At 38.8% G+C, this 72,089-nt stretch overlaps 2 protein-coding genes, 1 long non-coding RNA gene and 1 other non-coding gene across 5 annotated transcripts; 3 read left to right on the top strand and 1 right to left on the bottom strand.

Annotated features, from left to right (window-relative positions):
• The first annotated feature begins 19,730 nt into the window (after window positions 1-19,730).
• On the top strand, window positions 19,731-19,837 carry LOC116666739. The gene has a single exon (XR_004323637.1). It is a non-coding gene; the product is annotated as a U6 spliceosomal RNA (small nuclear RNA).
• A 14,310-nt stretch (window positions 19,838-34,147) lies between these two features.
• CASP1 (caspase 1) lies at window positions 34,148-46,374 on the top strand. The gene is made up of 10 exons (XM_014560469.2): window positions 34,148-34,196; window positions 34,854-35,120; window positions 37,235-37,297; window positions 40,150-40,265; window positions 40,936-41,109; window positions 41,507-41,741; window positions 42,703-42,846; window positions 45,192-45,301; window positions 45,775-45,878; window positions 46,277-46,374. Exons 1-9 carry the CDS (start codon window positions 34,190-34,192, stop codon window positions 45,871-45,873), a joined length of 1,215 nt encoding a protein of 404 aa, XP_014415955.1. The 5' UTR covers window positions 34,148-34,189; the 3' UTR covers window positions 45,874-45,878; window positions 46,277-46,374.
• Window positions 41,735-54,331, bottom strand: LOC116666283. 2 transcript variants are annotated; one of them, XR_004323045.1, is made up of 5 exons: window positions 54,237-54,331; window positions 49,173-49,314; window positions 47,766-47,842; window positions 42,908-42,996; window positions 41,735-42,052 (listed from the first exon to the last, which is right to left on the bottom strand). It is a non-coding gene; the product is annotated as an uncharacterized LOC116666283 (long non-coding RNA). The 2 variants fall into 2 exon arrangements; XR_004323044.1 differs by having other exon boundaries at window positions 49,233-49,314.
• On the top strand, window positions 47,444-63,499 carry LOC116656626 (caspase-13-like). The gene is made up of 9 exons (XM_014560470.2): window positions 47,444-47,774; window positions 51,543-51,779; window positions 55,075-55,178; window positions 55,982-56,155; window positions 57,376-57,610; window positions 58,509-58,655; window positions 59,831-59,940; window positions 61,471-61,575; window positions 63,325-63,499. Exons 1-8 carry the CDS (start codon window positions 47,768-47,770, stop codon window positions 61,522-61,524), a joined length of 1,068 nt encoding a protein of 355 aa, XP_014415956.2. The 5' UTR covers window positions 47,444-47,767; the 3' UTR covers window positions 61,525-61,575; window positions 63,325-63,499.
• The last annotated feature ends 8,590 nt before the right edge of the window (window positions 63,500-72,089 follow it).

The raw sequence follows: 72,089 nt of genomic DNA, 5'->3' as shown, positions 1-72,089 counted from the left end.
TTATAAAAAAATTAGTCATGGATATTAATAGCAAATGAGGGTTTTTCTTTCCCCTCAAAGAGCTAAAAGACCTGGGTCCAAGAGGCAGAAGCAGAGAGTCAGGCTGAACATCCTGACACAGTTAACATCATCCATGAATATACCTTTAATTATGACTCAGTGATTAAGAGGTAAAAATGTGACCATTTGTTTTCCTTATATTTTTTGTCAGCTTTCAGTTACAATCAAAGTAATGTGCTTGTATATATTTTTATTGAAAGAAATATCAAGAGCTTCATTTTAGTGTAAGTGTGATATTTGGTTACTTGGAAAAACATCAAGTAAAATCTAGGACTAATGAGGTCTATTTCCCAAACTGAAACTGTTTCTGTAATTCGTAAGTCGTCATGACAAGATCTCTCTTGTGGCCAATTCACAATTTAACTCTCCTGCAATCAGTGAGAGATAAAGACGATTTCCCAGGGTTTTAACTCTTCCTTCATATTCCTCATCGCTTCCAGCTGTAGCCAAACTGATTCTGGTCAAATCTGGACACAGAATTCAAAGGGAAAATAAGAACTCCAGTTTTGTTCATTTAAAAAAAATATTCTCTCGATACCACAATATATTTTGTCAGGCTCAAAACGAACTTCGCAGTAACGCTCTCAACTGTCGTGAAAGTAGCTGATGAACTAAAGAGAATATCGGAAGGTATTCTCAGTGCCACCTTTATGAATTCGAGTATTACTTATCATTATCTCATCTTGTATAGCATTAATGGTCGTATTTCTTTTCAGGCAGAAATGTATAAAGTGACTTAGTTTAGTGTATGAAGAACCCATGCATCGTTCATAAATGATCTTTCAGATTTAACAGAGAACAAATTGTCTTCAAGAAGTTGCCACTTTAAATTGGTTCATATCAAATGGTTGCAAAGATTATGCAGTGGTGTCTGCATTCTAGATTACAGACACCTCCTCAGTCTCAGTTATCTTCCGTCCTTGTGGACTTTGTTTCTGGGTGTGTGTGTGTGTGTGAGAGAGTGTGTGTGTGTGAGCGTGTGTGTGAGTGTGTGTGTGTGCACGTGTGCGTGTGCATGTGTGGGTGTGTGTCGGGGAGTGAAACCTCCCCACACAGGGAATCTTTCATTTTCACAGGGGCTTTTTCCCTTCTTCTGTCTCTTACAAGGACATGCACCATTACATTTAAGGCCCATCAGGGTAATTCAGGATGATTTTAGCTCAAAATCATTAACTCAGTTATATCTGCAAAGACCACCCCCCTCCCCCGCCCCAATAAGGTCACAGTCACTGTTTTCAGGGATTAGAATGCGGGGTTTTTTTGAGGGGGGCCTTCATCAATCCACTACTAATTAGGCCAAATACCCAAGTATATAACTGGAGGGAAATATTACCTGTTTCTCTGTATCTGGCTACCAAGCTCCCTATGAACGTCCTTACATGGGAAATTTCATAATTGCTCAGGAAAATCTCAATTTAAAAATAAAATTGACTGCTGCTTCTCTTCCATGTCTCTGATGCTTTCACTGTCTTGGTCCCTCTACTTCTGCCTTTCTAAACACACTTCTCTTTCCTGACTTTCTCTTTGTTTTATGCCTATTCATTTGTCTTTCTCTATTTCCGTTTCATTTTCTCTCTTTGGTATTTCCTCATAGACTTAGGACCATAGCTATATTGGCTAGTGTAGCTAGAGATAAAGGAAAGAAACCACTACTGTACTGATGTTAACTCCTGATTCAAATCCAAATCGTACTGCAGTCAACTTTTCAAAGAGAGAAAGGGGTCAAGAGTGTGTTGTTGTGTACGTACACCGTGAGGCCAGGTGAGGAAAAGGGGGATTCTTAGAGAAGTGAACTGGTAGTGACTAAAAGGTATAACATGAGTTTATAAATTTTTGTCTAGAAATACACGAGCAATGAAGACAGATTCAAGAAATTTCTTCAGAGAGAAATTTTGTGAATGCTACAACTGTAAAGAGAAATGATGTATAAACGAAGTGCCATGAGGAAGAATCATTCCACTGTACTCTTTCAAATGATTTGAAGAATTCCAAAAGGAATGGCAAAATCATAAATTAATGCATTTCAAAGTCAAGTTTATATATAGATTTTCCCATATCTACAAACATTAATTGAATTCCTACTGTATACTAGCTATTCTGTAGTATATTCAATCTGGTTTAAACACAGAAAAGTCGTCGTGTTGCATCCAAGACATGGGTGTAATAACCCATGTCTGCAAACTCAGTTCCCTGAGAACAGCAGGTAAAATACGGCACATGCTAGAAAAATAAATATAAAAATGGAAATAAATAATGCAAACAAAAAATTCTAAACAGATTTGTAAATGTCAAACTGTACTAAATGGAAAATATACTTGGTTCTGGATGTTTGAAAATTACTTAAATGTCAGAGCTCTGCCTGTTCTCTCCTGGGAACAATTTTTGTTCACAGTGTGCTTTTCTTAAAGATTGGAGAACAGTAATAATGCTGCTGAGAAGCAGTAAATAAAACTTAATAATGTAATATTGTTGTGTTCTCAGATTGCACTATGGAAAAAGAAAAAATACTGTGATTAATGTATGTATTTTTTTTTGCCATGACTATTAGGTAAAGATAATTATTTTCAAAATTATCAAAGCTTAAAACAATAAAAGTATTTCTAAACAGTTCACTTTTCAAATTTTCATTAGAAGGATAGGGGCTTTAAGCATAACCCTTTAATTTTCATATTTCAGCTCAAGTGATATTCACGTTAAAGTTGGCACTTTCCAGAGAAGAAGAAAATTCGAGAACAAGGGTTGATGTATACATTATTTTCATTGAAATCTTATCCTGATTTAAAGTCATGGCAACCTTACACCTTGCTGACATGTCAACAAAAGAAGATAGTGATTTTCTTTTGAAGGCTTTAGTTATATCTTTTTAATTCTCCTTTCAACACTGGCCACTTCCTTTCTGTGCATTTAATCCAGTTTGCAAGGCAATCAGCTCTTCTAATCTCTACAACCATAACTATAGGCATTCTGACTCTTAAATAATAGTCCTTGTTAAACACAAAATGCCTGCATTTTGCACACTAGTATCAGATTAGGTCTTCATCATAAGCAGGTTTGGTTTCAAAATAATTTCAAAGTCAACCAGCATTGTAGCAACATAATTTGGTTTGCCTTATTCCCTTTCTGCTCAGAGAAGTCAGAAAACCACAACTGATAATGTTATTTGTGTGCAGACTCAAACGATATCCAGGAGGCACACGGAATAATTCCCAGAATGCCAGGATCCTGACAAGGGTTACTTGCTGACTGGCTTCAATTTCTCTTACTCAAGAGTTGCAGAAATATATGTTTCTATAATGCGTACTTTCCCAATGACTCTCTTCATGTCATTCCTGTACTATGTAAGACACATGACTTTTTTTGCTAGAAAAAAAAAATCCCTTTCTTTTTAACATGAAACATAAATCAGAATATAGCATCTCTAGGAAGAGATTTAGAAAGATCACTGAATAATGATAAATTAAGCAGAAACATAATTTGTATTTTGAGAATCATTTATAATTTAAAACAAGCTAAAATATTGCATGATTCTCTATTTCCGTACGGTTCACTGGAATCTCAGTGTTGTCCATTGTCTGCTGGAGACTGTATGCCTTTGGTTCATTGTAAGTTTCAAAGCTATTTCTGGATCTCAGTTATAAGGCACAGGCTGACTCATTTACATTCTTTGTGAGACTTGGGTTGGCTCAAGGCCAAGGTTTTCAGAGGAATTTCCATGAATCTTATTTTAGTCCTATCTTTGTAAAAGACCATGAGATATCTTAACAAAATATTTAGGTAGTAGTTAGGTAAGATGGTAACTTTTACCTCAATAACACACTTGAAAACAAATACAAGAGTAAAGAAGTTTTTTTTTTTTTTTTAATTGAAGTATAGTCAGTTACAATGTGTCAATTTCTGGGGTACAGCATAATGTTTCAGTCATATATATATATTCCTTTTCATGTTTTTTTTCATTAGAGATTACCACAAGTTATTTAATATAGTTCCCTGTGCTGTACAGAATTTTTAAAATCTATTTTATATAAAGTAGTTAATATTTGCAAATCTCAAGCCCCCAATTTATCCCTTCCCACCCCCTTTCCCCTTGGTAACCACAAGTTTGTTTACTATGTCTGTGTGTCTGTTTCTGTTTTGTAGATAGTTTCATTAGTGTCTTCTTTTTCTTTTTCTTTTTTTAGCTTCCACATATGAGAAGACACAAACCGTCCAGGCCAAAATATTTCCCCAGAAATTAGAAAACTTATAAATCCACGGATCTGGGATCAGGGAATTCCAGGAAAGGCAAAGTTTGTCACTCCTGTAAAAATTGCCATAAAAGAAGCTAATAACATCCCTTGCAGGTGCCATTATCCCATAAAACCAGACACTTGATGACTCCTCCAACCCCTAATCTCAAAGTTCATCAAATACGGGCTTTTGGTGCCATGCCAGCTTCCTTGTTACAGTCCAATCCCACCTGTCCTCAGACCAAACAAGGAATACAGAATGGCCCAAGATCTTCGAATTATAATTGAAGGTGTAATTCCTCTTCATCCAGTTGTTCCCAACCCATATACAATCCTTACTCAGATCCCTGAGGACACAGCCCGGTTTACAGTCCTTGATCTTACACCTGTTCACCCTGAGTCCCAATACCTATTTACTTTGTAATAGTTTGACTCAGACACCAATGAAACCCAACAATATGCCTGGACTGTCCTTTCTCAGGGATTCTGGGACAGCCCACACCTGTTTGGTAATTCCCTAGGAAAGGAACTAAAATTAGAGACGGGGTCATTACTACAATATGTAGATGACCTCCTTATCTGCAGCCCCTCAAAAGAAGCTTCAGACAAAGACACTGCACAGGTCCTCAGCTCCCCGAGTTATGGGGGATACAGAGCATCTCCACAGAAAGCCCAAATTTCCTCGCAGAGAGTTACCTACCTCCCTGGGACATATTCTAAGCCCAGGAAAATGTGCCCTTACAAGCAAAAGGAGGCAAGCCTCCACTTACAGCCACCACATACTAAGAAACAGCTTAGGACTTTCTTAGAAATGGCTGGGTTTTGTAGGATTTCGATCCCCGGGTTTGATCTCATGGCAAAACCATTATTTGAAGCCTTAAAGGGAGCAGACACAGAACCTCTAGACTGGACAGGGAGTTTACAAAAAGCCTTTGATCAGCTTAAGACTAGTTCCCCAGCCCTGGGGATCCCAGATCTTAACAAGCCCCTTACTCTGCTTGCCTCAGAAAAACAGGGAATAGCCCTGGGCATCCTCGCGCAGAAGGTGGGGCCGAGTCCATGACTGGTGGCCTGCTTCTGCAAGCAACCGGACCCAGCGGCTCAGGCTGGCAAGGCTGCCTGGGAGCCGTAGCCCTGCTGGTTGAAGAGGCTGCAAAAGTCACCATGGGCCAGTCCCTGGAAGTGCTAACCCCACATGAGGTACAGGGAGTATTAGAAATTAAAGGGCATAAATACAAAACAAAAACAGACTCATAGACATAGGACACAAACTTGTGGTTGCCAAGGGGGCAGGGGGTGGGGGTGGGAAGGGATAGACGGGATTTCAGAATTGTAGAATAGATAAGATTATACTGTATAGCACAGGGGAATATACACAAGATCTTATGGTAGCTCCCAGAGAAAACAATGTGACAATGAATATATATACGTTTATGTATAACTGAAAAATTGTGCTCTACACTGGAATTTGACACAACATTGTAAAATGATTATAAATCAATAAAAAAAAGTTAAAAAAAAAAAAGAAATTAAAGGGCAAATTAAATGGCTGACGGCGGGATGCCTCACAAAATACCAGGCCCTCCTTCTTGACTTTCCTGAAGTAACTCTTAAAATATGTCAGACTTTAAATCTAGCCACCCACACTTATGCCAATAGAAAGTCCTTAAGATTTGGCTCATTTTTGCACTGAGACCATCAAACATGCATACTCTAGCAGACCAGACCTTAGGGACCAGCCCCTCAAAGACCCCGATGCTGTCTGGTTTACTGATGGAAGTAACTACACACAGATGGTGTTCAGAAAGCTGGGTATGCTGTAGCTAGACTTACATAAGATCAAAGATGCCCTGCCACCCCAGATCTTGGCACAAAAAGCTGAGCTTATAGCCCTAGCTCAAGCTCTAAGACTAGGAAAAGACAAGAGGCTCAACATCCATACAGATTCCAAGCATGCACCTTTGGTGCCACATGTGCACGCTGCCACCTGGAAACACAGGGGACACCTGACTGCACGGGGCTCCCCAGTCCAGCACTGCCAGGGGGTCTTAGAGCTCCTAGACCCAATACAGGACCCCGAGGTGGTGGCAGTGACCCACCGCCAGGGACATCAGAAGGGAAACTCGGACTTAATAATAGGAAATAATCTGGCCAAGAAGCAAAGAGCTCAGCTCTTAAAACCCCTTCAACCCAAGCCGCCTGCTCCCCCATATGCCACCCCCTAGCCTGCTTTCACCAGCTCAGTGTACAGACAAGGAGGTAAAATGGGGTAGGAATAGGGGACGCCAAAGGGCCCTGACGGCTGCTGGACTAAGGAACAAACAGTAACGCCGTCCAGGGCACTACATCGGAAAATTTTGAAGTCACTCCATGACTCTTCTCATCTGGGGAGGGGTGCTTTGACTAGGCGAGTGGAGGAAGTTCTCCCTGCCATAGGCCTCCCTCAGACGGTCTTAGAAGTTACAAGTGCCTGTAATGCGTGCTACCGTGACAACCCAGGGGGACACTTAGGCCCCCACCCCTCCTCCAGCCCACCCAGAGGAGAGGAACTTACCCAGGGAGGCTCACTTTACCCAGACGCCATCCTCCAGGGATGTAAATACCTTCCGGTTTTTCCTGACACTTTCACCAGGTGGGTGGAAGCCTTTCCAGCAAGGACAGAGCAATCTCAGGAGGTTATCAAGGCATTATTAAAAGAAATAATTCCTCGGTTCGGACTCCCTCGGTCTTTACAAAATGATAATGGCCCGTCTTTTGTGGCTAGGATTATGCAACAAATCTCAGCTGCCCTAGGCATTTGCTGCCACCTCTTTGCTGCCTAGAGACCTCAAGCATCTGGGAGAGTGGAAAGGGCAAACCAGGCTTTGAAAAGAATCCTTTGTCAAGAGACAATGGACAAAACTTTTACCCATAGCCCTCCTGAGAATCAGGGTGGCACCTCAAAAGGACTACGGCCCCTTTGAAATGACTTTGGTAGACCCTTTTTATCTTCTGCTTTATTGGTGGACTCTGAAACCAGCGGGCTCATTAAGTACCCAGTTATTCTGGGACACAGCCAAAAGGCGACTTCAGAATATGGAGATCAGTTTTGGCCAGCCCCCAGCCAAGAAACAGTCCGTATTCAGGTTCAGCTGGGAGACTTTGTCCTCCTAAAAACATGGGGAGAAGGGTCCCCCTCTGATCAATGACTGCCCAGGCAGAGGGGGGCCTTACCAGGTCCTCCTCATCACTCCAGCTGCAGTGGAATTTCAGGGCATCACTAATCGAGTGCACCTTCCTAGAATTAAAACTACCCCTCCCCCGGAGTCTTCCCAGGACACAGAAGACCTTGGACAACCAGAAGAGTCCAGGTGGATGAGTGAGCCTCTTCAAGACCTGATGCTCTTATTCCAGGAAGGACAAAGAAACTTTATCCAAGGCTTAGTACGGACAGCCACCATTTCCCCTTTGCCTTCTGGTACCCGAGCCCCCCTCAAACTAAGTGAAATGCTCTGGTGGACTTGGGTTTGTATTGTCCTCCTCACCCTCCTTCTTGCTCTCAAAATCTTTTACAAGTGTCATCCTAGCTCCGTACCTTTACCTGAGGGGAATCTCTGTACTGGTTTTGATAGCACCCCTGTGAACCAATTAGAAGGCTTAAGTTTACCTCCCCAGATAAGCAGGCATCCTCACCTTTGCACATACCTCTCCCTCCACTTTTAATCCCTTTATGGGTGTCATAATGAGATTACCTTTGATTTACCTTATCCTTTCTACACTTACAGACCCTGTTTTACACTTCAGTGCTGGGAGGGGAACACCTTAATATCTCCCGAACTCCCGGAACTGAACAAACCATGCTTCTCTTGAGACTTATCTGTTCTAAGAAAAAGACAAATCAAGGCACCTGAGTGGGTCCAACCACGGCTAAACCAAAACCCATATCCCCAAAGCAATTGCACTCTCCATGTTCTTTGATACAGAAGGAGATTTCTGGTGCCCCATCACCTTAAACAGTCAGGGAAAATGTGCCTATTGGGCTGGTCAAATTCCAGCCACCAGCTCTCTGCTGGGAGCCAGCATCTCTTCCCCTTTTCCTCCTTCTCAGTCAATGTCTTCTAGGTCAAGTTGGTTTCCTCTTATCAGTGGCAGACTAAATGGCCTTATGTCAAAAGCCGAAGGAGTCCTCACTTCGCTGGGCTCAACAACTCCTACCTTTTAACACCTCAATGCCCAAAAGACTGTGCCCCACTAGGGTGTGTTCTTAAACGTGGACACCCCTCCGGCCCCACGTCTTGACTGACACGAGCCTGCCCCTGTTTAGAAAACCCCTGGCATCAAGGGGAATGCTCCTTTGGTTACCTGTGATCCCCACTGTGATCATTCTCTATAAACTATCAGAACCTACTCATTAACAAAAATGAGCAATTGGACTTACTTTGGTTGGAACTGGGGCTACTATAGCGGACCCTGCCCCTCGGGGAGGATTCATCTATCATGAGTCCGCTATAAAAAAATCTCTCTGCTGCAGTAAGCCAACTGGCTTTCCCAACTGGGGATGCAATTGATAAGCTAAAGACCTTAGCCTCGTTGGCTAATGTGGTTATGGATGACAGACCAGTTCTAAACGACCTCTTAGCCGAACAAGGTGGGCTATGTGGTGTTATTAATAGAACATACTGCACATGGGTAAATCTAACCAGAGAAACTGGAGTGGATATAGCCAAAATATACGACCAGGCCAAATGGCTACATGACTTTGGACAGGGAGCCACTCCCCATTCAATCTGGAATGCAGTCGAGGGGCTCCTCCCATCTTTAACTTGGCTTCTATCACTCCTTTGCCCTTTAGTGGCGATAATCCTATTATTTATTTTTGGCCTATGCTTATCTAGCCTGCTTGTTAAGTTTGTCTCTTCCACACTCCAAAAATTACATCTCCAGGTGATACTATGGCAAGGATTTCAACCCATCCCACCTGAAGATGGAGACTTTCAGCATCCACTGGACATGGCTGCTTCCTCCTTTTAATCCCTTCACTCCGACCCCACCACTGTGAACCACCCTGAGACCCCTATCTCTGACGGAAAGCAAGAGATCTGGACTCACAGGTAGGGACAATGCCTATGCTCAGCTTGAAGTAGTTACCAAAGACTGACCATCAATCCTTTTCCTATTAAAAGGTTCTAAATGTCCAGACTCCTTGAGGGGGAAATGTTAGAGAAGGCAGGTAGCTAGATATGAGCCAAGAAAGGGTTACACGGGCCAAAAGGCCAAAAACCATACATCTTGTGAACAACAGCGGTCGTTGGACAGACCAAGAAAAACAGGAGCCTCTGGACTGATAAACAAAAAACGAAAAACAAAACCCCAAAACATACCTTCTGGGTTAGCAAGTGTCCTGGAGGCAGAAGAGTGGGACAAGACAGGAATCCCCATCATCTGAGTGTAACCTTTTAGTCATTATGACCTCTGTCCAAATGTAACCTCTTGTTCATTATGACCTCATCCAAATTCCCAATCAAGACTAAATAAGGACGAAAAATCCCTCCTCCCTACCTGGGAAGGTGGAGCTGGGATGAGGATCAGGAAAGTCGACCCCAGACCCCTCCCCACCAGTGAATATTCTGCGCATTCATTTTTACACCCATATAACGAGCTTGCCAAAGATACTCTGGGCAGCTACCCACCTGGGTCTGCCTGCTTTTTCCTTGAGAGCATATATCTATCCCTTAATAAGTCCTTGCTTTGTTTTCTTGACTTCTGTGTCTTGTTTCTGAATTCTTTCTGTGACAAGGCAAGAACCTATCACCCACAACAAGATTTACCTGTGTTTTTGCTATTGAGTTGCATGAGTTCCTCATATATTTTGGATATTAACCCCTTTAATTCATATGTATCCACAAAAGACTCCAAGTAGCAAAAACAACCTTGAGAAAAACAAAGCTGTAAAGATGGCACTTTCTGATTTCAAACTATATTATAAAGCTATAGTAATCCAAACTTATGGTACTAGCCAGAGTCAGGAGCCCAGAAATAAACATGCGCATATACAGTCAAGTAATATTTGACAAGGGAGTCAAGGATGCTAAATGGGATTAGTATATGCTCTTCCATAAATGCTGTTGGAAAAGCTGAACATTCATATACAAAAGAATGAAATGAGGTTTCTATCTTAAACCACTCACAAGAACTAACTTACAATGGGTAGACTTCAATGTAAGACATAAAGCTCCTACAAGAAAACAAAGAGAAAGTTCCTTGATTTGGGCACTGGCGATGACTTTTTGAACACAACACCAAAAGCAAAAGACAAGCAGAGACAAAAATGATTAAGTGGGACTACATCAAACAGAAAATCTTCTGCACGACAAAAGGAAGAATCACAAAAGTGAAAAGCAACCTACGAAATGCGACTTCATTCTTTCATAAGAAGAAATCTCGAGACATAAAAACAATCTCATTTTTTGAAAAAGGCATGCCTATAGATAGCCATACACGTGTACAATGCAGTAGTTATGTTCCAAGACATGAGCGCGCCTTGTCTTAACAGGAAGATCCTGATTGCTCTGAGAAATTTTTCTTTGCTATTTTTCTGACTTATAAGAAGAGAGCTACAGCAGTTGGGGAAGTTTGGTTTTGTTTTGTTTTATCAGGTTGTCTTTAGGAGAGATATTTGGGGGATGATACTGACTCATTTAATTTTTTACTGGACCCTGTTGTCCGTGTGAGCAAGATTTAGCTAGAGGAGAAAAAAGGGAGCATTCTTCCCTGACCTATATTCTTTCAGGCTATGAGGTATGAGAAACCATAACCTGGGTGCTCAGCTGGATTTTCCTGGCACTTCAGAGGGAAAATGCCAGAAAGGTTTGTGACCTCATTGTCTAAGGAGGTTTTTTTGTGGGTCTTCCCGAATGCTCAAATGTCCATGCATGACTGAAGTTCGGAACCTGCATTGGCAGGATTGCCAAGGGCTGCTGACCCTAAATAAGATAAATAAAAATGACATGGATGTAACCATTATTGATCCTGATTTTGTGGACATATGCATCAAAGCACAAGTGAAGCTCCCTGGACCCTGCCTGGTGACTCATCAAAGCGGAAGAATGGATTGGTTAAGTACAGCCTTGTTTTGACTTAGTTGGGTTAGAATTATGGGAATGGGCACCCATGGACTTAGAAAAAGTGAAAAGAATCTTGGATTCAGTAAATAAGTCATTCCTTGCGCCTCCTAGTGATTAAAGAAGTAATATAGAAGAAAGAGAACCCAGTTATTGAGGTGACGGAGTGCTATTCTTAAGATGGTTGTAAGTCTCAACATTTCTGTGTTTCCAACAGGTAAGAGGCTAATGGAGAAAATAAAAATATTTGTTAACTCGGTATATAAGGACAAATTTAATAACGTAGTAAAATCATGTACAGAGTGAAAAGGTGCTGAGCCAAGAGGAGACTGAATTAGTGAAAAAGGGAAATGTTACAACTATAACCAAGGCCCCTGACTTTGATGGGCTTTGTGATTCACAAAGGGTCCTATGCCGGTCAAATATTTGTTGACTTTATCTGCGAAAGAAACCTCCACCTTTGCTTACAGCATTATTCAATTCTTCAGGTAAGATTATTCAATTCTGTTTAAAGGACGTCCCATCCCGCCCTTGTAACTTTGTACCCAAAATCTGCTTTCTTGTTTACTTGCCAGCTAATAGATGACTCATCAGCCTTAACCTCTGTCTCCTTTCATTCACCACAGATCATGCTGGCCTGTCCTCTCTGTTCTCCTTTGCTTTGTCCTTGCAAAATTCTTCCAGGTTTCTGCTTCCTGTTTCGACCATATCTCACGGTTTGATCGAAGAGGATATTAGAGTATAATAACTCAGTCCCACAGAAATAATTTGAAAGGCTTTTTTCTAATCTCCCTGAACTTGCTTTTAATCAGAATGCTGGCTATCCGGGGAGATGGTGGACTCAGTGTCCTCCGAAGACTATCTCTGAAGATTCAGCTCAGCTGTGAAAGCTTTAAAGGAGAAAGGAGAAGTAATCTCACTTGATGATTGAGATAGGACGTCAGAGTCCTTGCCATCCTCCACTGTACGCAGGCTGGTCAATCTCTCATGACTTTTTTTTTAATAGACAATTTTTTAGAGCAGTTTCAGGTTTACAACAGAATTGAGCAAAAAATACAGAGTTCCCACATAGCCCTCCCCACCCACACATGTGTACTCCCTCACCCTCAGCATCCCTCATCAGTGTGGCATATTTAGTAAAATTGATGAACCAACATGGGCACATTATTATCAGCCAAAGTCTGTAGTTTACATTAGAGTTGATTCTTGATGTTGTACATTCTGTGAGCGTTGACAAATGCATAATGACATGTAGCCACCACTATAGTATCATACAGAATAATCTCATTGCCCTAAAACTCCTTTGTGCTCCATCTGTTCATTCCTCCCTCCCTGCCTCTCCCCAAACCCTTGGAAAATACGATCTTTTGATTGTTTCTGTAGCTGTGCCTTTTCCAGAACGTCATTTGGTTGTAATCGTACAGTTTGTAGCCTTTTTAGACTGGCTTCTTTCATTCAGTAATATGTCTTTTAAGTTTCTTCTGTGTCTTTCATAGCTTGATAGATCTTTTTCCACTGCACATGTATTTTAAAATTTACATATGTGTACTGTTCATTGTTTCTAAGAACGTTTAGAGCTTTAGCTTTTTTACTTACATAGTTATCGAAGGAATAAAGACAATCACAAAACAAAAATTAATTCAAAAAAATACATACACCCTGCTATTAACAGCAACATTATTTATAATTGCCAAGATATGGAAGCATCCTAAGTGCACATCAGTAGTTGAATAGATTGTACACTGTTCGTTCTTGAGATTACTGAGGGAGAAGGTAGGGAAGAAGTCTGGTCATCTGTTAATTACTTATTCTTCTTTCCTACTTCTTTGATCTACAAAAAAAAACAACAAACAAACAAACAAAAACCTACCAATTAGGCAAAGCACCATGTGATCAAAAGAGTTGAAAGTGGGGTGGGCTGATTTAAAAGTTAGTTACAATGTTGTTAAAGTGACAGGCAAAAATGATTTCCTGCTGAAGGTGGTTTCTTGCGAAGAGCTGTTTACAACAGTAGCCCTTCGTGGGTCATGAAGGCTCTTGAAAAGAAATTAGAAGTGCTTTCTCCCTCCCCTTCTCTCTACTTGCTTGATTTAGATATGTTTTAAACCATTTCTCCGGCAACATGCCCACCTCCCCCCAAATATACAACTCAAATTTTTCAGTAATGAGAGAACCAACTTGCCATCCGTTTGTTGGGAAAGAATAGGTTCTTGCCTCGCGCAGGAAAGAATTCAAAAGTAAGCCATGGTAAAGTGAAAGTAAGTTTATTCAGAGAGATAACACACTCTCAGAAGGTGAGAGCTACAGAGGAGGACCACGAGGTGTGGGCATGGTTAGGTTTTATGGGCCCGGTAATTTCACATGCTAATGGGTAGGAGGATTGTTCCAACTACTTCAGGGAAAGGGTGAGAATTTCCAAGAAATGCTCCCTGTCCACTTTTTGATCTTTTATGGTCAGCCTGGGAACTGTCATGGCGCCTGTGGGAGCACAATGAGACTCAAGGTCTACAGGAAGTCAGAACTTCTGCCATCTTGGTTCTAACCAGTGTCTCCTTCCTCAGTGGCTGTGTCATTCCTTCAGTGGTTGTGCCCTGCCCCCTTTCCTCCCACTTCACCTTCTGCATAAGCAAATTGTCATTCTTTTTCCTGCCTTTTAAAATTAAAAATCTTGGAAATGTTTCTCATGGTCTTCACTGTGCCAAACCCAAAGACGTTTTGCTTCATGAAAGATACTAAATACTACCGGCAGTAGTCAGGGTGACAGGTGTAAAACAGGGTGCTCGGTACAATAGCTTTCCACAACTTAAAACACTGTTCCTTTCTATTTTCCACATCCCACGGCTCCTAACCTGGTCCACATTCTACCTCTCCAGTCTCAACTTCCATCCCACTTTGCACAACTCCAGATGCTTCAGTTGCTCTGGGATTCTTCTGGGAGAACACATTTACTCTCATCTCAAGGGCCTTGTACTAAATCGATACTAAGACCCAGATGGCTTGCAACATACCTTGCCAGTGGGAGACTCGGTTTTGTAAAACAATTTAGGTCAAAATTTAACCTGAATTTCTTGAGCTTATCAGTTAATTCATTTGTTCATGTCGCTCGACAGAAGCTTTGAGTAACTACTGCCAAACACTATTTTTCACCTTGAGCAAATGTAACTTTAAAATAAGACTCAGATGGATTTTAGACTCTAGGGGAGATGGGATGGCAATTAGAAGTTAAAAAAATATATTTTCAGAGAAGGGTAAAAGTTATAAAAAACAGATGATAATGGGATAGGTTAGGATAGAAAATGACTGGAAGGCTTCCTGGATTAGTAGTCACTTAAAGTCTTGCAAATAATGTGAGTAATAAAATTCAATCTTACATAGATCTATGAAAAAAGAAACATAAACACAGAGGACAGTAAGTACAAAGTCTCAAGGTAGCAACAGGCATGAGGTGTTTGAGAAATGCACAGAAAAATCATATATGTCAAGCAAGAATGAAATAAAGTCAAAGTTTAGGTAGGGACTTGATCATACAGTTCCTCAAATGACATGTTAAAGCATGTGGATATAATTTTAAGTGGAGTGAGAAGCGATTGGACTGTTTCATTCAGTGCCAATATAATTGACCAGATGGTAAATTTAATTGTGAGGACAGAGAAATCCCTGATATCGTAAGCTTCTCCTTAGAGAAGGAATCATAAAATCATCTGATAGACACCTATGATTATGATCTAAGATGCATTCTTGAGTATATTTATACTGGTATTTTTGTAGGATCTTTGTTCTCAAAGATATTGAACCAAGGGCAGAAGTACACTGAATGGGCATCAGAACTGAGGGAAGAGAGTATACATAGCTTTTAAAAAGCCATTCTCGAGGAGGGAAATAGCTCAGTGATAAAGCGCATGCACAAGGTCCTGGGTTCAATTTCCAGTACCACTATTAAAAGAAAAATTAAATAAATTTTTTGAAAAAAGCCATTCTCATTACTACTAGGGCAGTGGAATACAGTAGGATGAGAGCAGGTGCAGAGAGATCGGTTTTCAGGCTATTTCAGTGATCTGTATGGGAGACTATAGGTGCTGGGAGTGGGAGGGTAGCACTGGGAAGGTGAGAACTGATCTATAGTGTATATTTTGGTGGTACAGTTAACAGGATATGCTGTTAGAATGGATCTGGGTGGAGGTGGGTGAAATGGGTAGAGGTTGAGGAAAATAGTGGAATCAAAGAAGACCCCTAGGTTTTCAACTTGGGCAAATGAAGGGATAGTGGTGTCATTTATTAAGAAGCAAACATGAGAGAAAATCAGCTAGGATGGTTGAAGATATCAAGGGTTTTGATGCATTAAATTTTAAGATGTCTATTATGTATACAAGAGTAGTTATTAAGAAGATGGTGGATTACAGAAGTCTGGACATCAGAATTGGAAACAGAATGTTGGAAGCTATCAGTTAACATCATGGGAATTGACAAGATCACAATGAGATATAAAGTAAAAAGGGAACCAATGGCAAGGCACCAGGATGATCTCAGTAAGCTCCGGGAGCAAGGTACTTATCCAAAACAAAACTCAATTCCCCCATTATTCTCAGCAACTAGCCAGACAATCCTTATAAATCAGAGACTAGATTTAAAGGGGATTCTTAGTGAATTCCAAGAATTGATGTAGATCAATAGATTATTATTGGACCCTTTCCTTCTAGTCTTCACCAAAGAGTCACATGCATGCATTTTGGAATCGTGTGTAGATCTCATAATCAGATAACTTCCCTGACAAAGGAGCTGTCTCTTGCCTGACAATTCATCTCTGTTAACAAGGTGTTGAACAAAACTGCAACTCTTAAAAGCTAAGTTATCTTCTTACAAAGTTTTCTTCTATCTTTCAAAAGAATAATGACTCTTCTCTGTGATGGTTTCTAGGGTGATATAGGATATTGGGACCAGCAAGACAGCCAGTATACTAGGCATTACAACTCTATGCCATGATTTTTACAGCTTTTGCAGAAATTCTTTCCAGAATAACAAAGGCAACACCCACAGAACCCATAGGCAAACTTCACCTTGCCCTCCAAACATCAGTGTTCTGTGGTCTCACTGTGCATCCCTGTTTTGGACCATTGAGCAGTGGGCACAGAAGCTCGATGTTACTGTTTCAATCCCCATGGATTGAGGTGGCTTCCAGATTTAAAGGGGTTGCACTTATTATTTTTTGGACATTAAAAAGCAACTTCAAATATGAAGGAATTTAGAAAGCCACCACCTGTTCCCAGGGCCCCAAAATACCAGAGAAGACCTTAAGCATTTCACCTCAGGCTGATCTCAGACACAAAGACAGATTTAAACAAGAGCAATAATAATGGATAATAAATAATCATAGCAATAATAACAACAACACTGTCAACAACTGCGAATGCTGGGATAAGGAGATAATCAGATTCCTAATGTCATTACATTATAAAATTCAAATATCCAATTTTTAACAAAATATCACAAGGAACATGAAGAAACATGGAAGCACAGGCCATTCAAAGGAACAAAATAAATGGAAAAAAAATCCTTGAAGAAGCCCAGATGGCAGACTTATTAGACAAAGACTTTAAAGGATTGTTTTAAAGATGCACAGATACTAAAGAAAGACATGGGAAAAGACATAAATAAGACAGATGAACATAATGACAATATTAAAAAAGAGATAGAAATTATAAAAACTGGAACCAAAAAAGAAATTTTGGAGCTGAATAGTATGATAACTGAGTAGAGTAGAAAGTCAAGAGAGGAAATCAATGAAAAACCTTGGTTCTTTGAAAAGATCAGCAAAATTGACAAATCTTTAACTACACTGACAAAACAGAAAGAAGGCACAAATTAAAAAAATTAAAATTAAAGTGAGCATATAACTTACAGAGACCAAAAAAGTTTTATTAAAGAGCACTGTGAACAATTGTACAACAGCAAGCTGGATAACTTATGAAATGGACACGTTCTTAGAAAAACACAACCCAATAACTCTGAATCATGAAGATACAGAAATTCAGAATAAACCTACACTAGTGAGGAGATTGTATTAACAGTGAAAAACATTCACAACAAAGAAAAGCCTTGGACCACATGTATTTACTGATGAATTCCACTAAGCAGTTAAAAAAGAATTAACACCAATCTCTTCAAAAAATTAAAGAGGAAGGAGCACTTCTTAACATATTCTATGAGACCAGAATTATTCTAATACTAGTGCTAAATAAAGACATCATTAAATACATTAGAGAGCAATATCCTTTGTTCATATAGATGTAAAAATCCTCAACAAAATAGTATTAAATGGAATTCAACAACATATTAAAATGATATTCACCTTGACCAAGAGGGATTTATCCCGAGAATGTAAGAATGTTTCAACATAAAAAAATAATTGATCAATATAATATACCATATTAATGGAATGAATGGAGAAAAACATGATAATCCTAACTGATACAGAAAGTGGCATATGAAAAAAATCCAATATCCTTTTATGATTTTAAAAAACTCTTCAGAAAACTAGAAATAAAGGGAAAATTTCTCAGTATGATGAAGTATATTTATGGAAAATCCACAGCTAACATCAAAGTCAAAGAAAGACTGAAAGCTTTCCCACTGAGCTCAGGAAAAATGGAAGTGTATAACTTTCATTCTGCTATTCAACATTATAATGGAAGTTCTAGCTTCAGCTATCAGACAGAAAAAAAAAAAAAAAAAAAAAAAAAAACCACATCCAAACTGAAAATGAAGAGGTAAAATTATATGGAACCATAAAAGACCTAGAATTGCCAAAACATTACTGAAGAAAAATAAAGGGGCTGGAGGAATAACTCTCCCAGACTTCAGACAATACTATAGAGCTATAGTCATCAAAACAACATGGTATTGGTACAAAAACAGACATATAGACCAATGGAACAGAATAGAGAGCCCAGAAATGAACCCACAAACTTTTGGTCAACTAGTCTTCGACAAAGGAGGCAAGAATATACAATGGAATAAAGACAGTCTCTTCAGCAAATGGTGTTGGGAAAACTGGACAGCAGCATGTAAATCAACAAAGCTAGAACACTCCCTTACACCATACACAAAAATAAACTCAAAATGGATCAAAGACTTAAACATAAGACAAGATACAATAAATCTCCTAGAAGAAAACATAGGCAGAGCATTATCTGACATACATCTCAAAAATGTTCTCCTAGGGCAGTCTACCCAAGCAATAGAAATAAAAGCAAGAATAAACAAATGGGACCTAATTAAACTTACAAGCTTCTGCACAGCAAAGGAAACCATAAGTAAAACAAAACGACAACCTACGGAATGGGAGAAAATTTTTACAAATGATGAAACCAACAAAGGCTTGATCTCCAGAATATATAACCAGCTCATATGACTTAATAAGAAAAATACAAACAACCCAATCCAAAAATGGGCAGAAGACCTAAACAAGCAATTCTCCAAGGAAGAAATACAAATGATCAATAGGCACATGAAAAAATGCTCAGTATCACTAATTATCAGAGAAATGCAAATCAAAACTACCATGAGGTATCACCTCACACCAGTCAGAATGGCCATCATTCAAAAGTCCACCAATGACAAATGCTGTGGAGAAAAGGGAACCCTCCTACACTGCTGGTGGGAATGCAGTTTGGTGCAGCCACTGTGGAAAACAAAAGACTAGGAATAGACTTACCATATGACCCAGGAATCCCACTCCCGGGCATATACACAGAAGGAAACCTACTTCAAAAAGACACCTGCTCCCCAAAGTTCATAGCAGCACTATTGACAATAGCCAAGACAAGGAAACAGCCTAAATGTCCATCAACAGATGACTGGCTGAAGAAGCTGTGGTATATTTATACAATGGAATACTATTCAGCCATCAAAACCGACAACATAACGCCATTTGCAGCAAAATGGATGTTCCTGGAGAATGTCATTCTAAGTGAAGTAAGCCAGAAAGAGAAAGAAAAATACCATATGAGATCACTCATATGTGAAATCAAACAGAAACAGACCCATAGACATAGAATACAAACTTGTGGTTGCCAAGGGGGAGGGGGGTGGGAAGGGATAGACTGGGAGTTCAAAATTTGTAGATACTGACAGGCATATGCAGGATAGGTAAACAAGATTATTCTGTATAGCACAGGGAAATATATACAACATCTTGTGGTAGCTCACAGCGAAAAAAGATGTGACAATGAATATATGTATGCTCATGTTTAACTGAAAAATTGTGCTCTATATTGGAACTTGACACAACATTTTAAAATGACTATAACTCAATAAAAAAATTTTTTTTAAAAAAAGATATCAGTTTTTGCTTGCTTCGGCAGCACATATACTAAAATTGGAGTGATACAGAGTAGATTAGCATGGCCCCTGCACAAGGATGACATACAAATACATGAAGAGTTCCATATTTTGAAATTTTACATACTGACAGGCATATGTAGAATAGATAAACAAGATTATACTGTACAGCACAGGGAAATACATACAAGATCTTCTGGTGGCTCACAGCTAAAAAAAATATGACTATGAATACATGTGTGTTCATGTATAACTGAAAAGTTGTGCTCTACTCTGGAAATTGACACAACATTATAAACTGACTATAACTCAGTAAAAAATGTTAAAAAAAGCAAAGACATTCAAACTGAAAATGAAAAGGTAAAATTATCCCTGTTCACAGATGACATATCCTATGTATAGGAAATCCCAAATTATTCACAAGAAATCTACTAAAACTAATAAACAAATTCAGCAGAATTGCAGGGTTCAAGAGGAACACACACAAAATTTAGTTATATTTCTGTATACCAGCAATGAACACATGAAAAGAAAAATCAGGAAAGCAATTTCATATAAAATACTATCTAAAATAATGAAATACTTAGGAATAAATCTAACCAAGGAAATGAAGACTTGTACACTGAAAACTATAAAACAATGATGAAAGAAATTAAGGAGGGTCTAAGTAAGGGGAAACACAGCCCATCTTCATGACTTAATAGTGTTAAATTTCAATAATACCCAAAGTGTTCTATAAATGCAATACAATCCTTATCAGAATTCCAATAGCCTTTTATTTACAGAAGTGAATGGAGAAAACAATCCTCAAATTCATATGGAATTACATGGGGCCCCAAATAGCCAAAACATCTTGAAAAAGAAAAATAAAGTTGGAAGACTAATACTTCCCTACTTTGAAATGTACTATAATGCGATAGTAACTTAAAACAATATGGTACTGACATAAGGACAGATCAATGGAATAGAATAGAACAACCAGAAATAAATCTTTATATGTATGGTTAATTAATTTTCTAGAAGGGTGCCAAGACTTTTCAAAGGGGAAAGGACAAACGGTACTGGGAAAATTGGATATTCACATGCAAAAGAATAAAGTTGGACTTATTCCATATGACCTTATACCATATATAAAACTAACTCAAAATGAATTAAAATAAACTTAACAGATAATGCTATAAAACTCAAAAGAAAACACTGGAGAAAATGTTCATGACACTGCATTTGGAAACAACTTCATGTTACCAGAAGACCAGGCAGTAAAAGGAAAACAATAAACTGGACTTCATCAAAATTAAGAAGTTTTATGCCTTGAAGAATACAATCTACAAAGTGAAAAAAATCTAAATAATGGGAGAAAATGGCTGCAAATCTTATATCTGATAAAGGACTAATATTCAGATTATATAAATAACTTCTAAAACTCAACTAAAACAAAAATAGGTAGGTTATTAAAACAGAAACACACACACATGAAAAATAACAGATACTAGCACAGGATAAATTGGAACCCTGTGCTTTGTGGGTGGTAAAATGGTACAGCCACTGTGGAAAATGGTTCAGTTTTTTCTCAAAATGTTATGCTACTATATAATTTACCAATTCCACTTCTAGGTATATGTCCAAAATAATTGAAAGATAGGGATTTTAATATACATTTGTACACTAATGTTTATAGCAGCATTATTCGCAAAAGCTAAAAGGTAGAAATAATCCAAGTGTTCACCAACAAATGAATGGGTAAACAACAGATGGTATAAACACAAATGGAATATTATTCAGTCATAAAAAGGAATGATATTTTGATATATGCTACAAGATGAATGGGCCTTAAAACATTATGTTTACTAAAATAAATCAGGCACAGAAGGACAACTATTGTATGACTCCATTTATATGGTGTATCTAGAATATGCAAATTCATAGAGAAAGTAGAATGGAGGTTGTCAAGGGTTGCAAGAAGAGTGTAAGGCAGAGTTATTGTTTAACTTGGGTAGAGAGATTTTGTTGGGGATGATAAAATTTTTGAGTCTAGATAGTGGTGCTGTTGTATAAAACTGAAAAAGTATTTAGTGCCACAGAATTTTTGGTGTGGGTCTCTTTGGACTTATCCTAGTTAAAATCCTCTGAGCTTTTTGAATTTAGATGTCTATTCCTTCTTCAGATATGGGAATTTTCAGCCATATTTATTCAAATAAACTATCTGCCCTTTGTCTCTCTCTTCTGAGACTCCCATAATGTGTATATTGATCTGCTTGATGATTTTCTGTAAGTCCTTGAGATTTTCTTCATTTTTCTTCTTTTTCTCCTTCTTCTTTTTACCTTTGAGTTCCTGTGACTTAAGAATTTCAGATGACTTATCTTTGAGTTTAATTCCTTCTTCTCTTTAATCAAGTCTGCTGTTGAACTCCTTGAATGAATTTTTCAACTCAGTTATTGCATTTTTTAGCTCCATAATTTGTTTGATTCTTTTTAATAGTTTCTATCTGTTGATATTCTCATTATGTTCTTGCATCATTTTCCGGATTTTCTTTAGTTTTCAATCTGTTTTATTTTAGCTAATTGAGCTTCTTTAAGACAACTATTTTGAACTGTTTGTCAGGTAATTCAAAGATCTCCCTTTTCCAGTGTCAGTTTTTGGAAATTTATTTCATTCCTTTGATTGGGCCATGTTTCCGTGTTTCTTTGTATGCCTTATTTTTTCCCTTGGGATTTGGGCATTTGCAAAATACAACCACTGCTCTCAGCTTTTACGGCCTAGGATTGGATAGGAGAAGCCTTCACCAATCAGCCCCACTAGAAATTCTAGGGGCATCACTAACCTTTTTCGGGATGTGTTTTCTTTGGAATTATGTGTGTAATTTCTGAATTAGAGGAGTTTGCGGCCTTCTTTTTTCAAGAGGTCATAATCTCTTCTTCTCTCTAGTGTCTGTCTGCAGCACTGCAGGTTCTCTGGTGCTGTAAAAAGTCACTGAGCTTTCCTTTATTCTCAAGGGCCCTCAAGCATCCAAAGTATTCTATTTCCCTGTCAGTGCTCCAAGTCAGACAAGACAGCAGCTGGTCCCTTGGGAGGTCCCCAGAAAACCTTTAATATTAGTTACACATTCCACTCCTCTCTCACCTCTGGGAGAGACTCCAGTCTGTGAGCTGGGTGTTTTCTTCCTATCACACTGAGGCACGTCAGCTTGAGGAAAGGGCTATCATGAATAAAATGCCACAGCTCCCTTACCCATTTCAAGGTAGCTATTCTTGACTTTGCACTCACTTGGGTTATTATAACTTCTTAACTGATTTCTAGAGATTTCATAAAGCCTCTTTGGTAGCAATAGCTGTGGTTGGCAACTTACATAAATGGCTAGAGTACAAGATGCAGTTCATGATAACCTGGGTCCTAAAGGACCACAGTATGATGGTAACTGCATTTAGCTTCTGGTTTGTCTGTGTGTGTGTGTGTGTGTGTGTGTGTGTATGTGTGTGTGTGTGTGTGTGTGTGTTCTCCTCACATTTGTTTAAAAAAATAAAGCATGGGTAATTTTGTGATGAAAAGGATATTACATTCAGACTGTTATGTAGTCATACAGAGCCATTTGACAAACCCCCACACATTGTTGTCTATCGCTGGGAATGATCAGACTCTGATTTAGCAGAGGTGATCAAATATGGAGAAATCAAGTCTTGGATTAATTGAATGCACCAGTATCTTTATGTGACTCTGACCTGAAATCATCATGAAGTATCCTAGGATGTATATATACTGTTGACACTGGAGACTAATAGTCTATTATTATTTCAGGAAATGGCTTAAGGTAGCTTTTGCCAAACTGTTCCTCTCTCCCTTATTTTCTGCAATTTCCTAGACTAGAAAAAAAAAATTCCCAGTCCTCCAAGTTTATGTTATTTCCTGCTGTATCCCAGTATATTCTAAAACAAATTAACTCTTTGTCTATTGAGTTCTTTAATGGGAAATGCAATTGATTGTCAATGAGAAAATGGAAAAGAGGAAACTTGAGAATAAAGGAAAGGATTTGTTAATTTAAGATTATTTATTGTTCATTCAATTTGTGCTAATGAGTAGGCTGTACTTCAACTGAATTCAAATTCAGTAGCCTTGGAATGTTTTCAAGATATGACTTCAGTTTAAGTTTTTTGCTGCCTGCACAGAACCTTGGATTTCTGCTGGCAACTTTTCTTGTATTTATATCTTGTAATAGCTGAGAGAGGGTCACTGGGAAGAAGCCCTTTGAGCACTGTTTCAAAACTTAAATGTACAAATACATTTAAGGTAGTTACCTGGTGATCTTGTCAAAATGCAAACTCAAATTCAGCAAGTCTGGGTGGGGCCTGAGATTCTGCATTTCTTATGAGCCACAGGTAATTCTAGTACTGCCAGCATGAGCACAGACTCACCATCAGGGATCTACCTGATGCCTGTATCACAGCCTTCCAAATATGAAACAAAAGGAACTTTCTAAGGACAATTTTAAGGACAAACTGAAGATCATCATTTAGACCTACTACTGAGTAACTGTTGTGTTGCTTTAGTTAAGAGGGCAGAATTTCAAATATCTTGTTATCATCCAGTATTTCTCACCGGACTCAATGGTACTTAGACTGATAAAGGTCAAAAACTGTATTCAGTGCCTCTTGTGAACTTACTTTCTTATTGCTTTTATCTTGCTGTTAAGTCACTGAGCAAGTAGGAGATGAATATTTAATAAATATTTTAATGTTTAACAATTAGTCTTTTTTAATCTGTTTTCAAAGCCTATTGGGATAAATTGGTTTTGTTTTAAGGAGTATTCTTTTTTAAGGAGAAGCGAAATAAAGCTTTGACTGTTTGTGGGAGGTTGGAGGAAGTGGGTTGTGAGTGAATAAAGTGTGTGTGTGTGTGTGTTTGTGTGTGTGTGAGAGAGAGAGAGAGAAAGAAAAAGAGAAAGACAGAGATGTGGGGGATAATGACGGAAAGAAAAGGAGAAACTGAGAGAAAATGTGTAAGGATGTCTACACTGACGTTTTCTTGATTTTTTCAGTGAAACTGCAGTGCATCTATTTTTCAGTAAATGCACTCTTCTCTGTGAAAGAATATGTATGGGTGAAGAAGTCACTAGGCTACCTGGGATTACTTCCTTGCTGGACCCAGATGACTCCATTAACAAAGCCCAGGGGAGGAAGGTTTTTCTTGCTTTCTACCCTTCAGTCTCAAGGACTTAAGATTTCTAGACAGTTTTTATGAGTTGAGGTCACCAATACCCAGACTTCAATAAATCCAAAAAAAGAAGGAGCAGGAGGCCAAGCAATATGAAGACCCAAGTGAAGACATTTAGACAGCTGAAATGAGTGTCTTCGTTTTTACAGTGATTTCTTTTTCCATATTGTTTTATGTATTCCTTCCTGAGTTATCTCCAATACCACTTATTCACAGAAAATAAGCCTACACATTCCTGCCACACTCAGTTCACTTATCATTTAATGACCTCTTCAAGGAGTAGTGAAAGATCACAGAGGAATATGTAGAGATCCCTCAAGCAAAACAAATCAAAACTCAAAAATAAATAAATAAATAAATAAATAAATAAATAAATAAATAAATAAATAAATAAACAGGAAGCTTTCAGTCTGACTAAGCAGACGAGACAAATACTTTAGGGATTATTTGGCAGCTTGGTTTGCCTAAAGTTAGTGAATGAATATTGTGGAGGGCAGTGGGGAATAACTCTGATGAGACACGTTAGAAACATATTTTCAGGCTTTAAAAGCTAAGGTAAAAAGTTGTTGCACAGGCTATTAAAAATAAGTAAACTTACATTGATTGTACCAGATATGCCACACTGATGAGGGATGTTGAGGGTAGGGGTGGTTTTGTGGTATGTGTGGTTCGGGAGGGCTATGTGGGAGCTCTGTATTTCTGCTCAATTCTGCTGTAAATCTGAAACTGCTCTAAAAAAGCAAAGTCTATTTAAAAAATAAATAAATGAACCTAGCATCCATCTAGTATCCCAGATCCATCATCAATCTGTCTAGGTTGGATTTAGGGAGTTAAAATAATTTGGATATGTATTCAAATCCATCTTGTTATTAAATGTATGATTATATGTGTAATTAACCCTAGCTAGAGATTTTCATCTGTAAGGAGAGTTAACACTACCAATCTCAGTGTAGTAAGGATTACATGAGATAGTATATGTAGAAAATGAAACATAATACTTTCCACACAGAAAGTGCTCAATTAAAATGATGATAACAACAAGAATGATGATGAAGATAATGATGGTGGTGATGATGATGGTGGTGGTGATGATGATGATGGTGGTGGTGATGGTGATGATAATGGTGGTGATGGTGATGATGATGGTGGTGATGATGATAGTGGTGGTGATGATGATGATGGTGGTGGTGGTGATGATGATGATGGTGGTGGTGGTGATGATGATGGTGATGATGATGATGGTGGTGGTGGTGATGATGGTGGTGGTGATGGTGGTGATGATGGTGGTGGTGATGGTGATGATGATGGTGGTGATGGTGGTGATGATGATGGTGGTGATGGTGGTGATGATGGTGGTGGTGATGGTGATGATGATGGTAGTGATGGTGATTTAGATATTGTCTCAATTCAAATGCCCCTGGAAGCAGATACAGTGTCAGGGATTTGTGTGCAGGTAGCTTATTTGGAGGCTTTACCTGAAAACAGCAGTGAGGGAGTGGGAAACAGCAATGAAAAAGAGAAAATCACCTCAAAAAATTGCATCAATGAATTCATTACTACTCGGAGCAACCAGAGAAGGAGAACCAGGTTCTTCCTGGGGGAACCTCTGGGACACTGTAGAATCTACCATCTGAGAAGGCGGGAAATTGGAGGATGTTTATCAACTGGCTACTGTCCTCCATCAGTTGATGTTTGACAGAGGCAGGCCCTAACCGAGCCCAAATTTCTGGGTGTGTATCATCACACCTGAGCATCCCTCAGTATTTTGATGAACAACTCCAGAAGCAAAGCAGGAAAAAACCTGAGGCACAACGGCTAGCCACATGCACGGAACTCTCCACCACTGCACCATTCAAATCAGATAGGCAAAGGGGCAGTGGCATGTGATGACAGTGATTTCCTTAAATTCATAGTGCAAATTAGCATCACGTACAACATTGCTTGTGAAAGTTATGCAATACTATTTGGCCTTTAAATTTCTTTTCTTTTTTCAATCAATATAATCTCCATGTCTCTCCACACCTCCCTCCTCCACCCTTGTAACAGCTGTAATTTTTCACTCTTTTGAACTCCTTGCAAAAACACACAGTTTTTCTCTTGTGCAAACTTTTCTCTTACGGCACTTCTCATTTTCTACTAGCATTACAGATACTTGAAGAATTATATTAAGGTAATAATTACGTTGCTGAATGTTCACTGTTCAACAGGTGATACTGGTTTTCAAGCATTAGATTTAACCCATCCAACAACTTCTCAAAGGCAGAAAGTTTACAGGTAGAGAAACTGAGACTTGAGTTGGATAATCATCACACCAATTATTACACCGATGTTAAGTGTTAATATTATTAGGAAATGGCTGAGTCCAAAATCTGGCCTTTGATCCCTGCATCAGAGGTTGAAAATGTAAACAGTCCATAGCTTGGTAAGAAACACAAATTAAGATAATGAGGTTAAGTAGGTACAGGGAAAACGGGAGAGTGTATGAATGCAGCATTACGAACGTGGTTCCAGGTAATTATTGTCATGTGGAAATTCAGGTAAGAGAGAACTGCCTTCCAAAATTTGATTTGAAATCTGTTAATTTTTAATGTCTGTTAAATAATCAATGCCAAAAGAAATCATATCTGTGAGGCTCAACAAAAACACATCTTTGCTCATGATGGAGTCTGTGGACCACCGATTTTTGACTTCTGTTATAACTTATATGATCTCAGCTCTATTATTAGATTATACATCCCTGAGCTGAGATTGTTCCTCACTCATGACACCAAGCAGTTCATCTCTCTGAGCCTTTTCTCATCTGCAAAATGGAAGCAACAACGCCTGTGCTCCTTTCGTAGGACAGCTGGAACAGAGCAGCACGAATTGGGAGGCTTAAAACAGAAATGTATTCTCTTATGCTTCTGGAGCCTAGAAGTCCTAAACCAAGGTTTCAGCAGGGCCATGCTCTCTCTGACAGCTTCTGGCTTTGTCCCTGACAATTCTTGATGTTTCTTGGCTCACAGCGCATAACTCTAATTTCCGCTTTCAATATCATCTTGTTGCTTTCCATCTGTGTGTCTTTATATTCACATGTGGTGCTGTCTTTCTGTTTCTGAGTCTCTTTTCTTTTTAAAACGTCACTGGTCATACTGAGTTAAGGGTTCACCCTACTCCAATATGACCTCATCTCATGTGCAGGAACTCTTTTTCCGAGTAAGAGCACATTCTGAGTTACAGTGGGTTAGGACTTCAGCATATATTTTTGTGGTAGAGAATTCAACCCAGAAGAATGCCTAACTCAGAGGGCTGTTATAAGGCAGTCATCATTTGGATTTGTCCTGTCTGAGTTACGTCATGTTTCCCCATTCAGCGGACTCATTCTTCCTTTGTTCTGGAAAATTCCTTGTAAAATTTTGTCTCTCTTCCATTTTCTCAATTATATCTTTCTGGGATTTGAATCAGATATATATTAAAATTCCTCATTCCATCCTTCATATGTCTGAATCCATCTTTCACAATTTCCAGCTCCTCATCTCTGTTTATTGCATTCTAGATAAATTGTTTGTGTGTCTCCAGATCACCTATGCTCTCACAAATGTTGTATCTTCCTTATAACCTGTCTGTTGTTAATTGCATTTGATATATGTCCTTTATACACGTTCTACTTTCGTTAAGTTGTTCTGATCGTTCTCCATTATAAAATAACTGATTTTTGTTTCCTTTATTTGAATCCCTCAGACACTGCCATTCTATACTCTGTGTTTGATTAGTCCAGCATCCACATGTCGTCGGGGACATAAATTTGGAGTTTCTTGTTTCCGCTGATATATTCTCACAGTGGTTTGCTTTCTAGTGTGTTTATAAACGTTGTCTGCTAGTACAGCTCCTATTCTGAGTGAAAGACCTGGGGGCCAAACTTGGGAAATAATTCCTTCTGCTTTTGCTGCCAGGTGACAGGACCAGATTCAAGACCTCATACATTTTCTCCCCAGGGATTTGGCCCCAGTGCGATTCCCAGGTCCACCTTCCACCTTGTGCAGCTTCCATAGGTCAGCATTTTTATGATACTGCTGTAATAGAAATCTGATGCCAGGAGACCACGCCCCTCCCGGCTGCTGCTCCTCTCCAGCTCACGATGTCTGCAGCTTCTCTTCCCAGCCAACCCTAGCTCCCAGGGGCTCCAATCCCATCCGTGGGCCTGAGTGCCCTGGCTACTCGAGGGCCAGTTCCTGTTTCAATACCTCGAAAGAACATGTGCTGTTAAATTCTCAATGCGGTGGTGGATGCGGGTTTCAGAGAGCTCCCAGTTATCTCTGGTACTAGATGAGGACATCCAGCAGTGATGCTTAATAGAAGATATGTATCAAAAAAACACCTAGAATTATGTTTGTATATTCAAACCTGGAGCCTCACCCTTGGAGCTTCTGAGTCAATAATCTGGAGTCAACTTAAATATTAATATTTTCAAGCATTTCCACTAGCAGGACCAATGTAGATTAAGTACTTATTTCAATGTCTAGTTCTCCTTAAATATTGAATATAAATGAGCGACTTTAGAGGCATGTTCATTTGACTCTCCTTCTCAAGAAGCTACATTGGCTCCATATTCCTTTCACATCAGTTTAAAATTCCACACTGAGGCTGTTTGTGATAAATCATCTTAATCTAGATCCAATCTCTCTCTCAAACCACACTTTCTGCTGATCCCAAACAAACATCCTTTGATTCAAACAAAAATTTTAAAAAAATAAAATAAACTTTCCCTCTTCTTTGACTCTGGCTTTGGCTTAAAAAAAAAGGTTTTTTTATTCTTCTCATTGGATTGCTCTGGTCTCACATTTCTATTCTCTATAGCTGTTTTGTTTTTCGTTTTTTTGTTTTTTTTTTTTTAAATCATGGACTTTAGAGTAAAGCAATCAAATTATACTTTGCGGTCATGGACTCTGCTTTTGACAAGAGGAGCTCTCCACGGTGAATCTCGTTTTCTGGTCTTTAAAACTCAGATACTAGTAATAACTGTTCAGCAGTATTGAGTGGGTGAAAGGACCTCACTGTACCTAGAACGCAGAGATGCATCAGTGAGTGAGTTACGTTCTCTCTCCCCCGTTACCAATCCGAGCACCACGCCTCTTGCTTGCTGCTCTGCGAGCCTGTGCGCGCTTCCTCGATTGTTTCAGGTCATGTTTAAGTGTGGCTCCTTCCTGATGCCTCACAGCACGTTTGCCTATGCCCTCATTTATCACCGCTATAATTCTTACCAATGCTTATATTTTATCTTCCTAAATTATCTTCAGTTCCATAAAGACAAGTGCATAGTTCAGTTCTCTGCTTTTATCTTCCATGTTTCCTGAGCAGTGCCCAGCTGGGGAGTGGCGCATCACACAGAGCAAGCAGTAGATGGGGACGAAAGCGGGCTTCTCACCCAAGTTGCAAAACTTGGGCTTCCGAGTCTCTGAACTGTTTACCTGATCTTATTCATAGAATAGAATCAATGTTCATTTAACCTCACTTGCACAGTTGTTATGGCAGGCTAAGTCACATGAAAAATTGAGAAGCATTTTACAAGGTATACTTTGACATTACCTTGTTTTTGGAATATAGCACATGGCTACTACAGGGAGACACTGTGGTATGGTCTTTGCACACACCCTGCCATCCTACAAAATAAGAATGATTATGAGTTCCCCCATACAGATGAGAAAACCGAAATTTAGAAATGTTAAATAAATTGTCCAAGATCTTCAGCTAGTAAACGCAAGTTGATCTTAGAGCTATTGAATCTCAAAGTCCACCTGGATAAGCTGTACGAAAGGGAAGGTTTTAAATAAGAAACAGATAAAACAACCTGTTACAGCTGGTTAGTACTCTCATTAAGATGCATTATCACAAATGTCCTAAAAACATAAAGAAGAATAAGAAATAGATAAATTGTAGGGGTAAGTGGATGTCTAACGGATAAAAATGACACATCTATAACAGAAGCAGAGGGATCTTTTTACTTTCCGTGCAAGGGCTTTTTAAAAAAATTACTATGCTTCCTTGAAAACACTGCTTAAAATTGTACTGCTGCATTAATTTTTTTTATTGAGGTATAGTCGGTTTACAATGTTGTGTCCATTTCTGGTGTACAGCACAATGCTTCAGTCATACATGAATATACGTATGTTCATTTTCATATTCTTTTTCACCGTGAGCTGAGACAAGATCTTGAATATACTTCCCTGTGCTATACAGTATAAACTTATTCATGTATTTTATATATACCTGTCAGTATCTGCAAACCTCGAACTCCCAGTTTATCCCTATGTAACACTCTAGGTATGTATTACTATTTTCTGGTTCCATATATTAGTTGATAAATTGGTCATCTTTATACATCATCCCTATAACTTATTTGCCTTCTGTCTACAAATCCTCATCCAACCGCAGATAATTCCATTTCAGTCATTATAGGATCCTCTTCCTTTTACCAGGGTTTTGACTGATTTGAGCTTGATTACGTCAAGAAAAACACAAAACGGAAAGAAAACCCTTTTTAGTCTATCGCTACAATAGATTTCAGTTTTTAAAATTCAATACATTACTGGGGTACAATTTATGTAAAATAAAATATGTCTCTTTTAAGGACAGCGTTGGATTATCAACGGCAAATGTACGTCGTGGTATACCACCCATCACCCCAGAAAGTCCCCTTGTGCTCTTTGCATTGAATGGCCCTCCACCTCTCCTCAGGCAGTTAGTGATCCTATTTCTATCACAGTACATGATTTTTCCTATTCTAGAACTTCATATAATTGGCATCATAGGGCAAGCATTCTATTGTATAAGAGTACGTGGCGTATTTCACTCACGATAGTCATAATGTTTTCATCCGTGTTTCTGCATGTATGCATACTTTGTTCCTTTTTTAATTGCTGAGTCGCATGCCAGCATCTGCATTTAACACAATTTATTTACTCATGCCATGCACCTATAATGGATATTTGGGATGTTTCTGGTTTTTAACATCTTCATTTTTGAGGAAACAGTGAACCCTTGCTCTGTAGCGGCTCTCTGCTGAGCCTCCCAGAATCAATGGGATAATCAATTAATCATGTAATTATGGTTTTACATTCCCAGGCCATCCCCTGTAGCCTGAATACCGCCTCAGCATGCCTCAGTTCAGTGGCGTGTGGCCCTGGCTGGTGGAGGAACCCTCGGGTGAAATCCTTAAGGCGTTTGGGATCAACAAATAAATATAAAAATGGAAAGGAAGAAGTGTACAGTGTCTCCCTGTGGCAAGGAGCACAAGACGGTGCTGCAAACTGGACTGAGTAATTACAGCAAAGGAGTAAAGATAAAGACACCCGGAGAAAACGCTTAGATTCAAATCAACACAGTGCATTTAATTCTAAATAAAATAATTTCACACACGTGGCCTAGAGTGCAGGGAGCAAAACTGGTACCCACAGGCCCAAAGGCAAGTCTGTTTCTAATTGCATAGTTTTAAAACAATAGTAATAGAACTGTCAATATTTAATTTAGATATTTCATGCCCGTGTGTATGTATGCACACACACACGTATACACACATCACTGAGCATTTTAGTAACTCTGGGTCCTCATTCTCTTAAGATAATAAGGTAATAATCCCCATGGTATTTTCAGTAATAAATTAATAAACATGAAGTTCTGATATCTGTATTTTGTTACTAGCCTATTTTTCCTCAAATAAATCTGAAAGATAAATTGGTCACCTTGAGTTTATTTCTCGGATAACTGATTGCACATGTGTTTACAAAAAGCAGTGACCTCCTGTGCCTTCTTGGATTCCTCCATCTTCAGTATTAATTAGTATTCCAATATTTTATAACCTACTTCTGTAATTAATTTATTTTCCTCAGCACTCACCCCATCTGATGTTCTGAATATCCCCGTTACACATATTAAATTTCATGTTTGTGTTTTCATTTTTGAAGGTGAGGCCATGGGGTTAGGAGACCACTGTCTCGCTTGGCTGAGTCCTGGCCCTTAGCACAGAGGTATGGAGCAGGTCATCCACACATATTTGCTAAATAAATAAATAGATTAAGATACACAAAAGATACACTCAAATGGGGAATTAACTTTGGCTCTTTTTCTGGTGTGAAATATTTATATTAAAAATAATCACACCACTTATCAGGTCCTTACCATGTGTCAGGCAATGTTTTGTGCAATTTCCACATTTTCACTCACTAAACACTCAAAATTCAGTAGGTATGTACTACTAATGAAAGTGTTTTACGGATAGAGGAACCAAAGCAAGAAAAAATTTAACTATCCAAGAATGGATAGCTAAAATGCTAAATTTGACCTTCTGAGTCCAGAGTCTGTGCTTTTAGCATCTATCGTGTCCCTCAAAGCAGAACCACCTGAAAAGGAAGAGTGTTAGATTTGGCTGTGGAGAAAAATGTTTCCTTCCTAAAAGCGGAAATTTTAGGAAGTTCTTTTAGTAGAACTTTCAGGAAGTTCCCTTCCTAGCACAGGGACACATAGTTCCCAGGACATGGTCCAGAGCCATGGGATGGGCGGCATGGGTCCCAGTGGTTCAACTTCTCCCAATGCTAGAAATCAAGTGTCTGTGTGTCCCCGCCAAAGTCACATGTTGAAAGCCTAAAGCCCAAGGTGACAGCATGTGGAGGTGGGGGCTCCGGGTGTTGAACTGATCGTGATTGCAGATCATGAACAGGACTGGTGCCCTTATAACAGAGATCGCAGAGAGACACCTCACCCTTTCTGCCGTGTGAGGGCATGGTGAGAAGCTGGCAGTCTGCAACACAAAAAAGGAATTTCACCACAACCCAACCGTGCTGGCACCCTGATCTTGGACTTCAGCCTCCAGAACTGTGAAAAACACATTTCCTTTGTTTATAAGCCAACCTGTCTGTGGTGTTTTGGTGGGTGGAGATACCGAAGGACTAGTTACTTTTACGGACCACACTTCCTAATGAATAGGAGGGTCATTACTGTGTGAGTTTAACTGTATGAACAGTTTCTCTTTCTTTTCTTATTCTCTAAGCCCCACTCTCTTCCTGCAGTGAGCTGATTCAAATTCTGGTGAAGGAAATCTCCCAAGTATACTCTCCCTAATGCGATCTAACTTTCAGCAATCTGATTATTTCTTTGGAAAAAAAAAAATAATAAAGTCATATATATGCATGCGCAGTGGGTGTTTCTAAACGCGCACACACCCTGCTGAAAAGGAAGGTGGAACACGCTTTCAGTTTCATACCACACAAGGCTAAAAGAGAAAAGCCATGGCTGGTGAGTTTGGTTTTTTTTTTTTTTTTTACTGTCTAAAAGGACACGTCTTGGGGAAGGAGTAGTTTTGGAAGGGCTGTTGTTTTGTGAAAGCCATAATTAAGTTCTGTGACTATATAAGTGAGCAGAACAGAGGGGGTGCAAAGAGAGGGGGCGGGATGGGGGTAAAGGGAAGGAGGGCAGGGGCCCAGAGGTCCCACAGTCTCTAGAAAGGAAAGGCGAGAGTCAAAAAGGAACTGGGCTTCCCTGCTACACTGCTGTCATTTTGCAATCTTAACTGAATTCTTCACGTCCTGATCGGACAGAGGGTGCAGAACTGTCACAGAATGGGAACCACGAGCTGTTGTCCCCAAAGGAAATAAACTGTCACTGTTTTATTCTTTATCGTGCACAGCTGAATAGACATGAGGCGTGTTTAGGATGATCCCCGGCTCCCGGCAGTAACTTGGAGGTAGTAAATCCCGCCTTGAGACCGCTCACTGAGCATCTGTGAGGAATAGTGAGGGAAGAGCGGGAGACGTGGGCGTCCTCGGGGTCACCGCACTGTGTGCGGAGGGGCGCTCTGCCCAGTAACCCTGAAGGACGCTACTCGCTGTTGCTGAGATGAGGGGAAAATGAGGCTGCTTTTCCCAGCGTGAGTCATCCTTGTGCTTCCAACAGACAAGGTCCTGAAGGAGAAGAGGAGGCTGTTTGTCCGCTCCGTGGGCGCGGGCACCATGAATGGCTTGCTGGATGCGCTGCTGGAGAAGAAAGTGCTGAGCCAGGAGGAGATGGAAAAAGTCAGAGACGAAAACCCTACCGTTATGGACAAGGCCCGAGCTCTGATGGATGCGGTCATTCGCAAGGGGCCCCGGGCCTGCCAGGTCTGTGTCAATCACATTTGTGAGGACGACGCCCACCTCGCAGACGTGCTGCAGCTCCTCCCAGGTGAGGTCCGCGGCGCAGGCTCGAGTTCACGGAGTCCCTGTCTCTTAAGCCCACCAGCCGACTTCTCCATTGGCCATGTTAGCAGACGACTCCATTGGCAGACGGCTTCCTTACCTCTGGATTCAAGGCCCCATTTCTGTATCGGTGGCTATCCTGCAGGCCCCCTGTGTCTTTTTTCTTCTTTGTTCCTGTTTTTTTTTTTTTTTTTTTTTTTTGGCTTCAGTGACCTTCTTTTGATTAAAGCTCATTTCCTACTCTGAGTATGTTTTAGCTTGTTTGTGAAGTTCATGGAAACCGTCTTGAAAATCTTCATGCTATATTCTCCAGTTCTCTTGGCAAGGCACTTTATTGCTTTATGTCTGTATGTATGTATTTATTTATTTATTTAGTTAGTTAGTTGGAGTCTAGAAATTGCTAGCAATATATGTAGTCAGCAGATACAAAGATTTAAGATCTATCATGCAATATTTTGTGCAACATCCTCTAAAATTTTGCTCTCCAGAAGGAATAAAAATATATTTCAGTGAGAGTGGAACACTCGGAGAAGAAATTCAGTGCTCAACAGGTGCTATGAGATAAAGGCTCAGAGTAGTTGTCATTTGCTGGCTCATGACAGTCCTTAAGGTTTCTGGAATAAGCTTCTCAGGTGGGTGTTGCTACATTGAGATCCTTATAACACCTTAACTCCATTTAAGTTCAATTCTTGTCCTTGGGATTAGCAATCATAATGGACATACTAATACCCCAGAGAAAATACTAATGGGTTTGAGTGAGTAGGGCAAATGCCGATCATAGATGGTGGCTGGGGCTCCCGTCACGTGCAGAGTTGCACAGAACCTTCTGTGGGCTGGCAGAGTGGCTTAGTGATGGACCGACCAGCACTGACAGCCAAGACATTCATGTTCACAGCCTGGATCTGTCACTTTCCTGTCCTATTACATGTATTTTTTTCTATTTTTTTTTTGATTTATTCTATCTGTATATTTTGATTCTATATATATTTTTATTATATTTTGATTCTATATATATTTTTATTATATTTTGATTCTATATATATAGATAGAGTTTGTTCTTTTTTATTTCATTCTATATATTTTTTGATTAATATTATATATATTTCTGATAAATATGTTGCTATATATAGATATATATTTTGATTATATATATACACTCTCTATATTTTATTCTATATATTTTTTGATCTGACTTATTCTATATATATTTGATATATATATTTGATTTACTCTCTATATATTCTCTATATATTTTGCTTATATTTTTTATTCTCTATTTTTTGATTGATTTTATTCTAGATATATTTTGATTTATTTATTCTATATATATATTGATTCTATATATGTATTTTCTGATTCTATATATACATTTATATATTCCATATATGTATTTTGATTGTTATAGTCTGTTTACAACGTTATGTCAATTTCTGGTGTGTAGCACAATGCTTCAGTCATATAGGAGCATACATATATTCGTTTTCATATTCTTTTTCACCATAAGTTACTACAAGATATTGAATATAGTTCCCTGTGCTGTACAGTATAAACTTGTTGTTTATCTTTTTACGTATATTAGTTAGTATATGCAGATCTTGAGCAGGAAACTTACTTAGCACTGGTTGGGGGCAGGTAGTGGGTCCCCGCACCTCATTTTCTGCTGTGAAAAGTCTTGGCATGGCTAAGGGTCCCAGCAGAGATACCTTTTCTTCTTAGTTTCCTCTGAGGTCCAGGCCAGCTCCGAGCTGGACCGCGTCACTCTGCATGCCCATCTGTCAGGCGGTGGCAGTCACCTCAGGAGCCTCCTTGAAACAGGCGTGGTTATAGAGCTGAAGCTGTTTTAATGCTATTTTCATCGTCGAAAGTCGAAATCAAGGGAGGCACTTGCAGACGCTTCCGTTCTGCCTCTGGTGTTACAAGTCTGACTGTTCATGTGTGGAGGCTTTTGTTTCCCAGCGATGAGTGTGGCTCAGGAAAGTCACATCGTGAACAACATCCAGGCCCATGGAAAGTGTCTTCCGCAGAGAGTGTCCAGCACATCGGGGTAAGCATGCTCAGAGGTTGTAAGTGACTATTTCAATGTCCTTCATCTTTCCTCAGATTCCCATTCTGGAAACATTCCTACTCCACTAAGACCTCAACCAGTGGTTCGTTCTTTCCCAGGTAATGGTATTTTCATAGCAATATCATTCTTTGAACCCTACCTTCCTTGACCTTAATGACAGAGTAATGGGATGGACCCAGGCTGAGGGGCTATGGATAATTCTCATGGAGTGATTCTGTACCTTTTTCTCCTTTTAATCTATTCTGCTTAGCAGATGCTGTTCCTCCAGCTTCATTATCATGTTTATATTAACAAATTCCGAATCTGTATTCAAATCCTGACTAACCACTTGCGTGCCACACTTCATTATCTCAAATTTATATCTATCTCTCCATTTCTGCCTTTACTACTAGACTTCGGAACCCCCATTCTGCACTGTTGCATAATTCTGCAGCCATAATGCTTACTACATTTTTCTTGTAATTTTTTAAAAACTAAATGTATCCTTTCCCCTCATAAGACTTTATACTTTATGAGGAAGTTGAACATGTCTGATTTATTTATAGATCACACCTAATAGTTGACTTACAATGTACATGCAACAAATACTTGTTAAGACTTTTCCACTAAATTCTTTGGCCAGAATTACTATTATTTACTATTCAATTAGAAAAACATTTATACATACCAGCGGTATTATAGAGCCTGTTCTGTGGACTATTTAGAGAGTAATGAACAAAACAGACAAGGCTCCTGCCTTTATCGTGCTTTCGTGAGTATGTGAATCATACATGAATAGGTATTTAAGGCGCTCCACCGTCAAATTAAAGCCAGCCAAAAATTTAGGGATGGAGATGACATGACACATGTCTGCATCCCTTAACATGATATGGAATGCTGTTAACACGGTCAAACATTTATAGTGGCTCAGTTATGACAGAAATCTTTTTCAAATTCATGAAGATTATAAAATGGGCATTTTCCATCAGAATGTGGTTCTCCTCCAAGTGCTAACTCAGATACCTAAGCCTCTGCCATCCGATGGCTCTGATATCTGTGGCACGTGATGCCAGAATAACTGTGGTAATAACCACCCAGTTAATGGTATTGGAGTGAATGTGGAAGATCATTTGTGAGCGATTTTGCTGTGCTGGACCCGAGTGCATCATACCATATTTCTGCCTGCATCCCATGGTCTAGAACTTGGCAACACTTAACTGCCGGACTGGTTGGCAATATAGATTAGCTGTGTGACCAGGAAAAAGAAAACGTATCCTGAATGGCTAGCCAGTCTCTGCCACAAAATGTGAACACAAAGCTTTTCATTGCACACAATATTGAAAGTAGCATAGGAAGTACCTGGGTCCCAGGCGACAAGGAAGTTTTAAAAACATTTCGGTGCTCTGGCCTGTCAATGGTGGTCTCAGCTTTACTGAATCTCGAGAAGGTTAACATGTGTTAGATTTCTTATTAGCAAACCTTATTTTTGTCCAAACTCATCCTCTTGCTTACCAAAATAATCAGTGTTTTACTTGCCCTGAAACAGTATTTCATCCACAATTGTGGACTAATCCTAAAGTGACCCTTTTCTTTTAGAATAAAAATATATTTGTAAGAAATTTAGAGGCCAGGGAAGAAAATACTCCACCACGTTTAGAAATTACTCTAGTGAATCCATTAAGGGTACATGTTTTCTCAGAAACTTCATGGGATGGGACTCTTACTATACAGCCAAATGCCCTAAGAAAAATTAGTTCTAATATAATCCAAATATTTATATTTAATTTTTTCTATTATTCTTCAGACTCTTTTATGAAGAAATAGAACATTTCTTCCTCATAATAATGATCGCTATAGTTTTCTCAAATAGATCCATTCTTTTTCTACAGTTAACACACTTCACACTACCTTGGTTTACCTAGCTGCATATACTACAGTTTCTTCCAATTCCCCCTTCAAAATTGAATATCATATTCTTTTTTTGAATAGTTTCGTTTCTAAAGGATCCCCCAAATACTGAGAAAAATGCATTTCTGCTTTGAAACAGACAAAGATTTTATTAATTTCTTTTGCAGTTACACCACATTGTTGGATGGTGTTGAACTTGGGATCAAATAAATCTGCAAGGCTTTTCTCACGTAAACCACTGTGAAAACCTCTCCTCATATACTTGTGCAATCAGTGTTTAGTGCTATGAATCCTTCTAAGTATGCACCTTTATTTTAGCACTTATCACTCTATATCATGTTCATTCTAGTTCATATATTTAACATCCTCCTCTTCATATGTACACACAGTAGAGAGATGTTAAAGGATAGGCCAAAGGTTCGTTCTTTTTCTTTCTTCCTTTCTTTTTCTTTCTTTTTCCTTCTTTCCTTCTTTCCTTCTTTCCTTCTTTCTTTCTTTCTTTCTTTCTTTCTTTCTTTCTTTCTTTCTTTCTTTCTTTCTTTCTTTCTTTCTTTCTTTTTCTTTCTTTTTCCTTCTTTCTTTCTCTCAAATCTCTAATGCCCACTATCATGCCTTTTAAGCAAGTAAATAAACAGACATATAAACATATATTTAAAAAGCATTGAAATCTATTTATTAAGGCTTACCTCCATTAAATTTTATCCTAAGCTTTAAATTATTCGAAATACAATTGTATCTTAACTGTTTATCTAACATATTGTTTTCAGAGAGTTTTACTTTGCATGTTCTTGAACAACCCCTTTCAATGTTTAAATCAAAAATATTTGTAAAATGCCAAGTCTAAGAGACGAAGGTGGGTCCCTGTTATCACACCCCTGGGCATCTCCTCTGGTCTGGAATGTATCCCAGTGTGTATTAGCAGTGATGCATTCAACAGTGTTATCAACTAGCTCTGGATAGTTCTCTGAAGAATGTAACTTCCTTGTCTGTGGCTTCACACACAGATGATCCTAGAAGGAACATTAAACGGGACCCTATTCATAATGACTCTGGTCTCTTGCAGGGCCTCAGGCAGTACAGGACAACCCGGTTAGGTTTGCATCTTCAGGACCAGAAGGGAGCCTCAAGCTTTGCCCCGCGGAAACAGCCGAGAAGATATGGAACGAGAAGTCAGCGGAGGTGCTGAGCTCAGAACACAAGGACTGGGGTGAAAGACACACTGGAGACAACTCCAGACTTTAGAATTGTCTTTCTTTCTTTCTTGTATTGGTTCTTTCTTAGAGCTAATTTCCTTGAGAGGTTCTGGAATACCATCCTGCTGCTTCCATTGCATAAAGGATTCCTATTTTCTAGAATTCCAGGCTTATGTAGAGACTTCCACATTTGGTCCAATTCTCTGAGTAAACAATATAATAATAACACCGAGAGCATCTCTTTAATGCTTGATATGAATCAGACATTATTCTAAGGATGTTCTATGTAATAACACCTTGAACTCTGAAAATGGCTCATTTTAGAGATCAGAAAACTGAGGTAGGAATTATCAAATATTTTGGCTAAACCAGTAAGTCAGTGACTCGGTTTTAGAACTGAGTCACTACGGCTTCAAAGCCTGCTCATCTCTCCCAGTAAGAAGTAATTCAGTCAAGCGCTTGGCTGCTATCTGGGCGATTACAAATTACGTTCCCTCTCCTATGATGGGACTCACTCCCCCTCCCTGTTTTTAATCTGTGTTCCAAGAGGTTAGGTTTCTGCAGTGGACGAAGGGAGGGGAAGCTGTCTTTAATCCTCAAGATGGATATTAAATTAAAGAGAACAAGACTATTGACACAATCTGCATTTCTTACAGATTTACCCAATAATGGAAAGGTCGGTCCGCACACGTCTTGCCCTTATCATCTGCAACACAGAGTTTGACAGTCTTCCCAGGAGAGATGGAGCTCATGTTGATATCAGAGACATGAAGACGCTCCTGGAAGGCCTGGGGTACAGCGTGGATGTGAAAGAAAATCTCACTGCTTTGGTAAAGTCTGCCGTAATGTGGAGGCAATGGTCATGCCCTTTACATTTCTAAAGAATGTTAGAAAGATTGGTTGTAACACCAGAAACTAAATCTCTTGATAATCTAAAATCTAAATTTACTCTTAATCAGTACTTAATGATTCTAACTTTTAGCAAGAGGCTGATGGAATTTTTGACTGGGAAGTGTTCTAGTAACTCAATAATGCCCTTTCTCTTTACTAGGAGTCCCTGAATGACATCCCATAAACTTTTTCACCTTTCTGGGAATCAAAAGTTAAATTTTCTTTTTGTATCTCATCATTTCATATCATGAATTCCTTAAGTGTGTCTTCATTGGATTCCAAGGGGCCATGATAATGAATCGCATGGTCCAAACTCAGTGGTATGGTCTCTTCCAGGACATGAGGAAAGAGCTGAAAGTGTTTGCTGCCCGCCCAGAACACCGGACCTCTGATAGTACTTTCCTGGTGCTCATGTCTCATGGAATCCGGAGTGGCATTTGTGGGAAGAAATACTCTGAAGAAGTCCCAGATGTATTAGATGTCAACACGATATTCCAAACTTTGAACACCATGAATTGTCCAAGTTTGAAGGACAAGCCTAAGGTGATCATTATCCAGGCCTGCCGCGGTGGTGAGTGTTGACGTCTGTTAGAACACAAGATGAATTCCAGTGTTGATCTCATCGTCTGTATGCATCCAGTATTTTTCAGTTTTTCTTTGAGTTTGCTCCTTCATGTCAAAGAATGCCTACTGTCACCAAACAAGATTGTAGTTTCCTTGAATTGTATGATTCATTTGTAGATATTTGTTCCATTTCCAACCAAAGAGAGAACATTTTTAATCTTCAGACTTTGATACTGGGGTGGGATGTTGTTGGAATTCATTGGAAGTTTAGGAGAGTTAAGAGTTATTGAAGATAGCTTTTGAGATGCCTGTGTGTATCTGCATGTGAATGAAAGATAGTGATAAGTGAATTAATAAATATAGTTGAATAAATGGAATACTATACAGCCATAAAAATGACAACATAATGCCATTTGCAGCAACATGGATGTCCCTGGTCATTCTAAGTGAAGTAAACCAGAAAGAGAAAGAAAAATACCATATGATATCATTCATATGTGGAATCTAAAAAAAAAAAAAAAAAAAAAAAAAAAAAAAGACAAATGAACTTAAATATAAAACAGAAACAGACTCACAGACATAGAATATGAATTTGTGGTTGCCCAGGGGGAAGGGGGTGGGACGGGACAGACTGGGAGTTTGAGCTTTGTAGATACTGACAGGTATATATAGAATAGATAAATGAGTTTATACTGTATAGCACAGGAAATATATACAAGATCTTGTAGTAGCTCACAGTGAAAAAGAATATGAAAATGAATATATGTGTATTCATGTATGACTGAAAAATTGTGCTGTACACCAGAAGTTGACACAACATTGTAAGTTGACTATAACTCAATAAAAATTTTTAAAAATGAAAATAAAAATAAATAAAAATAAATAAATGTAGTTGACTAGATGTTTAGGGGAGAAAGTAGTTCTTTTGGCTATTGGAAGTTACAAGAAACCAAATCTTGTCTTTCCAGATAGGGAAGGGGTGGTATGGTTAAAAGATTCAGCAGAAGCTTCCGGACAAAGTAACTTACTGGATCCAAAAGATTTTGAGGAGGATGCCATTAAGAAAGCCCATGTGGAGAAGGATTTTATTGCCTTCTGCTCTTCAACACCAGGTAATCAGTATCTGTGTAAGATATCTTTCTGGTCATTACCAATGCAGAAACTCACACTTACCTGTTAGAGTGTGGATAACTGTGCTGAGCTTTTTATGAGACTTTTGAAGAATAAGTCAAGCCTTCCTCTCAGTTTTCCTTTCAGTTCCCCTTATCCATAGAGACAAAATAAATGTACATATATTTTTATTAACTTAGTACTTAGTAAAGTCATGCAGTGCAAAATGTTTTCCTGGAACTGTGAGGGGTAAACAGAAATGTATCTATACCGAAATAAATTAGAAACTGACTCCACATACAAAAAGGTCTGCAGTGTTGGGATAATTCCGTGGTTCAATTTGCCTAGACTTGTCTTTATAGAATAATGGTATTTACAGATGGTGTAGGGGGAGGCAGAAAAGCAGACAAGGTGTATTGAATCCCTAAATTAAAGTTGCTTCAACTAGAAGTTTGGAGTGCATGAAACAGAAGAAACCTACCTGATTCTAAATCTAGATTTTGGATTAAGAGGACTATCAATTATATTCTGACTTTGCCATTTAGTACTTTGTAAACCAGTTTTAATTATTTAGCCTCTCTTGGCTTCCTTTGAATTCCTCACTAATATATGTGGATACAAATATTATTGTTGTAAGAATCACATGAGATAAAAGTATGAAATATTAAGCATGACAGAGTAAAGCACACATTAACTGACTGCTGTTATTAAAGACGTAACTCAGTTCAAGATTTCACCTTGAGTTACTTTCCATCTCAAGGTTTAAAGAAAACTTTTTGGAGTTCTTTCACCCACTATGTTTTGGAATTTCTTAGGCATTAATATTCTCTTGATTACCTCTGGCTTTAAGGCCTTGCCTCTGATCACATAGTTTAATTTACAGATTATTTTCTATATTGAGGTACCATCTCTCCGGAGATAGTTTGCTTTTGCATTGTGTTGACCATGTCTTGATGTAGAAATCAATTAGTTTTTTTCAACCATCAAAAACAGTGACACTAGGCAAAATTCCCACACATTTACAGCTTGACTATATTTAACAGATGTTAACAAAATTAGGCTTAACTATTGTTTAAAAGCCTTTGATCCTAGCCTTCCACAAGAGATTTACCTCTGGCCATTAGCCCTTCATTGGCCCCTGGCTTCTTGACATCCATCTTGCTGATTTCTGTCTCCTTTCATTCACTTTCCCCATCCTTCCTTTCCAGGTGATTCTTAGAATCTCCAATTCAGTTGTCTTCAGTTTCCGCTAGTAAACCTAGCTTCGCATTCTCTACCATTAATCTCAGTGACATTGTAGTTCTCTCCTGAAGAAAAGTGACCATCCACTCCCTTAATTTTACAAAGAACTTGCAGATACCTGCCTGCAACTCTCCGCCACCCACTTCCTTTAACTGGAACTAGCCTCCTAAGACAGCTGTAGTTTTAGGTAGGATTTTAATCAATTATTATTATACATTTTATTACCATTTTATTGGCTAAAAGTTTTGGTTAAAGCATATGTCCATGGTTAAATGCACACAGCTGTTAATACTTTTTGTTATATGTTTCTTGGCATAATTTTAAAATGGCTTCATGACTTCTGTGTCTGTTCTATTTTGTATAATTATTCTTTTTCATTATGTCTTCTCCATAAGACTTTATTCTCCAATAGAACAATAGAATATTATCTTTCCCCCTTAAATCTTTCCTAGGTGTGTAATTCTTTTCTGTTGGTACCATTTTCATATTTAGTGAACATTTTCTTTGTCTAAAAACCTCATGGTCAATGTTACTTGATTTTAATTAAATTATTTATCAAGTAGATGAATTGAAACACTATTAATGTAATTACCTTGTGTAGACTGGGTATTACACATTTCACATTCTCCCAGACTCCTGTGATGCATTGCATCTAATCTTAAAGTATCTCTTTGGGGCAGAAAAGATTACCCTCCCCTTTGCAGTCAAGTCCATTGCATTTTGGAGTGTAAAAATCACCGAAGTCAGTAGGTAGCACTCTTGGGATCCACACTCAGGTACTTCTTCCTCAAAGCCCAATCACTTCCCTCCACCCCATTCTGCCTCTCTCTCCCTCTCTATCAGGTTTGGGGACCCCTGAACTCAGAGACCATGCCACTTAACGTCTGTACTGTATACACCGTAGTTTGTTTGACTTTAACAATTGTCGAGTATCAGTGAAAATATACACACCGAATGTTGATTATAATCACTAAAAAATGACATGCAATATGTAGGGAACAGCATGGACTCAACAGCCTGCCTCAGCTGGAACAGAAATCTTTAGCCTTCGTCGCTGTGGGCAGGCAAGACCGTGCATGAAGTTTGGAATGTGCTTTCTTCACAGATAATGTTTCTTGGCGACATCCCATGTTGGGCTCTCTCTTTATTATTAAACTCATCAAAATCCTGCAAGAACATGCCTGGTCCTGCGACCTGGAGGAAATTTTCCGAAAGGTAAGACCCTTAATACTCCTCACACTTTCCTTCCTTCCCTGTTTGACTGTTCTAGTGGGAAACCGAGGGAGCAGCTCTGGATATGTCTATCTTCTAAAAATGCCCTTCTTCGCAAATGGGTTTTGAGGTTCTTTGCTGAGTCAGCAAATCTGGAAGCTAGTTCCAAGCTGTTATAATCTAGAAAACAACCCCCAGAAAGCAGTCATTTATTTTAACTCCCTTCTTGCCCTGAATAGACTAGTGAGTGGTGTCTAAGTTGCTTGTGTCCATAACGATTGGAGTCTGCAGCAGGTTTTAAAAGTGTGGTCATTCCATTCTTAGATATGCCTATTGCTATGAGTTTGACAGATGCACACCTTTTTTTTTTTAATCACTTATTTTGCTATTTCATTTTTTGCAATTTTTCCAGCTTAAATGAAAATCCCCCCACTCAGAAAAAAAAAAAAAATCTACAGACTTTCTTTTCCTTTTAGGTTCGATTCTCATTTGAGCTGCCGGATGGCAAGGCACAGATGCCCACCACTGAAAGAGTGACGTTGACAAGATGTTTCTACCTCTTTCCAGGATATTAAAATTCGTAAGTTACATCAGCGTCTGTGGGCGGATGTGTGTGATGAGGTTGAGGTGAGGCTGGGTGAAGAGTGCTGAACTTCTCCCTGGTTCAGGTCTCAAGGTTTAATATAAGAAACAGAGGGCAATGAAAGGATGCCTTTCTGCTGTGCAGTGCAGGGCACGTTGCATTTCTCTCAGAGTTAAGCAGAGTTAGGGGGCCTTTTCTCAAAGTTACCTGATTAGATTGAGAAGTGGCCTCAGTTTAAATGTTCCTCCCTTTCACCTCAGAAGGCCGAGATTTAGGCATATGATAGACTTTCCTTTTATGAGTGTTTGTAACCCCTCAGTGGAGTGATTTTACAACTTGCATTTCTTTTAGTGGAACTCTATTTTTTATTTTTTTTATGTATCCTTTTCCTACAGAAAGCCAGGACTCCTGTCATTCTGTACCTGTTTTGGAATCATGTATGCAGAAAGCAGACATTTCTTTAAACATTTCAATAAATCTGAAATAAACATGAAAGGCTGTCTGTTGTGTTCTTTTTTTTCCCCCTTCACCACTCTGAGAAAGCAGAGGGTGGAATTTGGAGCAAGCAATGGATTTCGAGTCTTCAGACTTCATATGAACTGAACTGGCTAATAGCAACATTCTTTCTTTCTAGAAATGATTTGCTAAACTTTCTGCTTTAGGGACAGAGATGCAAATTACAGTAGATACCTGACTTCAAAGAATTTGAAGCTCAACAGGAGAGATTCAGAAAAGGTAATGTGGTCTGTAACTTACCTGAAATCCCCAGGTTTACCACTGACAAAGCCATGACTACTGTTTACATAATTCTAGCCCTTCCTTAAGGCATTTCAGGAATACAAAGTATTTTGATTCAACTCCAGATGCCTAATAGTTTACAGTTTCATTGAGAAGACAAGACAGTCAATAAACATGAAACCAAATCAGCAGACAGAACCTGACACCCTATGAATAAGTGGCAGGGTGAGCTGTAGGCAAAATAATGTCCCTGTGTAGTGCAGTGATAATGAATTTTGGGTGAAATTTTTCACTTAGCAAGGTTAGACTTACTACTGTTTCACTTGGCAAATATGAGCCTTTTCTAACGCTAACCCATTAACAGTGAAAGCGAGTTTCTGACCTTTTGAACACCTTCAAAGTTGAGCATGCCACAGTCCTTTTTTTTTTTTTTTTTTCCTTTCACTAACTGTACTTCTGGATATATCTCTTTTGTACTATCACATAATAGTTCTACTGCAGCCTGAAACTATTTTCATAGTCTGTTCACCTTCGGTAAAAATTAAATCTTAAAAGGAAGCTTAGGCAGTTAAAGTGAAAACATGAAAGGAGTGGAGCCGAAGGTTCAGAACTTGCTTCAATACAAGTTGAAGATAATAGGGAAGTGGGGAGGGGACGATACTGCCGTGATCAGCACAGTTAAAACAGGAAATAAGTTTTTTGGGAAGCCCTTATCCGGAAACGACAGGGGACTTGTTAGTTTTAACTCCTTCATGATTTGCACTTTTAGGTGAACAGAGGAGAAATACTGAGCGATCAGAAAGAGAAGGACAGAGAAAAGGAGATGTGGAGCCATCAGGAAAGAAAACGAAACAGAGGGAAAAAGCAGTCAGAGGTGCCAACATAGGTTAAACAATGTTTTGTCATTTCATTTTTTCCTTCCAAAAGGAAGAAATGTTTCTTCCCAAAGGGCTGGAAAATCCACTTGCTGACTACAGGGGACTTCCCGACAGTGAACCCAGAAATTCTGAGCAACACTTTCCCAGCCTATGATTAGAAGTCCTCGCCCCACCCCCTACCCCACCCCCAACTAAGGAAATGTTCAGTGACTTTTATTTTCAAGCCTGTGCTCCTCTCAAGACAGCAGAAAGGGACTCGGGCTGTTACCTATGGCTGGTAAGTAGGGGTCCTTTTCTTGCCAGGGGTCAGGAGCTTGGGTCTCAGAAGACAGTGTATCCATTGCTCTGTAACAGGCAGAGATATCAAAAGGGAAGTGAGCCAACCCCGTGCAAGCTGAATCTGTCTCCCTCTTAGCTCTGGGTAGCTTGAATTGGGGGACACCACCTTAGAGACACTTAAGACAGTATGGTCTCCGGATATCTCAGAGCCAGGAGGAAGTTAATTCCTTTTTTGCAGCTTCTGGGAATCAAAGTAGGGGGTTGGTAAAGACAAACAGAGTAAGTTATTTGTGTTTGAGAAAACTCTGAAAATGTCTAAATGTACTCTGAAGTCTTCTCAGCTTCCTCTTGATTCCATCAACATTGGTCCCCAAATCAGATCAGCGAGCCTTGGAATTCCCACCTTCCTTGCCATCTCCTCTACTGAACTGTACTCTTGGGCTCTATAAAATAACTCTCCTTTTTCCCCTCCTTTCCAGCCCTGGTGCTAAGTGCTCTAGTGCAGTACTTCTTGGACTGCTATCACGGTTTTTAAACTGGTCTCCCTTGCTCCGGGATTTAAGCTCCAGTCCATCCTGCATGCCGCCTTCAGGTCGCACAGCTTACAGAGAGAAGCTGAAAAGCATTAGGGATGGAGTCATGAGCTGTGTATGCAGCTAGTATTCAGGCATGTCACAGCACTTCTCTGGCTTCATCTCACTCATTTGAAAAGGAAAAGGGTCAACTAGATCAGTGGTTTCTAAATTTTAAAACGTATCTGGATAATCTGTAGACATTAAACAAACTTAGAGGGTGGGTAGAGCTCAGTGGTAGAGCACATTCTTAGTGTGCATCAGGGTACTGGGTTCAATCCCCGGCACCTCCATTAACAAAAAAACAAAACCGAAAACAGACAAAACAAAATGGGTTATTTCCCCTTCCCTAATCCCAGATTACCCAACCATAAATAGACCATAAGCGTTCATAGTCTTTAAAGATCTATAGATCATTCTTATGTAGCTGGTCTGGGTTTGCCTTCAGATTGTCATAATTAGGCATGATGACCAGTTGGCTATCTTTCATTTCTCACATTCTAGTAGCTAATAGTGCAATCTTCTTAATTAGGACTATGCAACGGCTCTGTATTGCCGTTTAAAAAAAAAAGCCTAAACTTGTCAGACAATTTTCTTACCTTTCAAAATATATTTATTCACTTTCCATTAATCCTTCTGAAGCATGATTTCAGCTTCATTAAAAAAATATATTTACTGTATTCACTCCACTCATACTTCCTTTCTGTTGTGGTTCTTTATTTCTTTCATTTTCCCTGTAGTAGAATTCTTTCCAGGGTTTATGTCTCACCTTACACATTTAATTTAAGCTCCTAAAATGATGTAAAGATTGACTGTTTTCTTACCTTCTTCATGATACTAATACAGCATTTGGCTGGGGAGTAATAAATTAAATTCACACTCACGACTGCCTCTTCAGCCAGGCAGGATGACCTCCGTGGTTACTGAATTGAAATCAGGGCATCATTAGATAACAGATTTGAGAAACTGAAAAACAGTAGACAAAACAATGTAAAGAGACCCGATAAACATAAACTCATGGGTTCAGTTGCCATTGCTAACTAATTAACACAAATAAGGGAAAACGTGCTAGCTTAGGGAGAAACAAGCTTCCCTGAGGGCACAGACCTCTGACACTCTGTCTTCAGCATCACGGGCAATTCCCTAAAGGAAGTGGCGTGTCATCTGAGACGTGAACAGTCAGCAGTTGGGAATGAAAGGAATGCTGTGTGCGGGAAATTGCACACCTAAGAGCCTTTATTAGGCTTTCTAGAAGCTGAAAGAAGGGCAAAGTGTTTAAAATGTAGTGAGCAAGGTGGGTATAGTTGGAAAGGATGGGGCTGAATGAGAAGACCTCGATTAGATTAAGCTGAGACATCTCATGGTTAAAACTAGATTTCAGAACCCTGACTCTGCTTCATTGTAAAGACTGGCTTCGAAGGGGACAGGAGTATATTTATCAGATTCTTAGAGTCATTAAGGAAGAAAGGATGTTGGCGTAAACTGGAGTAACGAGCAGTTAGAAATGAGAGAAGTGGTCAGATTCTGCAAGTATTTTGCAGATAATTTGAAGTGAGATGGAAAATTAGATATAAAGAAGGAAGAAGAGGTTTAGCAGCACCAGCTTTTGCTGCATTGGTGTACTTAACGGTAAGGTATCATTTGTCAGCATAGGGAATGCAGCAGATGGATGAAAAAATGAGCAGTTCGGATTTTTACAAAATGAGTTTAATGAGTGTGTGGAACACTGAGAAGGGATGGATACATGAGCCTCAATTTTAGGATCCACCTTGGAGCTGAATCTATAAACCTGGGAATAATTTATTATTTTAAAGTGAATAATTGAAGCCATGAGAACATGTAAATATTTGCTTTTATTGTTTTCCACCGTATTTCTCCCCATACCACTCATTCAGGCAACACTCACCCTTGTTGAGGGCAGAAATCAATAAAATAGAAACCCAGGACTCGGATAGAGTGAATACTTTAGACACTAACCTGCATGTTGCCTGTAAGTCTTCAAACCCTCTGTTCTAGCTCTATACTCTGCTGTAAGACCAGTGTTTTTTGTCACCTTTTCTAAGAGGTCTTTTGTGATGTCACCTGCAAGAATTAGCCGAGTCTTTTCTGAGTCCCTGGATCGCTGTCCATTCTCTTAGGTAACTCTTCACCAAGTCACATGCAATGTAGTTTGAAAGTGGGGACTCTGCGTTCTGAGTTTGAATTCCTTCCCGCCCCCTTACTAAACTATGTGCACTATTCACATAACCTGGATGAAATGCTTAACTAACTTCTCTGTGTCTGTTTCCTTAACTATATCACAGAAATATTGGTCTATCTGTTATACGGAGCTTGAAATGAATTTTAGTGAGACGATTTGTGTGAAGCATTCGAGAACAATGGGGAGTCAATGAATATTAACTATTATTACTGAAGCTGTGCTATGGTTAACTGTATAGAATATGGTGGAAGAGCACGATTTGAATCCTAATTTGTGTGATCTGGACATTTAATTTAAATGAGCTTTACAATAAGGAAAATATTAACCATCACATTGAATTATTGTGAGGGTCCAGCATATTAATATTTGTAAACTATTTTGTACAGAGACTTGTAAATAATAACAAAAGCAACAATAATAATAATGATTTACATTACTTTGTATGTATTTCTTTTTTAATCGTAAATGTGTAAGAGATGTTAGCTCTTATTAAACAGACTGATATTTGGTAACGTTTTCATTATGATTTGTAATTTCCATGTTTCTTTCTCATAATAGTTGCTTAATAAATATTTATTGGGAGAATATTTCACCATAACATGAGCAATGAGGCTGGTGTTTCTGGGCCAAAGTTCTTGTTCAATGTCTTTTCACATTTCGTTTTTTTTTTTTAGAATATGTCGTTTTGTGTCAAGATTATTTTTACATCTAGATGGACTGTATAATTATCATTAGTGATTTAATTAAGAATTGATGATTTATCCTGCCTTCCCATGCACTATCTGTTCAAATAATATCTGTGGTATTACAATAAAATGCTTCTTAATTTGACTTCAATACTCCCCTACAAAAATTCAGATTATCCAGAGGGTAATAAATTAACCTGGTGTCGTATTAATCTACCAATATTGAAAAGTGAGTCATCAGATTATTTTCAATTCTGAATTTTTACTGAGACAAGATCAAATCAAAGGAAACTTTGTATTTCTGACAGAACACAAACACAAAAAAAATCCACTGAAGTTTCTGGAGTCGGCGGGCAAAGAGTTCCTCACTGGCTTTGTAGAGGACTTCATGGAAAAAAATGATGTGAAATTGGAGGAAGCGGAGAAGAAAAAGATTCACGATTTAAAATTCTTGGTGGATTCTATACGACAGAGACGCCATGAGGCAGGTCAAATCTTACTCCAAACCTTCCTTAACACAGACAAAAATGCCACCAGTGTAGAAGGTAAGACTGGACTCATTTACAAGGAATGTCTTAAATTTTTCAGAATCTACTTGACTCTAAGGCCACTCCGCTGTTCTTCATAATCCCTTCCTCCTTTCATTACTAACGTACAATTTTCACTAAACCTATCTCTGGTTTTATTAGAGGCCGCCTTGTCATTTGTGGGAAGGGATCCAGTTTCCAATTAGCTGAGAAGCTGAGCCCTTCATAGGACTCAACTCATCGTAATAGCTGGCTGCAGACACTTTGCAGTAAGGGGTACCTGAACTGAAATCAGATGTCTGTCACTCAACACTATGTGACTTCATCCGAGTTGCTCAACGCTCCCTAGGCATCAGCATGAGCATCTGTGACATGGGGACACCTTCAGGAACTTTGTCACCATCTTTGTAAGGCTAGGGTTGTAAATGGCAGGCGTAAGCTAGCAATTCCCAAGATTTTAGCTCTCATTCAGAACTCTCCTCCGAGCTCTAAATACCTTTAGCTGTAGCTACGCGGTCAACAATTCCACCTGAATATTCCCCTGTCTTCACAGAACTAAGATATAGGAAATGAAACACTCGATTCCCTTATCAAATCTATTCCACTTTGATCGCCTTTCCATCTCATTAGACAGGACTATAATCCACTGAGTTTCCCAATCCGGAGCACAACTGTGTCTTCACCAAAGAGTCATAGCTCTTAGCAGAGTGCCAAGCACAGAGCAGACACACAATAAATACAGAATGAGAAGACAAATGGAAAACACTCACCCAAAGAAGATTAGTTACCGTAATTATTATTTGGCTTATAATATTTAGATCTTTCCAGTGCTTACTTATTTGTGTGAGTTACAAAATGTGATCAAGAGAACATCCATCAGGTGTCCGATATACTAAAATCTTTCAAAACTTTTGACTTGGATTGAATTATAAACATTATTAGAGTCTGTAATAGCCTCAGACCCAAGTTCACCAGTGATGGGCTCAATTCGCTATAGAGTTTAACCTGAAACCCCAGTCTTGAATACTAGAGTTCATCAATAATAATAAGCAATGATGAACAAAATGCAACATAACTATAGAGACCTCACTTGCTCAAGTGAGCTTTTCCAACAAGCCCTTCTCTATGGAGGAAGCACATGCTCGTCTGATAGATGTCTGCGATGCGGCCAGGTTGGTCCTTGTGCAGGTTCATTACTGTCTCTTAAACTTGACATGGGATGAAACTAATTTGGATTTAAAACCAAAATCAGGGATAATTCAGCAAGTAGGAATCAGAACTGAATTAATGGGAACTTCAAAATGATTTTAGCAACTCCAGGAATCACAATGGACCTTAAACTGAAATAACCTATCCCATCAGCAGTCTGTGGCAGGCAGGAGGCAGGTATGGGCCCTTTCATGAAGCATCCAGCAGCCCCCTGGGGCTCTATCTTTACGTGGAATCTCCAGAGGACTCCCAGGCCACCCAGAGAACACTGGCCCAGCAGGCCAGGAAGCTGGGCACACTTACGTAAAAGCCCTGGCCAGTCCTCTTGGTCATGGATACAATTCTGAGGCTTTCTAGTATAGTGCTGAGGAAACCGAGTCGGGGATGGGAAGAATGCAAGCTATCTATTTGTTTATTTTAATAAGCAGTCTGTTTATTTAATATGCACAAAAATATTCAAGAGATGATCACTCGAATTCTACCTCCCAAGGGAGACGGCCTTGTCTTATCTAGTATCAGTCTCATCATTTTTGTTTCAGTTTAAAGAGCTTCCTGAGCATTTAATTAGGTAACGGATACAACTTAGATATTAATTTCTTTATCTAAACTCCTCATTTTCTTACTTCTTTTTGCTGTGCTGTCGAGCTCATCAGAACTGCACTCTAATATTTATTATGTTGTAACGAAAGGACTTATTTTCATGCTAATTTTACTATTAGATAGAAGATAGACATCCTAATTCTCAGTTTTGTCTGTAAATTCTATATCTACACATAAACACATCATGGTCAGGAGGAGATGACATTTGTTAAATTGGAGAGTTCGCCAAGCCTGTAAATGACCTGGAAACAGGAGACTTTCGATAACAAAACATACCCTCTGACCAGGGACTACGCCGGGACCTCAGACATCTCCATATTGGAAGGATGTTCTGGAGTCTGAAGGGAGAGTATGTATCACTGCTTAATCTACAAAAGTAAATGTTCAGAAAGTTTGGTGCTCTTAAAGACTTACCATTCGCCGCATCCCCAGAGCTTAGATTTTTAGCATACTTTTTAGAAAGACATTTATCAGAAAAAATTATTTAAAAATTAATGGAAACAAATGAGTGAAGTAGGAAAAAAAAGCATAACATTTAAAATCTGAAAATTTTATACAGGATAATACTGCTTTTCTAATTTAAATAAAATAAAATCAGACAATGTAGTGGTTGGTTCATGTAACAACATAAAGGTTTATTTCTTTAATAGACAAAAATCTGGTTACCTTAGGTCTTAGAAAACTTCTCTTCTGATTTCTGTTTGTGGTTTCCTCTTTCTTCCTTCTCCGCGGGAAGACTCTGGACTTTCCCAGTCTCTTGCACAAACTCAAGTAAAACGAAACTGTTTCAGATACTTCATTTCTCAAGAGATTAGGTCAGGGTGAGTCAGAAACAAAAATTATTTCCTCCCATTGTAAAACATGGGCTGAGAATTTTGTGTATGTTGTGGGAATTAGGAGTTCACTCGGGATGTTATGCTATCCAACATAAAAGCTACTGGGCATAGGTGGCTTTTAAGTGCTTGAATTGTGGCTAGCAACACATGGTGAGATGATAATATTTTGGGTATATTATGTTAAACAAAATGTATCATCAAATTAATTGAATTTATCTATTTTTATTTAATATGGATACTAGAAAATTTAAAACTGTACGTGTGACTCAACAGTATTTCTAATAGATGGCACTCTGATGAATATTTACTCAAGGTCCTCCTGCTCAGAGACAATAGGAAGTCCACATAAAACAATTGGAAAAATTAGACTAGTTTTGCTGAGTACAGAAATGCTAAATTTAGCCCCATATTTATTTAGGTGTTTTCCTCAGAACTATCAGAATCTATTATTGCAATTTTTGCATGGACCTGCTTTCACACCAAGGATTTCTCCCTCTTTCTCTGTCAAAATACATCTATCTGCTCATACTAGAGGTCAGCTACAACCATGACCCCTACTTGTTAAAACCCTTTTTTCCCAGGATTTCTCCTCTCTGGCAGTTTTCTTAGGTGATAACAGGGTCGCAGGGACAGATACCACAATTCATATTGTGTGATGTGTCTTGCAGCTCCTGCAGAAATTGAGGCTGGACCGGATGAGTCAGAAGAAGCTACCCTGAAGCTTTGCCCTCATGAGGAATTCCTGAAACTGTACAAAGAAAGGGCTGGAGAGGTGCTGTGCTCTGTACACAAAATAGAGAAAGCAAAAACAAGTGTTTTCACTAATTACACGATTTCTTAAAGCACTAATTACAGAGTGGCAGGGGTGGGGACAGGGGTAATCTTTTTCATAGATGCTTTGAACAGTAGGAAATCACATGGTCTCACCCAGATTCCAATCCTCTTTCAATCTTATGATAAAATGCAGATCTCTCTCTCTCTCTCTCTTTTTTTTCATTTATTTGTTTTCATATATATATTTGGGACTATTATTAGAATTCTAGCTGTAGTCATAGAATCAAAATATTTATAAGATAATGTGGCTGAGTAATAATTGTTTGCATTCTAACGAAAAAAATTAAAGACTGCAAAGCATTAGAAGTTGATGTGTTAAAAATGCTACCAAAATAATAGTGTTCCTCAAGGCAAAGAATATTGGTGTATTTATTTTCAGCTGGGTCCAGTGGTAAATGTCTCATGGGTTTCATTAAATTTGATCTGAACCTTGAGTGTTGGGAAAGTTTTGACTAGATGGAGAAGAAAGAGGAGAAGGCGAGGGTAGGAACTGTTCTGGTCTCTTCTAGATTCTTGCGTAGCCATCACAAATGTGATCTGGATCCTGTCTGGGCTCCTGAAAAGTAATCCACTTCCAATATACCCTTCCGCTGTCAACTCAATTCCTTACCAAAAGAGGGGAGGCGGTGTCTTCTAGTACAGGAGAGGAGAGGGAACTATGTGAGTCCTTAAAAGCAACAGTGGTTGGTGTATGAAGGTCTAAGAGAGAAGTCAAACTCACTGCATATCTACTTTCTGCAGATCTATCCAATAAAGGAGAGGAAGGATCGAACTCGTCTGGCTCTCATTATATGCAATACAGAGTTTGAGCATCTTCCTGTCAGGGACGGGGCTGCCCTTGACATCACAGGAATGAAGGGGCTGCTTGAGGGCCTTGGCTACAGTGTGGATGTGGAAGAGAGGCTCACCGCCAAGGTAAGGGCACCTTGTGCACCCCAAACACACATAAATTCAACGCATAGCTTCTTACTAACAAGCATGCTTTGTAATGTTAAGCAAATACTTTAACCACTGTAGATCTCACTTCTGTGTGTGTGTGTGTGTGTGTGTGTGTGTGTGTGTCTAAGTGTGCGAATGTGTGCTATAAATCAAAATTATTAGGAGAGGTGATATCTCTGTCTCCATACAGCTCCAAATGTCCTCAATTTCATAAAGCTGGACGAAGAGTGATTGGCATGTGTACCCACACAGTTCTTAGTTCTAACGTGGGATGACTGAGATTCAGCCCCAGTGTTCCCCAGAAAACTCCAGAATAATGAATGTTACCAGGAGTGTACTCACCATGTAAATACTGAGTCCTGACTGTGTCCCAGGGGCAATTCCTGGCGTTGGGGATGGGTTTGTAAATGAGACTGAAGGGTCCCAGCTCACACTGATGTAGGTTCACTCGGCAGGGGTGATCAAACTATAACAAAACAGAAAATTTCGGAAATTTGATGTGTCTATGTGTCTCTAAGATTGAACAGAAAGTGAAAAGCAAGTGAAAAGGAAAAAAGGAAACGTAAGAACAAACCGGTGTGTGGGAAGTAATAGCATTTGATGGGATGGCTAGTGAGAACAGATTTGAGGAGATAATATAGGAGCTGTCATATGACTATCAGAGACATGCTAGCTCTGGAAAGACATGAATGAAATACATTCCACGCAGGGATGACTGCAAGTGAGAAGTGTGAACTGCACATGAAACTAGTGTGTGAAAAGTACAGAAAAACCAGTGTGACTAGAGCCTAGAGAAGGAGGAATGAGGGCAGCAGGAAGAAGTATGCATATGTCAGAAGTTTTATTTTATTCTAAGTACAGTGGGAAGTGTTTTAGAAGGGAGGTGATTATGATACATTTATTATTCAAGGTTCTTATTAAGTATTGAGAGAAAAAACAGAGATGGAAGGGAAAATATATTAGTGACAATAAGCAAAGGTAAAATATATCAAGAGGACGGGCTACATCATGTCATCAAGAACAAAAAATGGAACCCACTGATCCATTATAGAAAGAGAAATAAAAGAGCGACCACTGCGTGACGCATCGTGATTGGAACTCACAGACGTCTCTGACACTGCTCATGATAAAGAGGAGGAGGTCAGGTTAGGTTTAATGCTTATCCTGCTACAGTAAGACTCTGTGGGCTTTTTCAGGACATGGAATCAGTGCTGCGGAGGTTTGCTGCCCGCCCAGAGCACAAGTCTTCAGACAGCATGTTCTTGGTGCTCATGTCTCACGGCATCCTGGATGGCATCTGTGGAAAGACGCACAGTGATGAGAAACCAGATGTGCTGCCTTACGATACCATCTTCCGCATCTTCAACAACCGCAACTGCCTCAGTCTGAAGGACAAACCCAAGGTCATCATTGTCCAGGCCTGCAGAGGTGGTGAGTCCTGAGATGAAAAGTTCAGAGGCCATAAAGTTACTTACACAGAGGACTGTAACGTATATTTGATTTCTAGGAGAAACCATCTTAGACCCCATCCAGTGCAAAAAAAAAAAACTCAACTGAATTATTAGGAAATTCCATCTAGGGGGCTGGTATCATAAGAATTTGTCTTGACAGCTGAGAAATTTCCATTCAGTTTAATCCAAGGTAAGTGGTGAAGAGACCAGAATCCTCAAATCAAAGTTAAACACAAATATGCTGACCTTGGAATGAAGTTCTCTTATTGACAGCTTTACTTGTAAACTTGTAAATGTTTTACAGACATTTTGACGATCTCTGGCTTGAAAAGAATTTCATTTGAAAGTGGGACTATTATGCAACAGCAGCACTGTTTTTTTTGTTGTTGTTGTTTTTTCCTCATACATTATTGAAAGGGAAGTGAGTAGGGAGATGAGGGAACTTGGGGTTGCAGTTAAATTTTTCTTTTCTTTTCTTTTCTTTTTTTTTCTGACTCCCAGTTGCCTTTTCACTTTTTGGTGCAGCGTTCAAAGAGGAAAAGCAGAAATAATTCAGCTATAAAGTGATAACTATGCTCTGAGATTATGCAGATAAGGCTTTAACTCCTTTGTTATTCTCGGCAAATGGGTTCTTCCAGTTTTACCACACTGCCACTATTTACTGACATGGTGCTGTCACTATGAATTGGCACAATGCTCAACAGCACTAGAGAGAGGCAAGATGCGGGTGGGGTGGAGATGCCACCACGCGCGCGCACGTGTGTGTGTGTGTGTGTGTATGAAACTAGTTAGAATAAACATTGTAAAAGAATGAGGTAGGCAGTTGTAATAATCACGCTGAGGGAGGCACAATGCACAGAAGGTTGATGTCTCTACAGCAAATCGTGGAGAATTGTGGGTCAGTGACGCCCCTCCAGCACGCTTGGCAGACAGCTCTTCAGAGCCTCCTGACAACCTGGAGGAAGATGCCGTTTACAAGACGCATGTGGAGAAGGACTTCATTGCTTTCTGCTCCTCCACCCCACGTACGTGTGTCTCTCAGTTGCTGACAGTGATCTGTGGGTCTGAAGCTACCCCTGCTTGATTCTGGAAAATCAAGATAGTCTCAATGCAGCAATGATTTAGTAAAAATTTTGAGTGCTGTCAAAATATTCTACTTTTTTTCCCACTTTTAAAAATTGACTTTGATTATACATTGGTTGTATTTTAGAGCCAAAGGGATAGCAAACATTAAAACAACTGAATACAAGAAAACCCCTTCACCATTACAACAGTTAAAAACAAATGATCAGTTTTCTATTAACTTCATTTAAGGTTTTGAGTAGAATTTGTATGGACCTAGGGACTGATTGTTCTTTCTGAAAAATTATCATCTATAAGGCATTTTTTTTTTTACCGTATTTCCCATCTGGATGCCAGTTAGAGTAGTGTCATAATGTGCCCCAGCAAGAAGGGAGATGCCCTTTAAAAAGAGGAAGAAAATGATACAACGGGGTTATCAGACCTGATAACAGGGGAGCAGTGCTTAGTCCTTGACCTCTAGGTAATCATCTTAAGAAGACTTATATTGGAGTGTTTCTAATTTGCAAATTTTATTTTAAGTCCTTTTACCACTTTATAAAGGTATAAATAATATATAAAAAGCTGTATGTATTTAATATATATGTATCTTAACGAGTTTGGAGATAAGTACATACCTGTGAAACCATTACCACTATCTATGCCAAAAATATATTCCTCCCCTCCAAAAGTTTAGTCTAGACCTGTCCTTTTATTTTGTTCACTGTGTTGTGAAAGACAGCATGATATGCAATCTGTAAACAACTGCTTGTGTGAACATGGGGAATTTTTTCATCCTTCTGAGCTCCTATTCCTTCCTCTGTAAAATGAGATAATTACAGTTATCTCTCAAGCCTCCTTTCAGAGCAAAGTGAATAAACATTAGTGACATACTAGAAAGTCAATCCCCAAAATACAATGTAATCACTATGTAATGTTCTGCAGCTTTGATGAGCTGCCCCTTTAGTTCATGGAACGTCTTCATGGAAATTGAGTTCATGGAAGATTCTTCCCCTAAACACGTCAAGAAACTTCCCAAGCTATGCTTAAAAAGACAAAAAAAAAAAAAAAAAAAAAAAAAGGTGGAAAAAAATAATGGTGAAGGCCACAACTCAAGGCTTATCACTCCTTATCTTCATAGATAATGTATCCTGGAGAGATATCACAAAGGGCTCTCTCTTCATTACACAACTCATCACATGCTTCCAAAAATACGCTTGGCGCTGTCACCTAGAGGAAGTATTCAGGAAGGTAAGCTTCTCTTTCCTCTTCTAATCAATTACTTTGTTCAGGATGGCTCTACTATCATTCGCCTTTCAGGTGACAGTAACAGACTTTGCAAGACAAACAGGAGAGTTGTACCTGGTTTCTGTAATTCAGGTGTTCAAATTCTGATTTAGGGGGAAAAAAAATGATGTCAATGCCCCACAGCAGAAGATCAAAATAGAACAAAATATTATAACATATGAACTTGTATGTCATGGACTATAAGTCCTTAAAATTCAAAGAATTGGAAGTATCTTGAATTAAGTTTCATTGATTTATTTATGAAATAAATATATATTTTGGGTGGTCTATTGGTAATGGCTTCGATCCCAGTCATGCAGGGTTAAATTAGACATATGTGACCTAAGGCTGTGTAGAACCAACATGCTTGTGAGAGATGGATACTGACCAAGTAGGTCAACAACAACAAAAAGTGTGTGATGCAGACTGTGATAGGAGCCATGAAGAAAAAGACCCAGGACACATGCAAGAGGGTACAGGAGAAAACATGTTTTGAATGGAGTGGTCCAGAAAGAAAGACTTGCTTCTCCTGCCCCAACTCAGGACATCCCTTATCTCCCACTTCCTTCCTAGTTCATCTTCCTCCATGGCTTTTACCACCACCCACCCAATATATACTCTTGTTGTTTGTTTTTTACTTGTATTTACTCACTTGAATGCAAGTTTCATGAAGCAGGGATTTGTTCAACACCACAATATGCCGGCACATGGGAATTAATATTCATTGACTAAGTAAATGCATGAATGAATGGGTAGATGCCCTCTCTCTTTTTTAGAGAGGAGGGGATTAGTATTAAGAACGTGGGGAAGGGTGTTTATTCTTAAACTAAAACCATAGAGAAGAGTAGCACTCCCATGGGAAAGGAGGGATATACCTTAAGGAGTTGGAGAAGATTACACAGTAACAGAAGTCAGGGTCTCTGTGAGTAGGAACTTAGTCCTATTGGATAAATAGTATTTAGACATTGTAATTTCAAGAGAATTCTTAGAAAAATATTGGAAATAGTGGATCTAGGGTAAGTAGGATCTTACTGATCAGTCTATGGCAAAAGATTTCCAAGGTCAGCTTGTTGGTGGGGATGTGAAAATTGTTCATTGTTCAGGCCTTAAGGACAAAATCCTGGGGCTTAAGCCTTTTTGAGTTGAGAAGTAAGCCTTGCTGGAGGTCGAAGAGAGAGAATCTGAGGTCCAGTTATCAAGAATGGACACCAATGGATAATCAGTCATCAGATATGGAAAGTAGAGGAAATGCAGTTGGAAAAGATTGGATTAGGCATAAAGTGCATCCATTCTGAGATAAAGAACATATTCTGACATTCAGTGTCACTTCTAATAGGTAAGGTAGCAGTGACAGGGAGTTCGAACGTCCATGAGCTTGGTTCCATCAATATTAGGAACATCTTTCATTCCAATAATTTTCTGGCTCATTGTGCAGAATGTTTTCTGAGAGTGCATACGAAGTATGTGTCATCTAGAACCTCTTTTTGTCTCTAGGTACAACAGTCATTTGAAAAACCAAATGTTAAAGCCCAGATGCCCACCAGTTGAACGACTGTCTATGACAAGATATTTCTACCTCTTTCCTGGCAATTGAAAATAGTAAGTATCAAACGTTGTTGCTGGCAGGTAAAATAAATGGGAGATTTAATATAATATATATTAAGGATGAGGTCGGAGGTCCAATGGCCAATGACAGCCCATTTCTCGCGTGGTCAGATTTGTGTTCCTTGTTGATGTAGTTGGGTGATTAGTTGCTATTTTTTACTCTACTTACATGCATTTGGATATCTCTCCTTCTCCATAATTATCAATCAGTCAATCAATCAATCAGTCAGGCAAGCCAAACCAAGATAGGAAGTAATAAACAATGAAGGACAAGGGTAGCAACTATTAAAATGGAAAGGTACTCAGACTCCTTATATTACTTATATTCATCTCTCTCTCTCTCTCTCTCACACACACACACACACACACACACTGAGTTACCAAATATTGCCTCAGATCCTAAAAATACAGAAACCAGAGGAGAATGACTCCAGAGAAAGCAGGACTGCGGTCCTCTGAGTACAGGTGTCACATTACTGACACTGACTACCATAACCATACAATATCAAACACATCCTGGGCTGAAAATTTTGTGTCAGTGCTAACTCTGGTTCTCTGACTCTTCTCACAGTGTAGCCCACAGAACATTCAGTGTCAGTTCTCAGATTCTTAATTACCACCCAGAAACCTTTTCAATCACCCATGTTAACATTTAAACAACTTTTTGGTCAAAATATTTTAGAATGAGTATGTCAAGTTTTGACCCAACAATTACTTTACTCACTGGTAACTGCTTTATATCACACGATCTTATAAGAATATTGTGAATTTCCCTCTCAGAAGCATAATTAAATTGTACATCATAGTAAACTCTATCTCAATACTTTAAATATGTACCCACCATCTGCTACCCCTGGTTTCTGACACCTTGGTTGCATAAGTGCAAAGATACTTCAAACGAACAGCTTTTAGTGCCTAATTCGTCCAACAGACCCATATTTAGGGATTGAATTATTTATTTGACTAATATTTATCAAGCACTTTGTATGTTCCAGGTTCTATTCTAGATACTTGGAATATGCCAGTGAAAAAAATTAATGGAATCCTTGCTCTCAGAAAGCTCATACTCTAGAGAGTGAAGACAGACTCTAAATACACAACAAGTAAATATATTTTATGTCAGAGAGTGGTAAGAGTTAAGGAGAAAAATAAACAAAGAGGCCAAAGGGACACAAAAAGGTGGATACTGTATTGTTATAGATACATTATTCAGGAAAGGCTGTTTTACAGTGATGAAATGATGAAACCAGAACAGAGAACAGGCAGAGCAGGAGAGTGAGCCTGTGATTCTATGCAGGAAAAGTATCTCAGCACAGGAGATAGGACGTGCAAATGCCCTGAGGAAGAAATGTGTTTAAGATGTTTAAAGAACTGCAAGAAGGCAGTGAGCTGAAGGAGAATGAGAGTGGGGAACATGGCAGAGTAACATTCAGAAAAATGGTGGGAAGCTTGATCACATGAGCCATGGTGATCAAAAGGCAAATGTTTTAAAATATTTTATCCTGAGTCATGTAGGAAATCCTTCAAATGCTTTTAAATAGAGAAATGACAGAATCTAATGCAGATTTTGCAAAGATCCCTCTGAGTACTTTTTGGTGGATAGAGTATAAAGGTTAAGAGATAGATGCCAAGGGAAACAGCAAAAGTGTACAGAATAAGATCAAAGAAGCATCATGATAAGGTACGGATTGAAAGCTTCCAGAGATTACTACTTTAACCTTCTGTTCTTTTTCTCTTCTTCAGAAAATCACAGGCAGTCTGGCCCTTTATCAACTTCAAGAAGCACCATTTATTACCAGTACATTACACATGTTTAACTTCTGGCTTTCAGTAAAAATGAAAACAAGTGAACTGTGTTTTGGGGGTCTTCTAAGAGAGAATAGAATTTCAACTCAAATGGCAGATGAGCGGAAATGAAGTGGAAGAAGTAAACTGGATTTTCTAGCTTTATGACTCATATCATATTTGCACTTTATTGAGTGAAGGAAACTGACCATGATTTGGTGTCAGCAACAGAGTGAAAAAAGTTGGTGCCCATCTGGATATGAGAACTATAAACTGGTCAGCTTCTTTTTTGCACATCCATCAAATCCTGACTCTAGAATGGTCCAGAATAAGCTTTCTAATTTATCCTTTAGCCCAAATCGTAATGAACTCATTTATTTTTCTTCAGCAAGTTATTATGATTTTAGCAAATTGTACCTATGTATCTTTCTTTCTTCTTGCCTATAAGTTAATTCATTTTCTTGATGATTATCTCTTTAGATTTCCAAGCTTCAGCAAAATTGTATTATTTAACAAACACTTGGTTATTGTTTAAAATAAATTGAGATTTTGGTTTAAGATGGTGTAACTTGAGTGTATTTGTATATAAATAAAAATGTCATTAGAAAAAGCACAACAGAGAGAATGGGGAGTGTCAGCATTGGAAGAATGAATGTTAAAATTTCTGGAAGGATGAATGTTGGTAAAGGAATTTTGCCAACATACACATCTGAGCTACGAAGTAAGGGGATATACCACTTTTGCTACATACACACAGAATGCTGAATAAATATTTTAGTGCACACTGAACTGAATTAAAAAAATTAAAGATGCTCCAGTTGTCAAACATAAATCATAATAGTTAATATTTATTACTGTATGTCAGGATTATTTTTAAGATTTTTATTATTTTAAGGGATTTTTTTATATATAAATAACTACTTTAACCTCACAAAAGCCATGTAATTACTATTAATATCCCCATTTTACAGATAATGAGACAAAAGGAAGTAGGTTCTAGTCTTTTTCGATGGTTGTTTAGCATTCAGTTGTGGATTTGTTATAGTCCTGAGGAGAGTGAAGCTTGTGGTCCTACCACTCCACCATCTTGACCGGAAATCTCTCTCCTATGTATCTTGTTGTCCTCTTTGATGCCTCTGTTATCAGGTTCCCCGCAATGGCTCCTGGTGGCTTCAGGCTCACACCAGCCCTACAAGGGCTAATGCTCATGGAAAGAGGAGAAACAAAAGGAAATGGAGCTCAAGTGATGTGTCCAAAGTCACACAGTTAATAGATGACCACACCAGGATTTGAATGCAAACTTACCTGCTCTGGAATCTGCATTATTAACCACTGCACTACATTGCTTCTCCAAAGAAAGGAGAGACTGAAATTGTATGTGTTTTAAATTGTAAGGGTTAATTGAATTTTTAATTGTAAGGGTTAACTAACATTACAAAGATTTATGATGTTTATTTTTCTGGACTTTGCTTGTCCACGTGGAAACATGAGGCACACCAAAGATCCAAAAATACAGAGGAGGTTCAAAATGGCTGAAAAGAAAGCAAAGCTCACTCTCTCCCATGAATACATCAAAACTCCATCTACATGTGGAACAATTCTAACAGTATACCTACTGAACTTTGGCAGAGTAACTTGTACAATTGGAACCACCAGGGAAATATTCACAAAACCAGGGAGAAGGCAAAAAAATCAAAAGGAAATCTGGGCTGGACCTGCCACCTGGGGAGGGAACAGTGAGGATGAAAAGTGCCCTCACCCTTGGAAGCCCCCTCTCCAGTGGGGAGGTCAACTGGGTCAGAAAGGAGGCTTCAGAGATTCGAAGGAGAAAGCAGCAGCCTCTGGGCAGACAGAACAGAGAGGAACTGGAATAGAGGTTATGTGCAATTCCTAGCCCACGACGCGAGCTGGCTGGTGCAGGCCAGGACTGGGTGCTGAAGCTGGGGCTTCAGAGGACGGACTTGGGGAGAGGACTGGGGTTGACTGTGCAGAAGCATCCTCAGGGGGCTGGAGTGTATGCAGAAGAACCTGGGTCTACCTTAGAAAGCTTCACTGCTGGTGCACAAGGAGGGAGGGCCACAATGCAGCCTGTCCATAGCAGCCTTTTCTACTAGCCCAGAGGATATTGCACCATTGTTAAAGCACTCTTGTGGAGGAAAGGGTGGGATCCAGACATAACAGACTTCTGGGCTTGCCCTGGAGGAGCACAGTGGCTGACAGACAGCTTCCAGGAGGAGGGGGAGGGGCTAAAACATGAACACATCCCCAGGGATAGCACAGCTTTGCAGATGGGACTGAGATTTGAGTCAAGCCCCAGTCAACTCGGGTTGACTGTGCAGAGGCAGCCTCAGGGAGTGTGGTACAGGCTGAGGTTGGGAGTCTGTGTAAAATAACCTGAGTCTACCGTAGAAATCTCCACTCCTGGCACACTCCTGGGGCTGGGTGAAAGGTGGCTGACCACAGCAGACTTCTCTGTTAGCCCAGATATTGCTCATCACTCATGTCGTCTTGTAGAGGGAGGGGCCAGATCCAGACATAGCAGTCTTCTCAGCTTGCTCTGCTGGGGCATAATCACTGGTAGGAGGATCCCAGGCAAAGGTGGGGCTGAAATCTAAACCCATTCTCAGGAATTGCATGACTTCACAGATGGGACTGAGAATTTGGTCAAGACCCAGGCAACTGTGGTGGACTTGTTCCACGGGTGCCTTGGTGGACTGGGACATCCAAGAATAGTACCGGTGCATGGTGGGGTCAGGAGTGGTGTAACGGCAGTTGTGCACATGCGGATGTGGGGCTGGGCACAGGGTTGACCTTGTGGCCCAGAGTGGATCATGGCGCATGACAGCACATGCACTATGGCTGGTCCTGGTCCCTGAGGTCTGTGGGCCTACACTGTTGGCTTTGTCGGTGTGGAGCCTGGTGACCAAAGGGCAAGATGCCAGCATTCCCACAGCCGTGACTGGGGAAAGGCAGCATCAACAAACTGCTTTGTAAGCCAGCACAATGAGTGACAGGTGGCACCGCAGAGGGCACTTCCCAGTGGACATTGGCTGTGGAGGAAGACTCCGCAGCTCCTTTCCTAGCGGAAGCTATCCAGTCCCACCTATCACACATCACAGCTCAGAAATGGAGCTTGGGGCACCTATTCCAACACAGGGGTGCAGACATGAGCCTGGACAGGGCTGTGATAACCACAGAACAAACAGGAGGTCTCACTCAACATCCAGGGCAGACTCCAGTCACCACAAAACCCAACACACTCCCAATCAAGAGAATAATAGTCAGCACATACAGGAGAAAGACGTAGCAGCCAGCCATACTAAAATCAGCCCTTGCAACAAAATTTTTAGATACACACAGTTGACAAAGGGACATTCACACATAAAAACTGCCCTTCAAGTAGATGTATGTTACTCTTAAATTCATAGATTTAGAGAAATATAAATGAAATGAAGAGGCTGAGGAACAACTCAAAATTAAAAAAACAAAGAAGTCCCCTAAAAAAACGAACAATTAAATAGACTTCTAGATTCTACCAGAACTTAAGTTCAAAAAGGAGAGGATAAAAAACTGAGGAAAATAAGGTGATCAATAGAAATATCGAATACTATAAAAAGGAACTAGAAATTATAAAGAGGGGCCAATTAAAAATGGAAAACTCAATTGCTGAGAGAAAAAGCAAGGTTAAGGAAATTCATAGCAGATTTAATTATGCAGAAGAAAGAATAAGTGCTTTAGAAGATAGAATAATGGAAATGACCCAATCAGAACAGCAGGAAAACAAATGAAAAATATTAAAATAATGTAAGGACTTATGGGATAATATAAAGTATGACAATCTAAAAATAATAATAGGAGTTGCAGAAGAGGAAATTGTAAATGGGATCAAAAATATATTTGAATAAATTATGACTGAAAACATCCAAAACTTGTAGAAGGAAACAGATATCCAAGTACAGGAAGTGTAGAAGGTCCCAAACAAGGTGAACCCAAACAGATCTGCACCAGGTTATATTATTCTAATTAAGATGTCCAATTTAGAGATAAAGAAAGATTCTAAAGGAAACAGAAGCAAAACAGTGTGTTCCAAGGGAACTCCCATCAGGCTATCAGATGAATTCTCTACAGGAATGATGCTGGCCAGAAAGGAGCGGCAAGATATATTTAAAGTCTTGAAAGAGAAAAAAAAATTGCATCCTAGGATATTTTACCCAGCCATGCTGTCATTTAGAATACAAGGAGAGATAAAGAATTTCTCAAACAAGCAAAAACTAAAAGAAAAAAACAGTACTAAAGCTATCCTAAAAGAAATGTTGAAAGTCTCTAAATAGAAAAAAAGCAGGAATCTATAGAAAAGAAAAAAAAAACACACAATTGGAAATGTGATCATTACAATGTGCTGCAAAAGAATAAACATGAAGATGTAAAAGAGGACATCAAAATCATAAAATGTAGGAGAGGAGAGCAAGAAAGTGTAGATTAATTTTCATCCTTTTTAGGACGTATTTGAGCTTATATGATTACCAGTCTAAAGGGAATACATATGGTAAAATGTTAACATACATGAAAAACACTGTAAACACAAATCAAAACCACGCAGTAGAGTCACAAAAACCAAAAAGAAAAAAAAGCAAGTGAATACAAAAGAAAATTATATAAGCACAAAAGAAAAAATAAAAAAGGAAAAGGAAAACAAAGGAACAAAGAAGAAATACGAAATCAACTAGAAAATAAGGTTAGAAATGACAATAAACACACATCTATCAATAATTACCATAAATGTCGATGGAATTAATGCTCTAATTAAAAGACACAGAGTGGAGGATTAGATACTAAAACAAGAGCCTACAATATGCTGTCTACAAGAGACCCACTTAAAGACAAAGGACACACATAGATTGCAAGTGAAAGGATGGAAAAAGATATTTCATGCAAATGGAAATGACAAGAAAGCAGAGGTAGCAGTACTTATAACAGATAAAATAAACTTTAAAATAAGGGTCATAAAGAAAGATAAAGAAGGACACTATATAATAATAAATGAGGTAATACAAGAAGAGGATAATATGTTCATTAACATATATGAACCAAATAAATGAGCACCTAAATACATGAAATGAATACTAATAGGGAGAAATTGAAGGGAACACAATAATATTAAAGGCTTTAACACTCCACTAACATCATTGGACAGATCTTCCAGACAGAAAATCAATGAAGCAACAGAGATACTAAATGACACAGGATGCTTAGATTAATTGATATTTTCAGGACATTATTAAAAAAAACCAAAAACCAGAATATATATTCTTTACAAGTACACATGGGATATTCTCTAAGACAGACAATATATTTGGATACAGAACAAGCCTCTACAAAATTAAGAGGCTAGAAAATATTTCAAGCATCTTTTCTGACCACAAGGGCATGAAACGAGAAATCAACTACAAAAAAAACAAATGAGAAAAGACTAACAAACAAACAAACAAACAAACAAAACAACTGCATGGAGCCTAAAAACAGGCTAAAAAAAACCAATGAGTCAATAATGAAATCAAAGGATAAATTAAAAATAATTACCTTGAGACAAATTACAATGAAAGCACAATCACACAAAATTTAGGGGATGCAGCACAAGCAGTCCTAAGAGGAAAGTTTATAGTGATCCAGGCCTTCATCACAAAATAAGAACAATCTCAAATAAACAACCTAACCTACTGTTTAAAACAATTAGGAAAAGAAGATTTAAGAAAACCCTAAAGTCAGCAGAAGGAAAGGAATAATGAAAATGAGGGAAGAAATAAGTAAAATAGAGATTTACATAACAATAGAAAAATCAATCAAACTAAAAGCTGGTTTTTTGAAAGAGTAAACAAAATCAACAAACCTCTGGTCAGGATTACCAAGAAGAACAGGGAAAGGATGCAAATAAACAAAACAAGATGTGAAAATGGAGAAATTACAGCACAGAAATACAACAAACCATACTGTGAACAACTACACAGCAATGAACTGGACAATCTAGAAGAAATGCACAAGTTTCTAGAAACATACAATCCCCCAAAAACTGAATCAAGAAGAAATAGATCATCTAAACAGACCGATCACTAGAAGTGAAATAGAATCAGCAATAAAAATCCTCCCTGCAAATAAAAGTCCAGAGCCAGGTGGCTTCATTGGGGAATTCGAGTAAACATACAAGGAAGAACTTATACCAAAACTTCTCAAACTTGCAAAAACGTTGAAGAGACGGGAACACTCCCAAACTCATTCTGTGAAACCACAATCACCCTGATACCAAAATCAGACAATAAAACTACCAAAAAATAAATTTACAGGCCAATATCATTCATAAACACAGATGCAAAAATTCTCAACAAAATATTAGGAAACAGAATATAACAGTATATAAAAAAGATTGTACACCATGATCAAGTTGGATTCATCCCAGGGACACAAGGATGGCTCAACATATGCAAGTCAATCACTGTGATACACCACATCAACAAGAGAAAGGACAAAAATCACATGATCATCTCAATTGATGCAGAAAAAGCTTTTGATAAAACTTGACACCCATTGATGATAAAAACTCTTGTCAAAATGGGTTATAAAGGGAACATTTCTCAACATAATAAAAGCTATTTATGACAAACTCACAGTGAACATAATACTCAATGATGAAAAGTTGACAGCCTTCCCACTAAAATCTGGAGCTGCGATGCCTACAATCACCACTTCTATTCAACATAGTATTGGAAGTCCTAGATAAAGCAATCAGATAAGAAAAAGGAATAAAATGGATCCAAGTTGGAAGAGAAGAAGTAAAATTGTCACTATATACAGATGACATAATTCTGTATATATATATATTTATAGACAACTCTAAAGACTCCACAAAAAAACCACTAGAGCTAACAGACCAATTCAGTAAGAGAGCAGGAGACAAGATTAACATACAGAAATCTGCTGCATTTCTTTACACTAACAATGAAATATAAAAAAAAGAAACTAACAAAAAAAATTCCTTTTAAAATCACATCAAAAAATAAAATACTTAAGAATAAACCTTTACCAAGGAGGTGAAAGTCATATGGGGAGAACTGTAAAACACTGATTAAGAAAATTAAAAATGATTTAAAAAAAGGGAAACATATCCCATGACTCTTTAATTGGAAGAATTAATATTGTTAAAATGGCTGTACTACCCAAAGCAATCTACAGATTTAATGCAAACTTTATCAAATTGCCATCATGTTTTTCACAAACTAGAAGAAACAATCCTAAAATGTATATGGATTCCCAAAAGACCCAGGATTGCCAAGTCAATGCTGAAGAAAGGGAACAAAGCTGGAGTAATTAGCCCTCCCAGACTTCAGACAATACTACAGAGCTATGATGAGCAAAACAGCTTAGTATTGGCACAAAAACAAACATATGGATGAATGGAACAAAATAGAGAGCCCAGAAATACAGCCACACACCTACAGTCAATTAATCTTTGACAAAGCAAGAATATACAATGGAAAAAAGACAGCCTCTTCAGCAATTGGTGTTGACAAAACTGGAAAGCTGTATATACATCAATGAAGTTAGACAACTCCCTCAAAACATACACAAAAAATTTTTTTAAATGGCTTAAAGACTTAAATGTAAGACAAGACACTATAAACTTCCTAGGAGAAAACATAGGCAAAACATTATCTGACATAAATCTTAGCAATGTTCTCCTAGGGCAGTCTACCCAGGCAATAGGAATAAAAGCAAAAATAAACAAATAGAACCTAGTTAAATTTATAAGTTTTTGCACGGCAAAGGAAACCATATGTAAAACAAAACAAGAATCTACAGAATTGGAGAAAATATTTACAAAAGATGCTACTGACAAAGGCTTAATTTCCAGGATACACAAACAGCTCATCCAACTCAATCACAGAAAACAAACAACCCAATCAAAAAATGGCAGAAGACCTAAAAAAACACCTTTTCAGTGAAGACATACAAATGTCCAACAGGCACATGAAAAGATGCTCAATATTGCTAATTATCAGAGAAATGCAAATCAAAACTACAATGTGGTATCACCTCACACCATTCAGAATGGCAATCATTCAAAAGTCCACAAATGATAAATGCTGGAGAGGCTGTGGAGAAAAGGGAACCCTCCTACACGGCTGGTGGGAATGCAGTTTGGTGCAGCCATTATGGAAAACAGTTTGGAGATTCCCTAAAAAAACTAAAAATGGATTTATCCTATGATCCAGAAATCCCACTCTTGGGCACATATTCAGAGGAGACTCTAATTCGAAAAGACACCTGCACCCCAATGTTCATAGCAGCACTATTTACAATAGCCAAGACATGGAAACAACCTAAATGTTCATCAACAGATGTTTAATAAAGAAGAGTGGTGTATATATATATACACACAAACACACACACATACACATATGTATGTATATATACATAAAATAAATATTTGTATATATATATAAATTCTACTCAGACCTAAAAAAGAATAAAATAATGCCATTTGCAGCAACATGGATAGACATGGAGATTGTCACACTAAGTGAAGTAAGCCAGAAAGAGAAAGAAAAATATCACATGATATCACTTATATATGGAATATATATGTATACACACATACACACACACACACACACATACACACACACACACACACACACAGTGGAAAACTACTTAGCCATAAAAGAAATAAA

The sequence above is a fragment of the Camelus ferus genome, chromosome 10 (genome assembly GCF_009834535.1).
Source record: "Camelus ferus isolate YT-003-E chromosome 10, BCGSAC_Cfer_1.0, whole genome shotgun sequence".
In the NCBI taxonomy this organism is placed as follows: Eukaryota; Metazoa; Chordata; class Mammalia; order Artiodactyla; family Camelidae; genus Camelus; species Camelus ferus.
This window is presented reverse-complemented; position numbering and strand designations above follow the sequence as displayed.

Bases quoted from the DNA above. Each gene is read 5' to 3' on its own strand.
- CASP1 (XM_014560469.2), top strand. The intron at 35,121-37,234 runs GTGAGGTCCGCG...ATCTTTCCTCAG, and splicing joins CGTGCTGCAGCTCCTCCCAG to ATTCCCATTCTGGAAACATT. The intron at 42,847-45,191 runs GTAATCAGTATC...CTTTCTTCACAG, and splicing joins CTTCTGCTCTTCAACACCAG to ATAATGTTTCTTGGCGACAT.
- LOC116656626 (XM_014560470.2), top strand. The intron at 51,780-55,074 runs GTAAGACTGGAC...TGTGTCTTGCAG, and splicing joins AAATGCCACCAGTGTAGAAG to CTCCTGCAGAAATTGAGGCT. The intron at 56,156-57,375 runs GTAAGGGCACCT...GGGCTTTTTCAG, and splicing joins AAGAGAGGCTCACCGCCAAG to GACATGGAATCAGTGCTGCG.